Genomic DNA, 72089 nt, shown 5'->3' with positions numbered 1-72089 from the left:
TTATCTTGATTATGGTGATGGTTTCACAAGTGTATGCATATACTAAAACTTACCAAAATGTATTCTTTCAACTGCAGTTTGTTGTATGTAAATGATACAAAGATAAGTTGTGGGGGTGCCTGTGTGGCTCAATCAGTTTTGCGTCTGCCTTCAGCTCAGGTCATGATCTTGGGGTCATGGAATAGAGCCCCACATCAGGCTTCCTGCTCAGTGGGGAGCCTGCTTCTCTCCCTCAATGCCCCTGCCTCTCCCCACTGCTCATTCTCTCTCTTTCAAATAGATTAATAAAAATCTTTTAAAAATAGAAAAAAAATAAAGTTGTTAATATGAAAAAAGTTACCAAAAACAAAAAATTTTTGTCTGAAAAAGATAGAAGAAAGACAGACCTCCATGTTTTATTTTAAAAATAAACAGAGAAAATAAAATATATATACATATATACATATTTAATGAGGTAGAACTCAAATTCTAGATAATAACAACACAGTGGTGGGGAAGAGAAGCCAAAGGGACAGGAAATGATGTGTATCAGTTGGAGTCCAGTCAAGAGGCAGAAACACAGCTGTTGTTGACAGAGAGTATTTAACATGATTCAGGAACTGCTAGCCAGGTTTTAAAGAATTGAAAAGTTAAAAAGAGATGGGGCATCTCAGTGGCTCAGTCAGTTTAGCATCTGCCTTCAGCTCAGGTCGTGATCCTGGGGTGCTGACATCAAGTCCAGCTATTGGGCTTCTGGCTCAGTGGGGAGCCTGCTTCTCTCCCTGCCTGCTGCTCCCCACTGCTTGTTCTCATTCCCTCTCTCTCTAACAAATAAATAAAAAATACAAAAAATTAAAAAGAATTTTTTAAAAGATTTTATTTTTATTTGGCAGAGAGAGAGATCACAAGTAGGTAGAGAGCCAGGCAGAGAGAGAAGGGGAAACAGGCTCCCCGCTGAGCAGAGAGCCTGATGCAGGCCTCGATCCCAGAACCCTGGGATCGTGACCTGAGCCGAAGGCAGAGGTTTTAACCCACTGAGCCACTTGGGTGCCCCAAATTAAAAAGAATTAAAAAAATAAAGAAAAGAACTCCCTGCTCAGTGGAGAGCCTGCTTCTCCCTCTAGCTCTGCCTGTCTCCCTGCTCATGCTCTCCTCTATGAGATAAGTAAGTAAAATCTTTAAAAAGTAAATAAATAAAATAAAGAACAGAAAAATTAAAAAGGGAACCATCACCATCATACCTTCAGTAGCAACAGTTGTTTCTAGCTTGCCATGGTCCCCACAAGCGTGTGTTAGCCCCAACGCGCCCTCCAGAGAGTGATGCCCTCCTTAGAGCCTTCAGCCTATCTCTTCAGGGCTCCTCCTCTAAAAGTAAAAGTTTTAATAATTTCAATCTCCTCTAATATGCTACAGAAATATTGGGGAACTATGAACACCACTTATTTAAGAAATACTTAAGGAATTTTCGAAGTAAGATAATATAGCATTAAAGTTATGTTTCCCCAAAAAAAGTCCTTATCTTTTAAAAAGATTCACACTGATGGATGCTGGGTGGTGCAGTCAAGTGTCTGACTCTTGGTTTTGCCTCAGGTCATGATCTTGGTGGTAAGATCAAGCCCTGTGTCCGGCTCCACCCTCAGGGCAGAGCCTGCTTGAAACTCCCTTCTTCTCCCTTTGCCCCTCCTGGCCACATGCACTCTCTCTCAAATAAATTAATAAATCTTAAAAAAAAAAATTCATGCTGAAATATTTATAGAGAAAACCATATGATGTCTGTAATTTGTTTCAAAATAATATAAGGGGAGGGATTACTAAAGAAAATGGGGCTATGGATGAAACAAGATTAGACATGAATAGATAACACGTGGAAATTCATTACAATATTCTACTTTTTTATGTTAGAAATTTTCTACTGTAAAGGGTGTGTTTAAGAGCATGCACACAATAATATTTGTATAATAAAAACATGCACAAATAAAATAGAAATATCAAGGGCATTAGAATGGTTGCTACTGGTCAAGGGGAGCTTAGAAATCAGCAGTAGAAGCAAAAGGAAATAAAAATGAAAGAATGAATGAATGAATGAGACAGAAGAGTCCGGCACAGACCAACGACCAATCTGCTATAAACTGAGGAGCACAACTGGCTCAGCCTTCAGCACATTAGAGAAAAACAACAATGACAACAACAAAGTCCTAAGTCTTTAGCATTTTAAGTCCTCTGGGTTTGGATTTGACCTATCACTTAAAACTGATTTTTTAATATTCACCTTCAAAATCTAACATTCCATCAAAACAAAACACTCACTGTTGACTCTGAACAACCCATTCTCTGATTCTATGATGTAGCTCCTGGCGGTCCTGCTGCCTAAAATTCTATGTCCAGGTACCATCTCCACATAGCAAATTTTCACCTCTCCATCAAAGCCTAGCCCATATCCCGGCTCTGCATGATGCTTTCCCCAATGCCCACCTTACAGTGGAGAGAAATTTATGTACAAGACCAAACAACCAACAAAATAGCACCTTATCAGAACTTTCCTTAAAGAGTCATCCTTTTCTAATATATATTAAAAGCTTTTGTTTGTCTGGGCTTTTGGTTTTGCTTTTGTATTTACCATCCATTCTAAAGATCTGGATCTTTCCAGTGTAGTATCCTAGGAAATATATTGCTTGTGTTCATCTGTATATCCCACAAGGCTTAGCACTTGTGTCTCAAATCTTAGAGGTGTTTCCTAAAATGATCAATGGTGGGGAGGGGGGAGGGGGCAGAGAAAAGGAAAGAAGAAAAGAAATGCTGGACTGAACGAGTAAACTGAATTTCAATTCATGGTCAACAAAGCATCCAAGCTCACTTAAAACCATAAATACAATTTAATAACACAAGATGTTATCAATTTTATAATTTTTATTTATCAGCTATCTGGAGCTTCTTTTTTTTAAAGCATTTAAGTGCATGCAGCAAACTGTATGAAAGAAACAAAAATATAAGATAAAAGCTGAAAAATTGGTTCAGAAGTCTTTTTGTTAGTATGCTGTGCCCACATGATGCCTGCTCCAACAGCAGTAATGTGGATGGGTGTTTCAAACTTTTGGATTCGAAGGAGGGGTGTGCTTCCCACTTGCTTGCTCTGTTTACCTCAGCTGACACGCCCAGCAAGAAACAAAAACAGCCATGGGGGCAGAAGAAACTCAGAACATGGTGCATGCCTTTGAAGTGACACTCCTCAGTGCAAGTCCTGTGAATGCTTTTCATAGGTCGGTGTTTGGGCAAGCCATCTGAGCTCCGATTTTCTCTGTTGAGTTTCCTAACCTAAAAGAGGGGTAACAGCTATCATGGTCTGTCATTGACTGCCCCTCTTCAGTTTTCCCTTAAGTGACCTGATGCTTTGGGTGGGGGAAAGGGTGGCTGTTGCAGAGTTTTCTTGTTAAGGAAAGTAATGAAGGGGTTCGAACCACCTGGACATACACCATGGAAACTAGCATCTGGGAGGAAGCTCGACCAAAGAGAGGGTTAAAATGGTCCAGACAGTCAGAAAGGTAAGGAGGTTCCATGGAAGCTTCCCAAAGAGACTTGGAAACCATCGGGCTCTGAGCAGAACTGCTTCCAGATCAAGAAGAGCAAGCAGAGTTTGGCCTTGAGGCCCAGTGCCTTCTGGCCTCTGCACACTGAAGCTATAGAGGCTAGGACAACTCATCAGTACTGGGTGGGCGGCATCAAGGGACCTCCTCGCTCTATGGGCAGACCTCGGCAATCTCCTGTAATCCTGCTTCCTGCCAAAGGAACCAGAGCAGGAGTGAGGGCACATAGGTCCATTGTGGTGACGCCAGAAAGCCAGCTTATATACCTGGTGTAATGCAACCCTTCCAGGACTCCCAGAAATACCTAGCAGATCATGGAAAAGTGGGGAGCCGAGGGGCAGGACTGACAAGTGATCACATTCTGGGCAGAAAAACTGTGATAAGTTGGGTATTAAAATTTTCTTTTTCTTTCTTTCTTTCTTTTAAGAGTTTATTTATTTATTTGTCAGAGAGAGCACAAGCAGGGGGAGCAGTGGGTAGAGGGAGAAGCAGGCTTCCCACTGAGCAAGGAGCCCAGTGCAGAATTCGATCCCAGGACCTGGGGATCATGACCTGAATGGAAGCAGACACTTAACCAACTGAGCCACCCAGTCATCCCCGGTATTTCATTTTGTATGTATTCCAGATGGATGAAGTCAAGACATGCTGCTAACAACAGTATGTATGTCACCCCGTATTTTGTCAATTCTAAGATTCCATTTCTTGTAAATTGCACCATGGATTTAAATCAGAGGGATTCTTTTTTTTTTTTTTTGAGAAAAAAATTTGCCTATGACATCAATCATAAACAATGATTATAAAATAAATCTTGAATTTGGATATCATAAACTATAACAAAGAAGAATCAGAACCAAGGAAATATGATATTTATGCCACTTAACAAACTTTCCTGTTACTCAGGAAATAAAAGATTAATGGTGCTTTTAATGCTTTGATGATGGTGAGAGTCTTTACAAACATTATTGTTCATTTTGAAAGAGGTGTATCCAGTTTTACATAAAGTTTTTATAGAGGTAAGTATGGACTGTAAAAGATTTTTATCAATATTCTTTCCCACTAACTTCATTTTGTTAATGTAAGCTGTTTAAACAGTAACTTTCAGTAGAAAACAAGGTGGTAATTTATACCCCCAAAAAAGGGGTTAAGTACATATTTTATGAAATACTTTCTAAAAGCTTTTGGCATGTTTCATCTTTAGCAACATTAGATGCTACTAAAATTTCATCAGTTTGTTCTTTATGAAAATGTAGGTGTGTCCTAAATAAGTATTTAAGTAACATTTTACCAGGCACAAAACACTATAGGCTTACATAAGACTTAAAAATGAGATGTAGCCCACATACCGTAGAATATTAGCATTAGCATTAAAACAGATATTAAATGGTGAGAAGAGAATGTATATGTATAAGAAGAAGTCAACTTTGGTTAGTTGGGGGATATGAGGAAAAAAGAAATCCCTTCACAACATAATGTTGTTGTTTTTTTCCCTAAGATTTTGTTTGTTTATTTATTTTTTTTGAGAGAGTGAGAGAGAGAGAGAGAGAGAGCGAGCAGAGGGAGAGGCAGAGGGAAAGAGATAAGCAGGCTCTCTCCTTGATCCCAGGGTCCCAGGACTCCGGGATCATGACCTGAGCCAAAGGCAGATGTTTAACCGGCTGAGCCACCCAGGTGCCCCAATAGTTATTCTACCTGTAAAAATTGGTGATTATCATGGTTTACTCCAGGAGATACAAAGACAGTAATAGTTTCTTAAAATGTATAATTATAATAGCATATGTAGAAATATTTACCTCCAGCTACAATTTACTTTTAAAGCTATAGGAAAAGCATGTGTGTGTAATAAAAACAAATGTATTTCTTACTATTACCTATAATTTTCATCAAAGGTGAACAATGTTATTATTCTGGAGTCCTCAATAATGTAAGATTTCAGGATTCAAACTGTTGATAAACATGTTGTTCAGAACATCATTTTCCCAGAGAGGACTTTCCTGAGACCTGGACAGTCACCCCCTGCCCCATCTAAACTAGGTTCTCCTACCCTCATTCTTTTACTGTCATAAAGCATAATGATTTAAATTATGCATTAATTCATATGGCTATTTATTTATTTTTTAAAAACAGAACTCTTTATTCTAACTGAGCATAAACATCAACCAATGTTAGGTCTACATAACATACGGCTCTTTACTTAACACCAGTCTTTTCCTACCCAGCTTAGCTATAAACTGTGAGAGAACTACCAGGTCTTTTGCTCACTTTTTTGTCCCTGCATCTAGCACATACCTGGCACCTAGTAGGCATTTAATAAATATGCTTTAGATCTATTCATATTTTCCCCAGTACCCTTACTTTACTCCTCTACCTACCTCTCTTTATTAACCCATACCTTCCCAGCTCCTCCATTAACCCCTGCAAAGTGTTCACTGACTACTGGAATTCAAAGAATATCACTTGGAAGGAGGAGATGAACCGGTGCAACCAGATGGAGAGCTGCCCTCCAAGATGGCGCCGCCACCACATGAAATGAAGAGGAAATGCCCACAATCCCCAGAAATGCTACAGAAAATTGGGCAATGTCAGGGAAAGAAAGGTCACTGATCTCAGTGTCCTCAGAGCCAACAGCTGACTTGGCAGGAGAGCCCTGGGCCTGGGACCTTTGTTCTCCTATTGTATTGGGAAAGATCCCATGGCAGAGGGACACCTGGAGAACTGGAAGTGGAGAAGCAAGGTGGTGGACACTGGATTTGAATTTGGATTCTGTCCTTTACTAGATATGTAACTTTACAAGTAGGCCTAAATCCTCAAAGCATTGCTTTACTCAACTGGCAAATAGAGATATTGTCACCCAGCTTGTATTGTTGAGAATCAAATGAGAGGATGCTTAAGAGTTTGAATGAATGGGTGAGTTACACTGAGCTTGTAGGTCAGGAATCTAAGACACTATTCCTATCCTATTTCCTTTCTTTCTCTTTATCCCTTTCTTCTTTCTTTCATTTTTCCCTTCTGTTCTTTCTTCCTCTCTCCCAGTTTCTGGTAACGTCTCATAATCTGCACCAGTTTCTATGTCCTTCCCCTGGGACTCTGGAATGCAATACTAACGCGATCCCTAAACTACAAGCCTCAGAGAAAACAAAACATAATAGCCATTGTTTTTTTTTAATTATTTCAGCAGTGTGCTAAGTACAGTTTCAAGAAATCCAGTGTTCATGAATCGTGCAACGACACGTTAACTGAACTGGGCTGTTAACAGCCTTTAAATGTTGAAGTAAATATTTGCTGGCTTACGTTGGCACGTTTCTGCCTTTAAATAAACTACCATATAATCATCTGAATATAAAACAAACAGCCTGAAACTGTCTAAACTAGTCCTAACTTGAAAACTGAAACTTGGAAACCTCAAAGCATATTACTTTAGTTAAAAAGTGATGACCCTGAATCGCCTTCTTTACATCTAGAAATTTTTTTAAAGATTTTTTAAAAAAATAATCTCTACACCCAATGTGGGGCTCAAACTTACATCCCTGAGATCAAGAGTCTCATGTTCTACCGATTGAGCCAGCCAGGTGCCCCATCTAGAAAATTTTTAAATAGACAAGAGAGAGAAACTCTTATTGAAGATTCCATCTTCAAGCAGAATTTATGTTGTTTTCTTACAAGGAAAAAAAAGGGTTTATAAGCAACCTTGGGAGTAATATGATGAGTATGGATTAGCTTATTTATACCTTACAAATTTGACATCATGAAATGTACCAGATTTCTGAAAAATGTGATTCTGTGTACTTTTCCTCTCTAGTTTTACATTCTAGACGCCTTCCACCATCTGTGCTAGGAATTTTTCATCAATACAGTCTACCTGCAGAATAGTATAGTGTAATGTTAGCAAAGTCATGCTATTACTTATCATTTTCATCCCGAGTAATGTTCAAAAAAATAAAAACCTTAATCATGTAACAAGTCCAGTTAATGTAATTAACATCAAATCAAATATTCTTTGACATTTTGACACTATTTTGACTTCCTGAATAAGTTCCATCATAAATCTCCTGTAAACCCTTCAGGCTTTAGATACTGTTTAAATATTATGCTTCTAAGGCCTATAGATCCATAACAGAAACCAAGGACTGTCAAAGGTAACCAAAGCATCGGTCTTTCCATAACATTTCCTACTGATTCTCATTTTGAAGAAATCTAGGAAAGAAGCTATATGTCCTACCTGAAGATAAAAGGGAGTGGGGGGAAATTCTTCAACTGAGAGATTTTTATCCTGAGCTGGAGCAAAGGGAAATTTTCCAGGGCTGGTGGCTTTTTCTGTGTGCAATATAACAGCTGGTAGCTAACTTATTAGCAAAACTAACCAGAAGACATCTGATACACATAAATTGTCATGAAAACAATGAGTGCTATTATTTTCTTCAAAATGGCATCTAAAATTATTGAGTTTATTTTCTTGCTGTCTGTCTTCTCCCTCCAGAAGGAAAGCTCCATGAGAACAGAATTGTTGCCTTTCCCATTCACCCAGGATCTTCAGCATCAAGAACAGGACCTGTGCAGAGTGGGTACCTAGTATGTATTTGTTAAATAAACAAACACAAATTTAATACAGCTGGCAGAGAATTGCCTTAGTTACATAATCATGGAAATTTATATATTGTCCAAACTCCCAGACGCTCTTTGTAGCCCAGATCAACATTGGTACTAATTTCGTTGCTAGTTTATGGACATACTTAATCCGTGTTTTTAAATATTAAAAGACATCTGTAAAAAAATTTTTTCGTTATTTGTTTTGCATAGTGAAAACAAGAGGATAGTGGCCTAACTCTAATAATAATATTATCTTTGTGGACAAATTCTCACATTCAAGTTTTTGGCTATTTTAATAAACATTGAAATCCAATTATCACTCAAAAAAACCTAGTGAATTTCCCTACCATGCATGCCCACACCCACAGGACTTGTCCCCTGACCGCAAAGTGGGCAAGGATGGGCAAGGTGAATCCTGATCAGTTCCCCGCATGTGAAGGAGGTGCATGATGTCTCACATAAGTTATGCTTGGTTTCCTGGACAAGAAAAAGAGCTTTGATATGTGCTTGAGAGACATTTCTGGGCAGAGAATTTTCATTTTCAATACCATGGATTTTAGTGAATGATATGATTATATGGTACTATAAAGGTGGGGTCTTTTACTTAATGAATCTACTTAATGGATTTACTTAATGGATCATTCTTAGGATTTTCCTTTAAAAAGAAACCATTTCTGGGAGTTCCTGGGTGGCTGAGTGGTCACTGGGCGTCTGCCTTCGGCTCGGGTCATGATCCCGGGATTCTGGGATCAAGCCCCGTGTGGGGCTCCCTGTTCAGTGGGAGGCCTGCTTCTCCCTTTCCCACTCTCCCTGCTTGTTTTCCCTCTCTCGCTGTCTCTGTCAAATAAATAAATAAACTCTTAAAAAAAAAAAAAAAGAAACCATTTCTTGAGGGAGGCTCTAGTAGCTCTTATGGTACTCTCACCTCTTAAGGCTATTCTTTATGTGATTGGTGATTCCACCCCTCATCTGCTTTTTGATTTTTCTCTATATCTTCCTCCATGAGCCCAAGACATAGCTCTGACTCTAAAATCCAAAAATTATGAACAAAGAAGTCAAAGGGCATTAGAAAGAGAAAGAGAAATGTATTAAAAAAAAAACCCTTAAAATATCAAATTTAAGAATTTCTTTTGCATAGTCTCAACAAAGTAAAGATGACAACATTTTGAAAGTCTCTGCTGAATGAAATGACACCATCACAATTTGCAGTCAAAAGTCCTGGATTTAAGTACAGGTTCTAGCATTCAACTTTCTTTTAGCTCAGTTTTTTTTTTTTTTTTTCATGTCTAAAATGAACTCGCATTAAAATTCTGTAAGGTGTGAGAATGGGACATATATAGTAAGGCAGCCTATTATATGTTATATTATATGCTATATTAAGACAGCCTATATGTTAAAACCTCTCAAAAGCAGGAGGTCAGATGAGGGTACTGTCAGGAAAGACTCTGTGAGGAGGACATGGGGTGAATGTGAGGGCTCAGGCCATCACCCTGATGAGGAGGGACCTCACCATCTGTCTCAAGCCAGGGGCTCCTCTACCCAGAGAAGAAAGACATTTCCTGGGCTACCTTTCTTTTTGTACTGTTTTCTTAGAAGAAAATTGACTGGGGATATTTTTATAGGGAAAAGCAGGGGGAAAACTATCTGCTAAATCTCAACTCCTGAGGACCTCAGTTTGTGATGAAATATTCACTAATCAATGCCCACTGTCAATGCTGGCAAGGCTGAAGCAATAATGATGCATTCTAGGTGCCTGGGTGGCTCAGTCCATTAAGCGTCTGCCTTTGGCTCAGGTCATGATCCCAGGATCCTGGGATGGAGTCCTGCATCCGGCTCCTTGCTCAGTGGGGAGCACTGCTCGTGCTCATTCGCTCTCTGTCTGACAAATAAATAAAAAATACAAGAAATTAAAAAGAATAAAAAAAATAAAGAAAGACACCCATCTAATATTTAGAGTTAATCCTGATACATGTAAACCAAGGTTGAGATTGGCCCATAGTTTAGATGGGACTAAAATAGGCTGTAGAAGGTATTGCGTGTAGAAAATACTTTCCAGAAGTACAACTGTGTTACTTTTTTTTTGTTTTCGCTTTCAGGAACTGGTCTTATCGAAGCAAAATTGCTTGATATCCAGTACCACTGCTTTTCTAAATGATGTGATTATGATGAGTCCTTTTTCACATTTCATCGGCCACAAATGATGGGGTGCTGTGTGCCACAGTTCAATTATTTGGTGTTATCTAATCTAGAATGAAGTTCACATATATTTATGTGAACGAAGGTAAGTGAAATGGGAGGAAACCGGTAGCGACTAAAATTAAGATCTTAACAAATGTAAAACACATTCTTTAAAGACCATACTCAGATTTGACAATAGGCCTCCTCTGACAATAATTACTCTCCCTGCCAGCCATTGTGACACACTTTATATTACATGTGACAAGGACGGATTTTTAGTTCTGCTTTTTAAATGCAAGACCACCCGAGGTAGAACGGTAGCTAGAAAAAAACAACTGGTTAACACCAACTGTCTCCAATTTCAGGAGAAAGGAAATTGATTTCCAGTAAGGGATTAGCCTGTTGCTACTCCTTTTCACTTTCTTGAGTCATCCCTCATGCCAATTGCTCCAATTGTCTTTTACATTCCTTACTTAGAGCAAACTACCTGAGATCATACACCAGTGAGATGTGCTTTAAATTATGAGGGAGTGAACACCTGAAAGGAGATTAGTCATGTGGTGACACTGAAGATGGGTAATAGGTACAATAGGTATATTACATGGACTTTTCCGCTTGTTTGCAAATGTCTGTAATAAAATGTTGTGTTTCTTTAACCATACTCCAGTGAAAAAGAGGAAATCTACTGGACTCAGCCTACCTTTCCTGTCCCAACACATCAGTCTTGGCATCCTCATCTTCTTGCCTAGCATCTCATAAGAAGGCCAAGATTCTGGACATGTGTTCTGGATTCCATCATGCCTCCTGAGAGATCTTGCTTCTAAAGGCATCCTCTCTCATTTCCATAGAACTTTGGCAACTCTACATGAAAATAATTGTGTTTATACTTTAGAAAAATCCCTATGAACTAAAAGTGGGCTTTGATAACCAAGTTGACAGGGGTCTGTGCTTTGTTGACTTCGAATGGACAATTGCACAGCTCAACAACATGTGTTGGAAATACCACATAATACAAAAAGATTTGTACTTTTCAACTAATTTAGTAGCATTGACATTAGAGAATGTTTAGGTTGGAAGGGAAACCTCATTTGAACAGGTGAAGAAGGAAGGGTCCCTGATGATAAGAAATACAACTTTACTTAGATTGGGCGGGTTACCCTGAGCTAGGGTGAAGACCATAGTCTTTTGGGTGCTGCACTTCTATGATAAAAGCCCTGGGGTACTTCAATGTACTCAAATCAAATTCCAAGTATAAGCAGTCGTAGGGGGAAAATGCTTTATGCATCTTATGCATTTTTGTACTGTGTACACATGAGTTAAGAGATAGCGGTTTATTTCTACCAATGAATTAAAATACAAAGCAAGAAAATCTTAAACACCTGTCTGAACAGAGGTCTTTTGGGGGTAAGGAAGTGTCAAAGGAGAGGAGGGCTTAGTGGAGGCAAAATCAAGAGCCAGGAAGAGACCCCAGAAAGATACCCTCAGCTTCACCCAAGCCATGAGGTATAGTAGAAAGTAAACCAGAGTTCAGATCCCTGGCCACTGCCTGTTAGTTACTATTACTAGATCTCAGTTGCCTTATCTATAAAATTATAGCAACAACCAAGGTTGTTCTACGGATTCTAGATCAAAGTGCTTAGCATAAAGCAGGTGCGCCATGAAGAGTAAATTACTGAGACCCCCGGGAGAGTATCTACGGGATGTTGAAACCAAAGACAACAATAGAGTTGGGGCAGGTAACCCAAGGGGCTTGAACCTGTAAACCCCCACCCTCAACCCAACCCACCCCACCGCAGAGACCCTTAGGCACAGGCCCTCTGCTTTCCTCATTAGATCTCTGCGCCAGCTCCACGATCTCAGCGGAGAGGCTGACTCAGGGAAAATTGGAACCGGCGTGACCACAGGGAAATGTATTTTTTTCTCCTTGCGGAGAGGCCTTAAAACCAACAAGTCTGAAATGGCTGCTGCAACCCTCTCAGCAGCGGTGGAGGTGGGGGAGTGAGAAGATTGGAGTGCCGAGACTTTGCCCCCGAGCAGCATCCCCGGCATTGACCTCTAGCACGGAACCCGCACGGAGTGCTGAGTCACTGGGAGCCGGCACCGCGCGCCTGGAGGCGGGCCCGGCGCAGTCACGTGGCGAGGGCTCTATCACAACAACGACGAGGCGTGCAGCGCCCGCGGCCCGCGCCGCTTCCTCCCGCGACTGAGCCGGTCTCGGAGCATGCTCAGCTCTACCCCGCGGTTGCGCCGCGTCGCCAGGCTCCCGGCTCCACGGTCCGCGTTTTCCGGGCAGTCCTGGAGGCGGGGCTTGCAGCTGTACCCCGTGTAGGAGGCGGGGAACCCTTGTCCGGATCGCCGCTGGCGATGGTTGATTCAGGGGGACTGAGTTCGGGTTTTTTTTTCTGCGGAGTATGTGAACAGGCATCCGCCGTTGGGCAGGCCTGGAGAAGAGCTGATTGTGCAATCTACGAGCGCCTTTTCCGCTTAGCGATCATGAAAACCCTAAAAGATCTGCCCGGGGCTGGTCGCTGAAAACTTACTCATAGGAGTGCAGAAGGAGAAGTAAACTTAAAAATGAAAAACGCGGTCAAATAGAGGGGATTGATGGTTGTTGGATGTGACTTCTGTTGATCTGTGGTGGGTTCACCTCCACACGTCCCTCCACCTGTAACAGTAATTGGTAAAGGTACTGCGGCGACCATGCTTTAACTTTGACGTAACTGCCCGATAGTGCCACCGTGCCGCACCCGATTTGAGACTGAACAGAGCGCGGGGGCCCTTCAGAGTGCTGGCTGAATTCGGGTAGGAGAGGCCCCCTTTTGTGTCAACCGGAATCTGGGGCTGAATGACTCAAATTACAGTATTAACTGTCACTACATTCAGTACCTCTTAGAGCTTTGGCTAGACTTGAACTTAGTCTCTTACTGAACCACCCTTGTGCCTGTATTCTTCATTAAAACGAAACTGATATTCTCCCAAGAGCCCAGCTTCAGGTATTGTGAGGAAATCCAGCAGGTGTAGGAGAAACGTGTGCGCGTTGCAAAGTGTAAATGTCTACACCTGCTCTGTTTCAATTAAGTGGAATGCGAGCCACAGTGATAATCTTAAATTTCTCATTAACCACCTTTAAAAACTAAAAAGAAGCAGGTGAATTAGTTTAAGCACTATACTGTATCTTAACATATCCAAAATACAGTTACAACATGTAGTCAATATATGATTATTAATGAAATATTTACATTTTTATTTTGTACTGTCTTTGAATCTAGTATGTGCATTACAGTCACAGTACCTCTCCTAGGCCACTAAATTTTATTGGAAATACTCGATCGATTTCATTGGAAATACTGGAAATACTCGATCCATGTCATAAACTTAACAGACCCAAAAGTAAATTCACATTCCCAACCTGCTTCAAATTTATGTAAAAGTTTTCCAGTAACCAAATGGATTATCAATTTTGAAATTTAAGTCGGTTAAAATAAAACTAAAATTCAGTTTTACAAATTAGCCATGTGTCAAATGCTCAGTAGCCGCATGTGGTTGATGGCTATTGTGTTGAACAGTGCAGACCTATGCAAATGTGAGATGAGATTTTGAGAATAAAAAATCATCTTTTAGGTCCCTCACCTGCATATGAAACATGAGCAACACTGCCCCCCAACTCCCCCCACTCCCTGCCTTCCATAGGAAGTCAAGATTTATACAAGCACTTTTCTTTCTTTTTTTTTTTTAAATATTTATTTATTTGACAGAGAGAGATCACAAGCAGGCAGAGAGGCAGGCAGAGAGAGAGGAGGAAGCAGGCTCCCCGCCGAGCAGAGAGCCCGATGTGGGACTCGATCCCAGGACCCTGAGATCATGACCTGAGCCGAAGGCAGCGGCCCAACCCACTGAGCCACCCAGGCGCCCTACAAGCACTTTTCTATTAAAAAAAAAATCAAAATATAAATCATCTCTATCCCAGAGGAAGTCACTAGTGTGGAGATATCTTTAAAATGATTTTATCCTAATGTAGAAACAGATGCATGTACAAATGCAACCAAATTAAGGAGAGGAATAACAGGGACTCAACAGATAAACAGGAATGTGTCAGGTGGACAATTCCAAGCAGAGAAAAACAGTGGAAGGCCAGGACTGAACAAGCCGGGTGATATTGGTGCAGAGGGTAAAGGAAGAGTGGGTGCAGTAGCTGAGGTTCCTGAGTCAGCCATGAACAAGCTAGAATGAGGCTTCGTTTTTATTCTTGCTGTGTGCTCTGGATGGAAACATGTCCCGAGCTTCAAACACCCCCACAGCCCTGCCCCCCTCCGCACGCCACACATACACACACTCCACTGCGGAAATTACAGCCAGACCTTGGGTATCCATGTCTCCAATCCCTGAGAAGGATACATCCACTATGAAGGGGTATGGAAGAAGAAAGAGAGTCCTACACCTCTGTACTCATTCAGCAGTTAATGAATGCTTACTAATGTTAGCTTTGTAGTTGATGGAAGTGAGCACAATAAATACACACTTTCTGGCCTTAGTACGTGTGTGATCTAGTTGCTGTCTCTTTTTCCCTCCTTGACATCATCACTCTGTCAACACAGATTTATGGGGGTGAGGTACCGCCTTTCTCTTTCCCACCAGGACAGGATCAACCCAGTTGTTTCTAATATTTTCTCCCTAGTAAGCTCATGAAAACATTTTAGTCACATAATGGATGAATATTAGCTTTGGATGGGGGATATGCTGTTGGAGATGATTCCTTTAAATATCCATCTGAAGATGTTGACAAAGTCCCTTTTGTTGCCATGAATGGTGTCTGGGCCATCCAAAGACTTTATGTCATCAAATAATTAATTTAGAGAATACACAAATACTTGCAATACATACACATTGTATATACATAAACCCTGTAGACAAATTGATTCCTCTTAACAGCCAGGTAATTTATTGGCCATCGACTCTAAGCACATCTGCATCGTGCAGGCTCTTACAACATCCATAAAAGACAGAATTCATATAATTTTACACGGGTATGGAGATAACGTGCCCAAGACCTCACAGTCAGTAAATAGTGGAAACTAGAATTGAACAGGTGTTTCATCTGACTCCCAAGCTATGATTGTTATTACCATACCCGGCAGCTCTCACCTGTTTTTTATGAGCGTGAGGTCTTTTCTCACCTCAAAATGAATACATTGGGTTGTTCATCAATTCAAATAACCAAATTTCTTCCCCAGCCCAGAGTTTATCTCTTTGGGTTAGAGAACACAGGTTTTTCCCTATCTCCTTTGCTTAAAGCGTGCGGGACCTCGCTCCCCACACCCCCGCCCCTTTGACTCCGCCCCAACCACGCCAGCGCACGCCTCCTCCTAGGCCTTCTTTGAGGCTCTTTGGGCGCTCGGCCACGCCTCCTCTCCTGCACCGCCTTCTTTCCCCGCCCCCGCCCGTAATCTATAAAATCCGGAGCTACGGATCGCACCCTGGAGCTGCGAGTGAGCAGATAGGAAAACTGGGCATGCTCTGTGGCGGCGCAGGTCTCGGTCACAAGTAGGAAGAAGCCAGTGCACGACACCGGTAAAGAGAAGCGAGAGCCGCTGCCGCACTGTGGCTATAGAGTCCGTCGCCGCCGCCTCGGAGCAGCAGCGGGACGGGAGCCGGAGCGGGCGAAGGGCGAGGCCGCCGAGCCGAGAGCCATCCAGCTTGCCCTCCCGTCCTCTGCCTCCGTGTCCGCGCGGCGCGCCGGACCCCTGAGTCGGTCACCTGGGCTGCCAGGACCCCGCGCGGGGGAGCGGAGCAGACCCTCCCTCCGCCAGCTGTGGTCCAAGGGCGCCCCCACGGGGCGGAGCAGCCGCTGCCTCTGCAGCTTTTAGCGGGCAGCTGAGTGTCGGAGTCGCGCCGCGCGCGCTGAGCCAGCGGCCGCAGTCAGCCCCGAGGAGAAGGAGGGGGCAGCCATGGGGCTGCTGTCCCAGGGCTCGCCGCTGAGCTGGGAGGAGACGAAGCGCCACGCCGACCACGTGCGGCGGCACGGGATCCTCCAGTTCCTGCACATCTACCACGCAGTCAAGGACCGGCACAAGGACGTGCTCAAGTGGGGCGACGAGGTGAGCGCCCGCGGCTTCCGCCCCCGCCGGGCGCCCCTGTCAGGCCACCTCGCGTCTCCTTTGTTCGGCGAGGCGCGCCCTGCGCCCCCACGGCGGTCCGCGTCCTGCGGTGCGCCCCGAGGGTCCCCGGACGCGTCCCTGCCCGGATGCGCTGTCCCTGCTCTTCCTGGACAGTCGTCCGGGGCTCTCCTGAGCGTGGGGCCCTGCCCGAGCCTTCTCACTAGACTTACCTCTCCCATTCATTCATTCTTAGGGTTTTCCCCTTCGTTGAACAAATGGGTTAGGCGCTGGGAGGGCGCGAGCGTGAGCAAGTGTGACATTTGGTGCCTCCAGGAGTTTTCAGTCAGGTGTATCTGCCGGGCCCTGTATAGCGGTGTAGCGTCCGGTGTCAAAATGCGCTTTTGCGATCAGTGAGGAGGGACCAGGTTGTCCTAGAAGGGCGGTTGCTGCTAGGATTCAGGTCTTCAGGATGTTCGCTTCTGCCCCATCTCCTGCAGGTTCCTTTTTAAACCTCCAGCTGCTTCTCATCAGCTCCCTCTCACTCTCTTCACACACCCTCTCTCACCCTCCACGCTTTGCCACCACTTTATAGGCATAGAACAGGAATTACAACTCGGTTTTCCTCAAGAGGACGAAACTTCTTGTACCTCCATGGGAACTCTTGAAGCTTCGCAATTGGGATTTGTTAGTGCCTTTCCGTGGCCTCGATCCTCTACAGATCAGTGTTTCAACATGTGTTCTGCCTAGAGCTGAAATGTCTTTGAATTTTCAATTTGTTGAACTATTGTTTATTGGAATGACGTGGAAAGCATTGCCCACCCCCCCCCCCCTTTAGTTTTCTTCTGCCAAAGCTTTTTGTGCCCTCTTTCCGTTTTTTAAAGTCACATGTAGATACCATTCAGATAATCAGGTGCTTTTTTGAAAAGTGTTTTTTGTTTTTTGGGGTTTTTTTGTTTGTTTGTTTTTTACCATTTGTGTTACATCGCTTGCTCAGGTGCAAACTTCTCTCTTAGTTGATGTTATTACTCTTGACCCAGGCGTCGGGTAGTGCTTCTCTGAGGCAATATCTGTTTCCTTGTAAAATTAATTTGTCGGTTTCGAAAGTTGGACGATAATTCTGATTTTTACAGTTGAATTGCGGTGTTTTAAGTTTCAAAAGTATAATAGCAATTCACATTTATACTAGAAAGGGTTTGTCATACTTTGGACAGAAAAGATGTGTGGTATTGTGTTCGGTAATTCTTCAGTTTCATTCTGAAGTTCCTTATTGCTTCATAGCATCTGATGTTGTGTGTTCATTTGCCTATTGTGTGCATTTAGTCATCTGTGCTCTATCCCCCAGGTCCTGGATTTTTTTTTTCTGTCCCACATCTCTTTGCTTCTTTTCCCCCTAATAAACCAGCGTCTTTTGGAGTAGGGAATTTTGCAGGTCATGATCCATGAGCAGGTTGACAGACAAATTTAGGTTCTCCTTGACTTTTTTTCCTCTCCAGAACTTTAAAAAAAAAAAAAAGTGAAATGGAATCAGATGAAGAGGACTACTTTGTCATAAAGAGGCAGCGTAGCATGTCAAACTTCTGAGTTATTTGAGGGTGCATGTGAGCAGGTCTGTATAGAGCCGCATGTAAATTATTTCTTAGTATGGTTGCCAACTTAAGGAGTTTGTAAACCAGAGTCTCTTATTTATCATGGGAGGCTTCCTTGATGAGATGAGCCTAAGCAAAAGAGGAGGAGAGACATTAACTGCTTCGGTCTTGGCGCCATTCCTCGCACAGAGGAACTCACAGATCACATCTGCTGAAGTAGAAGTCTGCAGGCAAGGTCCGGCGGCAAGCAACCCGTGTTGTGTGCAGAGGTCTTGAGAAGTCACTGAGAAACCTGCTGGGTAGATGGATAAAGTGGAGAAGGGTGTGGTGGGTGGTGTGGCCCTTGGAGATGGAGGATGGCTTTGCCAGGCAGAAAATGGTGTTTGAGATGTGATATGTTGGACTGCTTGGAGTGATACCAAATGACTGCTTTTTGTGGGAACTTTTGGTCTTAGAAGCCAAAAAAAAAAAAAAAAAACCCAAAAAACAAAAAATACCTAAAACCATGGTTAGGAGACCCTGCCACTGTTGGAAATGCTTAGCCCTAGTTCCTAGGACAGTATTTGTATCTGGTAGTGTTTATCAGAAAGAAGCCTGGATTTGTAATGTCACTTGTGTCGTATTCCAGAGCCTGCCAAACTGCCTGTGTGATTGTGAGCCTTAGTTTCCTCTTGTGGAAAAATGACAGGGTTGGACTCACCTAGCTTTTGTAGTTTGAGTAAGAACAGTTTCAATAACATTTTTTTTACATTAAAAATTTTAATTTTTTTAATGTACACATTTTTTAAATGTACAAATTTTAACTAGAATGTTACTTTTTTGAAATTCACCTGTAGATAGTCTTTAGACTCTTAAAGCAAAGACTGCAAATCGCTGAGGTAAAAATGGGTTGTATTCTAAAGGTATATGGGGGCGTTTTAGAAATCAGAAGTATTATCCTGTGACAACCTTATGAATGCGTAGATTCCCAAATCAGCTTACAGATGAATGTTTCACGTTTGGTGAAACAGGTCCTAACCCTAGCCACCATTTGTTGTTTCTGGAGGAGATAGAAGTTCTAACTCTGGGTTGCGGGGAGAACACTTCATTTTGCTCCAGGATGGGGGGGTACTGTAGGGGAGAGGTAAGATGGATGTTCCTGGGTGCTCTTTTTGTCTGCTAAGCATTCTACTCTACATATGCAAAAAAAAAGGCACTTATCTTTTCATAGCATACAAACTTTTCAGGTGCAGATTTTGTTCATAACTGGAATTCGCCCATTAAAAGACAGACTTAGGAAACGTAGGCTGCAAATGTGGCAGTAAGTACAACTTTTGAATTCACTCTAGTGTTACGTGCCCGCCAGGCTCTTTCAGCTACTTAACAGCAGAGGCATTATCAGAATTGAAATCTGGCTGACTTCAGGTCCCTGTCTTAAACACGTAATACTAGGTTTTGGATTATTTACAATGTGTGAGATTTCATCAAATCTCCTTTTACAGAGTTCACACTATAGGTTGTAGAGGTGTCAGAAAACAACATTTAAAAGCAAATGTATAGTTTTTCTAATTTCTTTTTAACCCAGTGTAGTGGCTCTCAAAGTTAAGGTAAATTGTCCTCTAGTTAGCAGAGAAGTGCATGTAAACTTAGGAAAATAAAACATGTCTTTGATATTTGAGTTTATTCTTACCATGCATAAAGCCAGTAAAGCCGGGGTGGGATATGTTAAGGGCTGAAATGTCATCCATTGAGTTTGAAGGACAAATTTGCCTGCGTAGATTAAGAATGCTTTAAGTGACTATTTAGAAAATGCATTGTTAATTAATAAGCTTATGATCCTATAAAAAATAACGTAACTCTGAGCTATAAATCTAGAATAGACAAAAACATTTTCGTTTGAGTGTAAATTAATGTGTAGCTTTGGACAAATTGCTTTATCTCAACCTCAGTTTTTTAAATCTATAAGTAGGGATGATAATGCTTTATAGGGTTAAGATTAAATGAGATAATGTTGATGAAATGGTTTACAAGTGTCTTGCCTTTTGAGTGAAGGCTCATAAATGATAACTTGTTCACTTGGGTGTTTTAAATGTCTGCTATATCTTATTTAAATAACAACGGTCAAGCAGACTCTTAACGATTGAGCATAAACTGAGGGTTGCATGGGGGAGGGATGGATTAAACAGTGATGGGGATTAAGGAGGGCACTTGTGATGAACCCCCGGATATTTGTGTGTAGGTGATGAATCACTAAATTTTACACCTGTAACTAATACTACTGTTAGCTAACTGCAATTTAAATAAAAACATGAAGGAAAAATTTAAAAAATAGCCATGGTCATTGGGGAATGAAGCATTCCGTGTACGTGGACATTTTTTCAGCCAGTTAACTTATATTTGTTTTTTCAGGTATAATTATATTCCATTAGCTTAGTTATTTTTGATGGTATTGATGGTGTTTGGAAAGTGCAGTATTTCTGAATTGCACTTAAATCTAAATTGTGTTTTTTAATGCATTACTGGACACGGACTAGAATTAAATGGTGAGCACAAATATTTCTTTTTTTTTTTTTTTTTTAAGATTTATTTATTTGACAGATAGAGATCACAAGTAGGCAGAGAGGCAGGCAGAGAGAGAGAGGAGGAAGCAGACTCTCTGCTAAGCAGAGAGCCCGATGCGGGGCTTGATCCCAGGACCCTGGGATCATGACCTGAGCTGAAGGCAGAGGCTTTAACCCGCTGAGCCACCCAGGCGCCCCGAGCACAAATATTTTTCTTTTTTTTTTATAAGATTTTATTTATTTATTTGACAGAGAGAGAGAGATCACAAGTAGGCAGAGAGTCAGGCAGAAAGTGAGGGGGAAGCAGGCTCTCTGCTGAGTAGAGAGCCCGATGTGGGGCTCGATCCCAGGACCCTGAGATCATGACCTGAGCCGAAGGCAGCGGCTTAATCCACTGAGCCACCCAGGCGCCCCACACAAATATTTCTTAATAGTCATTAGGAATGTTCAGGTTTCTTACATAGGTCATTGAGTATTTTGTGACCTATAAAGCAAAGTTTTATCTTTCTGTTACTTTGCTATCACTGTGGACATTGTTTTAACAGTATTCATGTGTCTCTAAAGCACAGTGCTGAAATCAAGGAAAAATAAATTTGCGTCTGAACTTTTCATATACTCAAAGCATCTGAATATGTTGTTTAGAAAACTGGAGCATTAATGATGTTGCTGGTATTGAATGGGTGATATTCTGATAAGCTTGTTAAGATTCTGTGTATACATTCATGATTTAACCAAGTTAGGTGGGTTTTTATAAACATTTTACCATCTTTATTGATATAATTGACATACAGTAAACTGCACATACTTAAAATGTACAGTTTGGTAAGTTTTGGTATATGTGTACACCTGTGAGACTGCCACCACGATCAAAATAATATACATCATCTCTAAAAATGTCCTTGTGCCCCTTTGCAATTCCCGCTTCCCTTCCTACTTCTCTTCCCACCTCCACAGGCAACCACTGCTTTGCTTTCTGGCCCCGTAATAGAGTTCACATTTCCTAGAGTTTTAGATCTAGGAAATGATAAAGCATGTACTTTTCTGGTCTGGCTTTTTAAGCTGCTTGTATATTTTGGGATTCATTCATTTCATTGCATGTATCGGTTGCTCATTCCTTTTAATTACTGCATTATATTCCATTACATGGATATACTAGGACTTATCCATTTTTTGGATATCCAGTTTTTAGCTATTATAAAACTTGTATGAATATTAATGTATAAGTGTTTGTATGGACTTATGCTTTTATCTACCTTGATTATTTCCTAGGAGTAATTGAACTTTTCAAGGAAATTACCGAACTTTTTAAAAAGTAGTACCATTTTATATTCCTAGCAGCATTGTATACCAGTTTGTCCACATCCTTGTCTACACTTGGTATAGTCAGTCTTTAATTTTAGCCATTCTAATAAGTGGGTGATGGTATTTCATTGTATTTTTTTTTTAAGATTTTATTTATTTATTTGACAGAGAGAGAGAGATCACAAGTAGGCAGAGAGGCAGGTAGAGAGACAGGAGGAAGTAGGCTCCCTGCTGAGCAGAGAGCCCCATGCAGGGGCTCGATCCCAGGACCCTGAGATCATGACCCAAGCCGAAGGCAGAGGCTTAACCCACTGAGCCACCCAGGTGCCCCTTCATTGTATTTTTAATATGCATTTGCCTTAAGAACAGTGGTGATGAGTATCTTTTCATGTGATTGTTTGCCATCGGTATGGCTTTTTTGTGAAATGTGCTTAAAGCCATTTCCCTAATTTTGAGAGTTCTTTATATATTCTGGATGTAATTCTTACCAGATAATTTACATTGCACATATGTTCTCCCAGTCTATTTTCCTTCTCTTAGTAAGGATGTCTTTTGAGGACAGAAGTTGTTCATTTTAATGAAGTCCAGTTTGTCCATTTGTTCTTTTATGGATCAAACTTTTCGTGTGTTATCTAAGAAATCTTTCCTTAATTCAAGATCACAAACGTTTTCTCCTGTATTTTCTTCTAGAAGTTTAATGACCTTAGGCTTTACATTTAGGTCTGTGATCCATTTTGAGTTAGCTTTGTCTCTGGTGTGAAGTATGGATTTTTTATTTTGGTTGCCCCAGCACCGTTTGTTGAAAAGACTATCCTTTCTTCGCTGCCAAAGGTATGTGGCCTTTTGCAGCTTGTCTAATTCCAGTTGTCTGTGTGTATGTCTTTATTTCTGGAGTCTTTGTAGTGTTCCGTTGATCTGTCTATCTTTATGCCAGTACCATACTCTTTATATAGCCATAGCTTTATAATACGTTGTGAGATCAGGCAGCATTAGCTCTCCCAACTTTCTTCTTTTTCTAGTTGTTTTGACTTTTCTAGGCCCTTTGAATTTCTACATCATTTTTAGAACCAGCTTGGCAATTTCTACCAAAAACAAACCTGGGATTTTGACAGCAATTGCATTGAATCTGTAGATCAATTTGGGAAGAATGGACATCTTAATAATGAGTCTTCTGACCCAAGGAAAGTAAATCTTTAACTTCTCTCATCCTTTTTTTTTTCTTTTTTAGTTTTTTAACATACAAGTCTCACATTTTTTGTTACTTGTATCACGGTTTCGTGTTTTTTTTCTATTGTAAATGGTATTATGTTGCAGTTTCTGACTGTTCATTGCTAATATATTGAAGTAAAATAGATTTTTACATATATATCTTCTGCAGCCTTACTAAACTTCTTGGCAGGAGAGAATTCTGCCACTGAACCACCCATGCTAAACTTCTTGAACATGTGGGATACAGTTCTAATAACTGGTCTAATGTCTTAGCTAATTCTGTCACCCTTGTTATTTAAGATTAAGTTCATTTTTATTTTCTGAATGTTTCTCAGCTTCTTTGCACGCCTGGTAATCTTTGACGGAATTTCAGATATTATGAATTTTACCTTATTGGGTGCTTGTTAATTGTATATTCCTAACTTTGTTCTTTAAGCCTTGTTCTACAATACAGTTATTTGGAAGTAGCTCAGTTCTTTGCGGTCTTGATTTTATAATTAGGCAGATCTCGAGAAGTCTCTGGGGCTAATCCCTCTACTGAGGCAAGACCTTTACAGATATTTTCCCCAATGTCCCTGAATGAGGAGTTAATCTATTCTGGTTTGTGGGAACACACTTGGCCCCAGCTTTGGGTACTTGGTACTTTGGTACTCCTGTATGGGTTGGTTTACTACTGAATCCTTAAGTGGGAATCCTCTGCAGATCTCCGGGGTTCTCTGTGGTGCTTGGTCCTGTGAACTCTAATTGATTTGGTTTCCTCAGACCTTCAGCTGTCTCTTCAATTCAGGGAGTACTCCAGGTTCTGCCTTACCTTGCTGCCCTGATCTAGAGCCTCTCTTCCGGCAGTAAGTTGGGACAATTTGTGGACTCGCTTTGCTTTTCTCCCCCATAGATCAGGAATCTCTGCCTTGTGCTAACTGCTATCCAGTGTTTTGAAAAAGCTGTTTCATATAGTCTCTCTCATTTTGGCTGTTTCAGATGGGAAGGTAAAATCGGTTGCTTTTATTCCCTCTTGAACAGAAGTAGAAGTCTTTCCTATTTTTTCCTCTTCTTTCAGCTGTGTTCTCCTTTCTCTGTAAATTTTGTCCAAAGGCTGGCTGCCCTCGTGGTTATAAGCTACCTCCAGCAATCAACATTTAGCCAAGTTTCTTTTTATTTATTTATTTATTAAGATTTATTTATTTGACAGATCACAAGTAAGCAGGCAGGCAGAGAGAGAGAGGAAGGGAAGCAGGCTCTCTGCTGAGCAGAGAGCCCGATGCGGGGCTGGATCCCAGGACCCTGGGATCATGACCTGAGCTGAAGGCAGAGGCTTTAACCCCCTGAGCCACCCAGGCACCCCTGTTTATTATTTTTATATTTAAGTAATCTCTACATCCATCGTGGGGCTTGAACTCATGACCCCAAGATTGAGTTTCATGCTCTTCTAACTGAGCCAGCCAGGTGCCCCTAGCCAATTTTGTTTAAAGTCAGGATTTTCTTTGCCTTTGTTATGATGGTCATCATTTAATATCACTGTTTTCGTCCTATGACTGGGTATTTGGTGAAAACAATTATTTGAAAAATTTGCATACGTTTTATGAATAGACTTTAATTTGAAGATGCAAGTCTAAGCCCCGGGTCTTCCCCTGAATGATTGTGTGATCTTAGACATAGAACTTAAATTCTTCAGACCACAATTTCCTCATCTGTAAGACTAATAAAAAAACAAACAACCCTACCATTTAGTTTTGAATTGCATGTTTACATATGTATAGTTCCTAATTGTGTTTTTTAACAATTTACTGAGAATACTTTAAATTCCATGCAACTTATAAAAATCAGGAAATGCATACAAGAAATGGTAGAATCTATTTCTTTACCCTGTCACCTTTTGGGTTTTTGCATTGGTCTAAGATAATATAGTTCACTGGCTACTGACAGAGTAATTATAAAGCCATGAATACTAGGTTTCTAGAAATTTTTTAATGTCTTAAGCCTATTTGAGCTTCACAACTTTTCCATTAAAAGCAAGATGGTATTGTGAAAATGTTTTCTTGAAAAAAGATGATATTTAAATTTCACTTACATATGGCAGAACACTAAAGGCTTTATTTCTATGATGGAGAACTTTTAAACTAAGTATTTATTGTATACTTCCTATATATTAAGGACTTCCTGTGCTAGGTCATGGGGTTGAAGAGAGAAGTCAAGAAAAGTGAGAAGCTCTCCACCCGTGAACTCGAGTGGGAGGCAGATGGGTGGCTGTGCAGGAGGGAGGAGAGGAAGAGTTTGCTGTATATCTAGAGGCTCTGGGAGTCTTGTGAATGGAAGGTGGGGAGTGAATCTTCTGATAGGTCTCAAAGTGAGTTGGAGAAGCAAGGAAAAAAGGGAATGCACAAAGGTGAGATTACGGAGGAGCCTGATGTTGAGGGAGTATTGCAGTAACACAGGACTGAAGCAGGGAAAAGGGAATGCCTAGAAATTGATGCTAGAAAAGTACGTTGGATTCAGGCTGTTGAGGGTCCTATGTAATAGGCCATGTCAGGAGATACAGTATTGTTAAGTCCAAGACTGGTACAAGGGAATTTCTTCCAGGTCCCTTTGATCATAGTGTGAAATGGAATGGATTGGGAGGATTAACTAGAGACAAGGACCCACACTATGGAGGACATGTCATTGCTAGGTGAGAGAAGAGAGTGTAGCTTAGGAATCTGGAGATAAAGATTTGCATATACTAAAGAGTTACTTTAGGGGCACCTGGGTGGCTCAGTCAGTTTATGTCTGCCTTCCGCTCAGGTCATGATCTCAAGGTCCTGGGATCATGTCCTACATCGGGCTCCTTGCTCGGCGGGGAACCTGCTTATCCCTCTGCCTGCCTCTCCCCCTGCTTGTGTGCTTACTCTCGTTCTGTTTCTCTGCGACAAATAGTCTTCTAAAATTAAAAAAATAAAATAAAAGAGAGATACTTTAAAGAGGGAGTGAAAGGACCAGGCACATGAGCGGTTAAGTTATGTCTCTCATACCTATTCCTGGCAAAGATGATAGATGAGTAAGACTCCCTGGTAGGATGGTTCCTTGGGGAACTGTTGGTTTGGATATTCTGTTCTGCAACCCTTTAATTTAAGGAGCCCTCTACTCATTCAGTAGAAATACCAGGTAAGACAGAAGAAAGCTGGAGCAACATCTGAGCTGTGTGTATGGTGGGGCAGCCACGGCCTAAAGATTGTGCTTCAAACCCAAGTGGAGAGCCAGCTAGCCCAGGGAGAAGAGACCTTGGTGGCACCTCAGAACCCTGATGAATCCGTGGGATCCTGAGAGGAAGGCGTGTGGGGGTAGTAGCGCTGTCCGGTGCGGGAAGGAGGAGAGCACGCTTTCGAGAGCTGTGGAAGGATGGGAACTGAAGTGAAGCCACTGGATTTGCTGGTGGGGGAGGGACCGGAGGCTTTGGCAGCAGCCTATCTGGAACATATTAAGAATTTGGGAGAAAAGCAAAAGTTGGTTTCTGGCCAAAATAAATGGCACAACGCCCATGGATGTTTTCAGAGCTCATAGGGTCCTTAAAATCTTGGTTATAATTTTAGAAAGAAATAGAATTGAACTATTTTAGTTGAACTGGATAGTATATGAATTTGGGTATCCCGTAAGGAATAACGTCCATGGCTGTTAAGTTGTCTCTGTTGCACGTTAAAAATGATTGTAATGGATAGAATATATTAGAATGGCGACCCTGAGTCTCCACTTAAAGATTGGGTTTCTCAGACATGGTTTAAGACATTGAGGAAACATGATTAAACCTCAGTCTTGTAGCCCAAAGAGCTCATTTTGGATACAGCTTGCTAGGTATTCAGAAACCTTGGTTATCTGGATTGGTATATCCTTGGAGAGTTTATATGGCTACAATTCTGCTGTTGGACACTGAAGTGCTTTCTGTATGCTTAGGATTTCTGTGTCTGTCATGGTCAGACCATTTGGGATTTGGTAGTTAAACTTATTTCCAGAACAAAATTACAAAAGGATCCCAAACCAGATGTTCCTCATTACATAAATGTTCACACACATCCACTGGTCTTGTCTTCCTTCTCCTGAGGTCCTTTTTTTAGTCCTTTGTATTTGGTTAAAGCATTTTTTTTTTCCTGGATGCTGATGTAGCAGAGTTAAAACAAAACTGTTAGGCAAGAGACTCCGTGACCCTTTTCCTGGAAGCTAGTAAGATTCCGGGCTGTGACTCTGCCCTGTTTGGATTACTTGTGGGGGTCATGGGCTGGGGTGCACAGGGCTTCACATATTTTAATGCTCCAGAGAGATAGTCAGGATCTTGAAGTACCTGTAAAAGCTGGCTGGCCCTGTCTGAAGTGTTTTCAAGAGTTAAGGGTTGCACCAGTGACCTGCAACCCTAGGAAGTTAACATTTTTTAATTAAAAAAGCTTTGGGGGCGCTTGGGTGGCTCAGTGGGTTAAGCCTCTGCCTTCGGCTCAGGTCATGGTCTCAGGGTCCTGGGATCGAGCCCCACATCGGGCTCTCTGCTCGGCAGGCAGCCTGCTTCCTCCTCTCTCTTTCTCTCTGCCTGCTTCTCTGCCTACTTGTGATCTCTGTCTGTCAAATAAATAAAATCTTTAAAAAAAAAAAAAAGATTTTATTATTTGGAAGGATATGCTCTGAGCACTTTAAACCACAGACAAACCTGAAGAGGTTATTTAGGAGTATGTCCTTCATTTCCTTCTGGAAACGTTGACCTATTTACACAAGTTGGGTACATGGAAGGTACCTTCTTAGCCAGCATGCTTTCAGCAGCCCTGCCTGTGCTTAAGCATGGTAGTCCTCTCCTCTTGGCCCTCCCAAGGCTGCCACTGCTGTACTGAATTGTATCTAGGGATCCTGATATTGGGGCTTTAGTACTCAGAGGACTAGGAAGTAAACAAAAGGCTTCTAAGGACAGAGTTTATGTACTTTCCTCCTAAAAGCGTCTCAAGCCCTTACCCTGAGAACACTCACTTAATGCACAATCCTGAAAGCTTGGCATCTGGCTTCTCAGTTCAGGGTGAATTATAATAAACAGATCAATCGAGGCAGAAGCGAGAGAGACCAATTCAGAGAGCAGTTGTGAAAACCACATCTAGATGTGGCAGCCCATTGTACTTCTAAGAACCTTGCTCTGCTGTGATTCTAGTTAAATGAAATTGCTGATGAAGTCTGAAGCCTTAAAAAATAAAAGTGTGTTTAGGACCTTCCTATTGATAGCAGAAGAGGATGTAATCAGCTTTAGAGGGTAAATTTGCAAGATATCATATGCTTGAAAGGGGTAAGCTTTGGGCAATAAGACAATGCATTTGAATAAAATTACCTTCCTGGCAGTGCAGAGTGAGTAACATATTTGAAAGTAAAAGAAAAATGGCTGATCATACACTAAGAATTTCTAGAAGAGCTTAATAGAAATACAGAAATATAGATTTCCCCCATCAACCAAAAGTGAAGCATCCCTATGAAACCTTTTGTAACCCAAAATCGTGTAAAGAGAAGAAGCAATTACTATTAATATATGGAAAAAATTGGGGGTGTTTCCAGACTCCCAAAATAACCTTAGACCTTTTTTTCTAAGCTTTTATTTGAGAGAGAGCATAAGCAGAGGGAACAGCATAGGCAGAAGGAGATGCAGACTCCCCACTGAGCAGGGAGTCCGACTTGGGGCTGGATTCCAAGACCCTCGGATTATGACCTGAGCTGAAGGTATCTGCTTACCCAACTCAGCCACCCAGGTGCCCAACCTTAGACTTTTTTGATACTTTGGGATGTATCTTGCTAACGGGTGCACAAAATAACCTAAGATAAAGCCTAGATGCTCACTGACACAGGTCAGAACTATGTCTACTTTAGACTGACCTGCTGGTTGTAGTTCCGAGGGAAGGGATTTGTCTACCCTCTTGATGTTTGGTGTGCCCATTGTCTCTATAAGGGCTTGCTGGGGGCGGGGGGGGGGGGGCATTATTTTCGCCTTTTTCCATAAAGGCAAACAAAAACAAAAACCTCCAAATTTCTTTCAATTAGCAAAAACAGATAACTTTATCCCTCACTTTCTGTAAGTTTTGCATTATGGCATTTTTTGCTTTTATGAAAGACCTATGTTAGTATGTTTTTCACTAACCGAAAGAAATCCAAAGAGGATTTTTGCTTTTGTGGGGGGCTGGAGGGAGGCAGTTACCATGCTAATGTAAGGTCTTTTGTAAAAGCAAGTGGCCCACCACAAACTTTTGGAAAACAGGGAACACTCTTCACTCTAATCAATTCTGATTTTCGAAAGTTTTTACGGGGACACTGTGGTTTCCAATAACGGGGAAACCTGTGCTCTTATAGGGCTTTCATACAAAGTGGCTTGACTCAGATTTTTTGAAAGCTGGGGGATACTTGTATTGCTTTAGAGCTGGAAGGAACTTTCTTTTTGCCCCCACTTATTTCTTCAAATGATGAAGCTAAGGCGCCCAGAGTCTAAGACAAATTCCAAATGTCTGTAATTGTAATATTTCTAAGAAAAGAGGGAAAATTAAGACTGTTCTGAGCAGTAGTAGTGCCCCCTTGGGGATGGGGACAAGGAGGTGCTCGTGCTGGGGGAGCCGGGTGGTCAGCAAAGGTTTTTCTGAAAAGGTAGCACTGAACTTGAGACCCACAGGAGCCAGCTGTGTGAAGGGCTGAAGTAAAATCTTCCCAAGCAGAGAAAAGTGCTGTCAAGGCCCTGACTTGGTGTTGGAAAAACAGAAACGTGGTGGGGAAGAGGGAGGTTTGATGAGGGGTGTGGGGTTTTTTGCTCAGTGGGAGCCGCTTGAAAGTTTCAAAGAGGAGGGGGATGACTGGATCTGCTTGGTGCAGGAACCCAGGACTACTTAACTGCAGAATTAGCAGTGTTCTACACTATGAGCTTTCACTTTTAACTGAGACCAGTGGTCCCTGAAACAAATGCCAGAGGAAATATTCTGGTGAGATCGTCCTTCCCTTCCTATCAGTGACTTATTCTGATAGTCTCTATTTCAAGATCTTTCTGTAATGTTGATTACAGCCGACAGCATTTGGAAAGCACCTCTAAGACACTGTTCTGCCTCAGTAACCGTAGCCTCGCCCGCAAGCTGGAAAACAATAGCCACCAGCATCTGTGGGGTGCTGTGTAGTTGCTACTGCTTTAGGCAGTTGACACACAGCTTGTCCTCTTCCCAGTATCGGATGGACTCCAAAGCCTGCTTCCCCCATATACCAGCTCCCAAGTAAGCAGGAGGAAGAATGCTCAGACAGTCTTCATGGGCTCCAACCCAAGAGGAGATGGAAGGTGGACAGAAAAAGAGGAAGGGATGGTGGTGATAAAGGAAGTAGGCTTTTTTTGTTTGAGTGAACATATAAATGTCTTAGAGCCACAGATGCTCAAGTGTTTTTCGTACCAGATGGCCAGTGATTCCCTTCTAGTGAAACGCCAACATCCTTTCCAAACTATAATATTGAATACGCTTGGTAAATTTCTCGGTCTGCGGGACAAATGCTAACAGGTTTAGTAATGTGGCTGCGGCCTTCCCAGCTAATCTTTTGCTGGCAGTGGAGCCCTGTGAAAGGGCAGAGGCGGGTGAGCCCTTTATATGAACATCAGGCTGACCTCACTTGATAGTTATGCAGCCTGTGCCAGCCTTGGCCAGGGGCAGCAGGTAGCGGGCCAGAAATCGGGTGCTTTGACTTGCCTCTTTAACGTGAACTTGAAATATGGCAGGAAAGGAGTTTGTATTAATAGGAGTCTCCATCTTCCACACCCCAATATAAGGTTAGAACTTTGCTCTTGGTGGAATCTGCCCAAACATCCAGGAGTCTTTCCTGAAGAGGGAGCCCTGATGCTGCCTTTCTGAGATGGAATTATGCAAGAGTGTGCTCAGATTCTTGCGATGGTGGAATATAGCATTAGAATTGGAGGTGTTGAATCTCTGCCCACCATCCCCACGCCCTGCGCTGTCACTGGGGGCATAGGTGAGCCCTTCTGGGCACAGCACTCACTTTGGAGATGGAATTTTTCTTTTAGCATTGGCTCTCACTTAGTCTTTTTAGAAAGTGCTTTTTTTTTTTTTTTTTCTTTTTTAAATCCTTAGTTTGGTGGGCTAGTCTACGACTAGTTCTAAAAACTAAAACTCCAAACTTCTTTTTCCTGGGCAGTCCTTGAATTCAGACCAACCTAACTTTTACCGTAAAGGAGTATGCTTGTTTCTTGCTCTCCCAGCCCTAGGTGTGCATTCGGGCAGAGCTGGGCACCACCATGGAGAGTGGGTGTTCTCCCTCCCGCAGCAGCATGCCCCCCACGAGAGCCCTAAGCTCGCCCACGCCTGCTAGGAGCCGCCTCACAGGTTCTTGGCGCACAGTCCCCAACACTAAGCGCCGCAGAGCAGTCGATCCCGAGCAGCCTCTGTCTGGGGACCTGGATACCTCACTTCTTGTTAGTCACATGGCGACCAGGACTCTGGCTGAGGAATGTGTTCACAGCAAAGAGCTGAGGAATGCACTTGTCCTTGGAACCCAGAAGCTATAGGTCTGAAGTACAGATGTTTTTAGGTAAACAAAAATATTTACAATACTGTGTCTTCAGGAAGGGTTAGGGATTAGGTTAGTTGATTTAACTGCTGAATGCCCTCACCATTGGTGACTTTACTTGATGGAACTGCCTTTTGTGTGGTCAGTTTGTGTGAGAAGACTGGTTGGGTTCTGCTAGATTTCATTAGAAAGAACGTAGGAATGCCTTAACGTGGTCTTTTTTTTTTTCTTTTTAAGATTTTGTCAGAGAAGACAGCAGAAGCAGGGGGAGCTGCAGGCAGAAGGCTGGTGGCTTAACCAACTGAGCCACCTATAGGCGCCCCTTCTTTCCCTCCTTTAAAGTCTTCCATTTTTTCACTTAGGCTTCATATTACTAATCTTGGCATGTGAAAAAATTTTTGTGTGGGCCAAGATAATGATTCAAGGAAGTTACTTCACTGAATCATACAGGAAATTCACTGATGTTATGTATTGTTAAAATTGAGATTAACACATTATAAATAAAAAGCTGTGTACTCCGTAAACTGAAGTCCTAATCTAGGATGCCAACAGAAGACCAGGTCAGGGTGAGGCCACATTTATTTTGTTTTCCAAAAGCATAAACTTCCCTAGAGTACACCCTGTGTAATTCTGTGGTATAAAATGATATCTCGTAGTAGGAAAGTCAAAATACATCCAATAATTTAAGAATTTGATATGACTTTAGACTAAACTAAAGCATTCTTTGGGGCCCGTGTCGCAGTTTAATATAACCTATCAGAAGTTTAAAACCTCACCATATACAAGCCTGTACAAAAGCACGTGTGTCAAGAGTTTCTACCTCATGGTTATTAGCCCCCCAGAAGTGCTTAGAAGTTACTGCATAAAACAGTGGTTTTGATATTTGATATTGATATCACTAGATGTGTCTCACTTGGGAGTCTGCCTTAAACCCCATTCTGAGCCCCATCAAATGTCATTATATCCATATCAGAATTTTTTACTCAAGTCGGTTCAGTATTTGAAGCACAGCTCTTCTTTTGGTCTCCTCATTTAGGTCTTCCCTGTTTAAGCGCAGGTGTTTAAAACTAAGCATCATGGGGGCGCGGGTGGCTGTGGGTTAAAGCCTCTGCCTTCGCCTCAGGTCATGATGCCAGGGTCCTGGCATCGAGCTCCGCATGAGGCTCTCTGCTCAGCAGAGACCCTGCTTCCCCCTCTCTGCCTGCCTCTCTACCTACTTGTGATCTCTGTCAAATAAATAAAATCTTTAAAAAAAATAAACATCATGGCAGCTGGGTGCTCTGAGTTTGGGTCTCTTGCTAGGGACGGAAATAAATACCATCAACTGGACAGTTGAGCATGCGCTCAAACATACTGGTCATTTGTACTTTGCCATGGTAGATAACGGTCTTCTGGACGGAAGGCTTGGCTGCTAGCTTTAAAACTGCTTCTAAAGTAGGGGAGGACTGTTGTGGCATCATCTCTATTGGGCGGACCCAGTTTATCTGCGTCTCTGACCAGCCAGACGTGTGATTATGCTGCAGTCAGAATGTTGGTAGAGGAAAGCTTGGGAATCCTCTGGGAGGTTGTTGAAACATCAGTAGACCCTCCCCTTCATCTGGCCAATCCCTTTCTTCCAGGAAGCCTTCTGATCTCCTAAACTAGATCAGTTCTACATATGCACAGTTCTGCTTGGTCATCACGAGCACTTACCCAGATCGTTTCGTTCTTTTGTGTTACTGGCTGTGGATCTAGGAGCAGTGGAAGCTTGAGAACAGGAGCCGCACCTGCCTGACTCACCGTATTGGCAGCACCTATCCAATACTGGGCCTTGCTGAGTGGGTGAAAGGACAGGGGTTGGGGGCAGACAGCAAGCCTGTGGGTTTGGGTGCTGATCTGTCATGAACTCTAACTGTATCCTTAACCCCCAAAGTGGCTGTGGGCTTGTTTTGGAGTTAGTGTAAAGAGCAAACTGGGTCTCTGAGAAGTGACAGGTTGTTTTAGCAGGAGTCAAGACTACTGCTTGGACCACTGGAAAAACACCAACAGTGGAGTAGAGGAGCTGGCCCTGAACCCCAAATTTTGAATTTCGGTAGGATGGCTAGAGACAAAAGAATTTCTCAAAAGTAGAACCTCCCTAAACACAAGGAACTGCCTCTAACTGCTTCTGAGCCGTATAGAACTAGATTGCTTTCCTAATTAAGCACCATTTTTACCTCCAGGAAGTAGAGATTTAAACACTCCTGTTTTATAAAATGTCTAGCCTTTCGTCAAGTTCTAAGCTCCTTAAAACCCTTACCTTCATGGGGCGCCTGGGTGGCTCAGTGTGTTAAGCCTCTGCCTTCGGCTCAGGTCATGATCTCAGGGTCCTGGGATCGAGCCCCGCATCGGGCTCTCTGCTTTGCAGGGAGCCTGCTTCCTCCTCTCTCTCTGCCTGCCTCTCTGCCTACTTGTGACCTCTCTGCCTACTTGTGACCTCTCTGCCTACTTGTGACCTCTCTCTCTGTCAAATAAATAAATAAAATCTTTAAAAAAAAAAAAACCCTTACCTTCAGGTAGAGTACCCCCCCAAAAATTTTTTTTTACAAAGGAAATTTATTTTAAACTGGTGGTAAATCCCATTTAAAGGTAACATAAATCCTAAGGGAAAAAAATGAGTATTTTGATATTCACAGTTACTCTTGTTATCTTGAACTCTGATGCCACAAGTATTTCACAGTCTGCTATATATCCAGCATTGTCCAGTGTACTTACATCATCTCAATTAAGATTCTTTACTTTATTGGCCTAATTTTGGATGAGCATAAAGCACCTCATGCTTGTGTAAACCTGCACTGAATAACTAGTGGATTGTTGTGTTCAGGTCATTCCTAGCAACACTGTATATACATAGCCTACATAATAGTCTTTTGAGTGGGCCTTTGTCTTTGATTCAACTGTTCTATTAGTGGCTTTTTACCATAGTGGGGTAAAACTTAGCATTTTTAGCAATGAAATCTAAATTTTAATTTTCATTTGTAGAAAAAGTGCACATTTAAAAATATGTGTCTCACATAGTGGCTAGTTATTTTTATTGTCTCCCCCCGCCCCATTTAAAAAGATAACTGATGGGTACCGCCTAGCAACGTTCCTAAGTTGCATTTAGAGAGTTAATGATCTGTGTGCCAAGAATAGAGCCCAGTGGCTATTCTTGCTACTTCCAAATACTATGTTGATTACACAAATGTGAATTAGTCACTCTGCAGGCTGCTTATGATGCCTTCGGGATTGTGTATGTGTGCAGCGTGCATAGATGTTGCTGTAACTCTAAATACACAGCCCACATGCTGTTTCAAACATGTTTGGAAGCTGGTATGTTTAGTCCTTGGAATGTGTTGTGTTCAGAAGGGCCTCTGTGCCCTCTTGTTATTTTCTCCTTGATTTTGCCTTTTCTGTCATCCGTTGAATGCAAAAAGGAAGTTTAAGATGGGGACAAAATCCAGATATAATAAAAATCACCGTGGCTTTAGGTATTCTACATAGGGACAGCATTGCCTTAATGTGTCATTTTATTACCACTCAATAGCTAGCTCACTGAACCAAACTCCATTTTGGCTCTAGTTTGACTGTTAGGAAAGATCGAGTTAATTATTTGATGCTTGTGTGATCTAGAATTAGAAAGAAACATAAATGTATTGAGGTGGGTAGGGGAAGGGTTTAAAAAGGTAACAAAAAAGGCAAGAGCTGAAAGAACCATCCTGAGCACTGAGGCAGAAAAATCAAAGCAACTTAGGGGAGGGAAGATTACTTCCAAGAACCTTAAACTTGAGTTTGAAAAGTGTTTAGGGATTTCTTAAGGCTTGTAACTGAACTTCCATTTTATCCAAAAGTAAGTGCATTTATTTGTTTTTGTTTTTTTTTCTCACTTGGGTAAATATTCTGATGTGTTTCTGTTTCATTTGCTTAATGAGATCATGGATGATTATTTTTTAATTAAGGAGAGTTTGGTTTGTAAGCATTTTAAATGTCATCCATTTGGCTGATAAAACTGGGGCTGAGGTTGAGCTTTTCGTTCTTTTGCCCTTCCCATGCTTTAAACTCGTGGTCTCACAGTGATTTTGAAAACTAAGGATTTCAATTCTTTCAAAACTTGGAAACCAATAAGAGTTATTGCACTTTAGCCTATTTATATAAGTGGGTGCAAAAATTCTTGCTCCTTTTTTAACAGATAAATGATGGGAACCCAGTAAGCTAGGAAGTATCTCTTCATCTGTCTTGGAGGAAATGCTCTCTGGTTAAGAAGAGAACACAGATTACTGATGATGGCCTGCAGATGCGCTGGAGCCAGTGATCAAAGGAGGAAGTTTGGAAGTAGGAAGATTCCTCCTCGGAGTCAGCAAGGCATTGTAGAGCCAGAAGCTCTGTCCTGGGCCGAAGCTGGGCTAAGGCATCTGCTTAAATCTCAGACTGTAACTGCAGAATCTCAGCTTCTATGATGTCAGGCCCACTTCATAAAATTGAGGCATAATGAATTTGTGAGATTTTCAGCCAGCATTATATCCTGTCCCTGCTTTATATAGCTTATAATGATTCTTTCTTAAAGATTTTATTTAAGAGACAGTGACCGAGATAGAGTGCAAGCCAGGAGGAGAGGGAGAAGCAGGCTCCTTGCGAAGCAGATAGGCAGACATGGGGCTGGATCCCAAGACCCTGGGATCATGACCTGAGCTGAAGGCAGATACCTAACCAACTGAGCCATTCAGGCCCCCTGTAACGATTTTTCTAAAAATTTCTTACCACTCACCAAAATTGGCATTCTCTAGAGTCCTAGCAGCAAAGTGTGCTGTGCTTTGAGGGCAGGCAGGCTTGGTTCACATCCCTGCCCTGACCCTGTGGCCTTGGGCAGCTTATTCAGCCTCTCTGAGCATCGTTGCATATCTGTAAAATAGGTGATCCTTCCTCCTTCGAATGATGGATTTGGAGATTAGGATCCACATATGAAAATTCACAGCATGCCCTTTCTTATGCTCATTTAAAAGTAAACTTGTTTCTTACACTTAGGATATTTTTATATATCCATTCCTGAGACTTAATGAAGTTTCTTGTTCTATCAGCTCTTAGCTTCTCCATCCAGATCTAGGACTCCCAAATAGCTGACAATCTGTACTTAAATTTGGAAGCACTTCTGGATTCTGCAGCTCACAGTTTTCAGACATTTTATATTGAGTGATTATACAAGTGCAGATTTCACAATTCTGGTTCATGTAGCTAAAGCAAATAGTCTTAACCTATTTCTTGAACTAAAAAATTCTAATAGAAAAGCAAGAATGGGAACTTAAATTCATCAGTAAGACAGCTAGCTATCTTAGTTCAGGCTACTGTAACATTTACCATAGATTAGGTGGCTCAAACAACAGACACATATTTCTTATGGTTCTGGAGGTTGCAAAGTCCAAGGGGAAAGGTGGCAAGAGATTTATTTCCAGGTGAGGGCCCTCTTCCTAGCTTACAAGCAGCTCTGTCCTCACATGGTAGCAAGAGAGATCATCTTTCTTATTTCTTCTAATAAGAACACTAATCCCATCCCATTGGGGAATAAGGGCTTCAACATGTGAATTTGGGGGAGTTGGGCACATTCAGTCCATAGCAACAACTAATAAAAGGTAGTTTTATTGAAAAGTTTGTTGAAAGTTTAGTTTTTGTTGTTTAAACCTGCCAGGTTATTTTCTTTGGTTTTCTGACATTTTTCCCCTTTATAATTCCATTTCTTAGCTTAGGTGCAAAACTCTCTCTTGCTGAACATGGCTGTGTCTGCGTTAATGGGTGGCTGACTGCAGTGCCCTCCCAGACCAGGCAGGTACACATAAGTAAGAATAGGCCACTGCAGACCAGAGCATGCCCCACCCAGTAGGAATGGGCTTGTGGATTGTTGTTTTCAAGGCTGGAAATCTGGATTTACATGTGAAAGGTCAGGTAGATACTGGATATATTGTTACTTTTTTTTTTCTTATTTTTCTTTTATGATAAGCCAAACAAAATACTTCTGCTGACTCGTCTTCTTCGCGGGGCAGTAGTTTATCACCTTTTCTGTCTCTTGGTATCTTGCCCAAAGGGTACTCTCAAGTGTTTGCCTGAACGGCCCGATTCCATACCTTTTCACGTACATATGGATATTTTATTTCAGCCATAAATCGTGATTCCGAGTTTTCACTGTTTACACCAACTATCATGATTTAAAGCATGTGATTTCAGGGAAGACAAAAGCAGGCTCTACTCCACCCAGAAAAGTCTTACTTTGGTATTAAACTCCTGATTTTTTATCAGAATTCCACCAGGTATTATAAATGCACTAGTGCACCTTGCATTGTAAATCGTATATGGTTTCAGGGTGGGGAAGCTGTCTTAAGTTACTCTTGAAGAACCAAAACTACATTGCTGAAACTCCTAAGATAACTTGTCCATACTGGTGTGTTTATGGTTATGATTTAACTCTCCAACAGTGAGACTTAACAATGGGATTTAATAACCTGCCAGTAAATGAACATTATCTGCCTTGATATTCTATCCAGATACCCACTCTCATAAACTTACAATAAGCCACTTGAGGAAATAAATTTAAAAATGCAACTTCGTTTTGTAACTTCAGTTGACAGAATTTTTTAGCTTTGAAATACTTATGAAGTATGATCTATCAAAATCTTGACTTTTCTTTGAGATATTAAGTAGAGCAGGAGAAAGAAGTAATGGAGGAATAAGTTCTGATTCTCAAACAGGGGCACTATTGACTGATTTTCTCCAGCTTTTCATACTGTGCAAAAGAACACTCATTGTGTGCCATGTAGTGTAAGCAAATGTGACTGTCTCCAATTACTGTGGGTCCTTTCTGACCTTCACATCTCCCTGCCTCCTCCCAAAGGTTACACTGAACACGAGTCTGGAAGAAGGTTAATCGTTCTTTTACTTTCAACAGGTGGAATACATGTTGGTATCTTTTGATCATGAAAATAAGAAAGTCCGGTTGGTCCTGTCCGGAGAGGAAGTTCTTGAAACTCTACAAGAAAAGGGGGAAAGGACAAACCCAAAGTAAGCAGATAAACCAAAGGGTTGCTTTAGTGTTTGTGAACCTGGTGGAACTGCTAAAGTGGAATGTTCCTCCAGTGTCTAGGAGGCAGGATGGCATCGGAGATGAGAGCACAGGTTCCCCTGCTTCATAGCTGGGTGTACTCTTGGGCAAGATGCTTAATGTCTCTGTGCCTCTCTTTCCGCATCTGTAGAGTGAAGATAATAATACCTCCTGTGTAGGGTGTTGACATTTTAAATACATTAATGTGTTTAAGTACTTAGGACTATAAACACAATATGAAGCCTGCTTACTATTACTAAATGTTGAAAGAAAAAGAAAGGGGGGGAGCGGAAACTGTGGACAGAGTGTGACTCAGTGTTACTGAGATCCCAAACCGTGGGATCAGATAGAACTTAGACTGAGTTTGTTTGGCTGGCAGGATTGTCTTTTAATATTTCTTTAAGCAAAGAGGTGAAGGGGCATGTGCTTTTCAGTTCCATTTTCCTGCTCACTCGATTTTGGGAGACTGCCTTTGAGTTTGGAGGCCAGCAGTGAACTGAAAAAGCCCCTATGGCCTCCTCTCCTTTCTCACAAAGTGGGCGTGCTTGTCTTGGACAGCGAGCACCCTGTGTGTGGTTTTCAGTTACTTACAAATATTTTGGCCCCTGTACTTCCAACCCTCACCTATCTGAGGAGCTCTGGAGAATGACCAGCCTTTGGGAACTGTAAAGCAGTTCTTAGCTTCATTTATATGGAGTGGCGTCTCCATTTTTGGAAGTGACTTTTTAAAAACTTCTAAAAATTGAGTGGACAGCAACAAAATATGAGGGAATGGAATTTTTCCTCCTCTGTAGCCATCCTACCCTGTGGAGACCCGAGTATGGCAGTTACATGATTGAAGGCACACCCGGACAGCCGTACGGAGGAACGATGTCCGAGTTCAACACCGTCGAAGACAACATGAGGAAACGCCGGAAGGAAGCGACTTCTTTATTAGGAGAAAACCAGGCTCTCTGCACAATCACTTCATTTCCCAGGTTAGTTCCTGTATGAACATGCCCCAGCGGATCGTTCAGAGCTTTAGGTTCTAAAAGAGCCAATCATGACCCAAGCATTTGACCATCCAGTTCTCCTACTTCACAGACAGTTTATACTTTATATGCAGCATTTGATGGAATCTGTCATGTTAGAGCCGCAGGCAGACCTTGTGTGCCAACATCAGCCGATGGGTGGTGGGCCGGAGCACTGCTCCGTGAGAGCATTCGTCTGGCCTCTGTGGACAGGACCGTAAGGACCACAGTGACCACTAGGGTTGTGGCGGCACCCATCCCGGGCTGGGGTGGAGGGAGCGGCTCGTCTGCCAAGCAGTTCTGACCCTGCGAGGAGGAGTGGAGTCTGATGGCAATCAGGTGCTCTCCCCACTTGACTCTCACAGTGGCTTCCGCTGGCCAGTGCTGGCATCAGTGGCCGTTGCGAGGGTCGCCTGCTGGAGGGCTGGCATCAGTGCGCCCAGTCCACTGTTGATACGTCCTAACTTGAACGGGGGTGGGGGTGTGTGTGTCATTCGGCCATGTTTGTGTCTTGTGTTGAAAAGGAAACTTAGGGGTTGTCATCAAATCTTAGTTAGGCGTAAAAGTTCCTAAAAGTAAAGAAGACGTAAATAGTGAAGCTATGCTCTTAGCCTAGAATGAGGTACATAAATACCACACGGGCATAATAGGAGCTCGGCATCAAGCCCTTACAAATGCCGTTCTACCGAATTGTAAATCTGACTTATCTGTGCTGGCTAGCTGTCAGATTGTGGCAAAGTGTGCTTAACCTCCTCAGGGCTCAAAAGAGCTTTGGGATTGGTATCCACAGACTGAAACACTTAGAACTATTTTTATACCCTCCCTCTTTTTCTCTGATAAATACCTGTAATGAACACAGGCGTTCAGGGTTCTACTGCTGGTCTTGGAAAGACACTTAGGATTTTCTCTTTAAAAATCCTCAGTGTAACATCTCAGTGGTCGAAACCCTATTTAAGCAACTCGGACATTTAGAGATACATCTCTTATTTTCTGTGACTGCTTCGTTCTGTCATGCAGTCCACTCCCCTCTGCCTGCCAGAAGAGCCCCACCTGGTTGAGGGTGGGCAGGTTTGCTGGGAAAGGAGTTGGCTTAGTCCTTTGCCCTAGTGTTTTAAGGAGGAAGTTAAAAAAAAAAAAAAAAAAGATCCTGACTGTGCCTTTCACTCCGATACTTGAGTACCTGCTCCATGCCAGACCCATGCGGCATGGGGATGCAGTCATGAATACAGGCAGAGTCTTTGCCTCTGCAGAGATGGAGTGAGCAGGTCGCCACAGCTCCAGGGAATATAAAGTTGAGGAAGTGCTTTGAGGACAAGATGCCGAGCAGAGAGGGGGACGAGGTTGTCAGGTGGGTTCTGTGAGGTGGGGAAGATGATTGGAGTGATGTCTGTGTCCTGGGAGAAGTTTACTGGGAGTGAGGAGGGGAGGGACAGCTTAGGGAGAGTGAGCAGAGTGGGCAGACGTCCCAGGCTGAACAGAAGGCAGCTGGCCAGTGGGGCGAGGACGCCGAGAAGGGGAGGCTGGGCAGGTAGTGGGCCAGATCCTATTAACTGAGAATTTGGCTTGCTATCCTAAAAGCAGTAGGAGTTATTATAAAGGGAGAGCTGAGACAGAAGAATGTTTTATTCTGAAAATCTGGTTTTTTTGTTTTTGTTGTTTTAAGAGTATGTTCATATATATATATTTTTTTAAGATTTTATTTATTTGACATGTTCATATATTTTTTGATAGCAGGGTATTTTTTGACTTACCAACAAAAGAAGAATGTTATTGGAGTAAGCCTCACCTATCAGTAGTAAATGATAAATTTCTGTTTTGGTGTCAAGAGAGAAAGGAGTACTTGGTTTCTTAAGTATAAACAGTATGATTTTTCTCTTGTAAAGAGGCTAAACTCTATTGTGGAGCTATAATCCAAAACAATGGCCAAATGAATATTTAAGTTAATGATACGTAAGTAGAAATTTTAGTTCCTGAGTCACACTAGGCTCAGTTCAAGTGCTCACTGGGCACATGTATTGGACCCGCTGGTAATGGCCCAGGCAGACATGAAGCCCTCCCCAGGCTGCAGAAGGGTTTGTGGGATGGGGCCAGCCTGCGCTAACAGCAGTGCTGGAGGATCTGAGGACCGCAGTGCTGCCTGCCTCTGTCCTGCCCAACACACATTTTCATTCTCCCTCCGTTCAGCCTAACTCTGCTTGCCTTGGAACCCCCGAGATTGAAGTCTGCCACTCTTACAGAACTTTCCTGAAGTTTGCAGGCTCCTAGTAAATAGTGCCCACAGCTGCAAGAGTTCTCAGGAACCCTCATTATAGCTGGAAGCGGGTTTCCAGATAAGATCAGCAGATTCCATTGTTGTTCACAAGGCGGATATGGGCAGCCAACAGGTGCTTTATTTTATAAAAGGTAGGGGCTGAGCACAAGGCATGGGTAGTCTTGGCTCTTAAGCCCAAAGTTTCCTACCACTGATGTAAAGCCCTGACAAGAAAGAGCCTCCCTTGTTTTCCATTTGCAAACTTTGTCGGTCTTTGTCCTCTCTCACAGCACATTTAACAGTGACCTTAAAATTCTTAACTTGAAGAGCTGGATGTGGAATTTGAGCTTTACGTTTAGGGATAAAGACAGAGCTTCCTTTTTCTGTGTTGGAATTAAAGCTCTTGGTTAGGTCAAGTAAGAGACCTAGGTTGGGTTTCAGACATCAGGGAGATCTTGGGGCACATGGGGACACCTGTAGAGACATTGCCTAATCCTGAGGGACTCATGAGGTGATCTGTAGAGGCAAAAAGTAGGAGAGCCCTTTGATAGTTGAACAAAGCTTATCAACAGGTTGGGGGCCATGGGGGTATGCAGGGTCAAAAAACAATCAGATGAAAACTGGTAAAAAAAACCATTGGACGGCTAGGGGGAACCCCTAGCCTGTGACAATTGAAGTCACCTAGCCAAGGGACTTCTGTGCGGTTGGCTCTTGCTCTTAAATGAAGAGATAGCTAGGATGTGAAGAAGCACTCTAGAGATCCTGAGTGGGCTCCATAGCTCAGGGGTTAGAGCACTGGTCTTGTAGAGATCCTGAGTGGATGGAGGTCTCTGATAAAGTCTCTCACAGGCTACAGTCATCAAAGAAGATGTCAGTGAGGAAGACCGAGTACAAGTGGGTGTTTGTAAAGCACCGTACTTACACAGCATTTGTGGACTAGAGCCCCTAGAGTGGGGAAGCGAGACAGGTGTGGGTGGTTCTCAACAGGTGCAGTGATGGCGGGACATTATTAACTTGTGAAAACAAATCCTATCTACTTAGTTCTTCAATTTGTTGTAGATTAGGCTGTCCTGGGTTCACGCTGCCAGAGTTCAAGCCCAATCCGGTTGAAGGTGGAGCTTCCAAGTCCCTCTTCTTTCCTGATGAAGCCATAAACAAGCACCCCCGCTTTAGGTGAGTATGGCTCTGCCTTTAAAAAGACACGGAACGGATGTCCCTCACTCTTAATCCTGCGGGCTGAGAGTAAGGTGCTCCTTCCTAGAATCCTTGCGGAGCACAGACTGAATTCAGGCTCCTTTTGTAATGAACCAGGGAAGCCAGCAGGATATGCACATTTGGCTGCTTGAGCTGCTTCCTAGAGCACAGCTGACTTGCCCATCTTATAAGTTACCTTAAAGTCATTGGCTTAGACACTGTGGTCCTCAGGGTAGATATTTTTCTGTCCTAGTTCTATAAACACCATTTGGGGAAGTTTTATCTTAATTATTCCTACCTTTTCTCCCCCTAAGTGATCTCATTCTAGTCAATATACTTTCATAATAGGGCAAAATATATACAACTCTTTACCTTCTGTGTTCTGTTAACTCCAAGCTCTACTAGCTTGTAGTTTCATTCCTGGGTTTAAAGTGGCTTCAGGGCGCACACCACTCTGATCTTGCTTTGTACCTTGAGTCTCCTGTATCATCCCCAACCTATGCTCCTGACCTGCAGGTGGGGACCTTGGGTCTTGTCAGTGTGGATTCCATGGACAGGTCTGCACGCCTGTCACATGCAGAGTCTTTTGGGGGAACAGATTGTAGGCAACGTTCCCGACTTCAAATGTTAGAGTGTGCCCAGGGGGAAGATAGATTCAGTTGCAAGAAAAGATAAGGTTATGCTGGATGCCACAAGGTAGATGCATTAGAGACCCTCCTCGGAGAAGGGAGAGGGTGCTTCTGACTGAGGAGATCCCAGCAGGCATGGGAGAGGCTGGTCCCCAAGCTGAGTCTGCATCACCGCTGTCCGCTACAATTGTGTCAAGCCTCAGGTGTTGTAAATTTTCTAACAGTCACATGAGAAAAGTAAAAACAAGATGGACTTAATTTTATTGTATTGTTTAATCCAGTTTATCCAAAATTATTACAACATGGAATCAGTATTTTAAAATTATTGATAAGACATTTTGCTTTATTTTTGTATTTTGTAGTAAGTCTTCAAAATCTGCTGTGTATATTATCCTCACAGCATATTTTAATTAGGACTTGCTCCATTTCAGGTGCACAGCGGTCACAGTGTGCCTGCTGGCTTCTGGTTTAGACGCTGTGGGTCTAGAGAATAGGTATTAATACTGCCAATTGGGAGGGACAGTAACAAGGTATTGGGGCTCCAGAGGTGCCTAGGGAAAGTGAGTTATTAAAGCTTGAAGTCTTCAGAGTGAACACGGGGAGGGTTAGGAATACATGGTGAGCCCAGACCACTGGCAGACCCCAGACACTTGAATTTGAGTTGAGAAGTTACAGGACTCAGGTATCCAGGGTGGAACAGGGAAGAGAATAGCATTCCTGATCAAGAGGCAGAGGAAGTGGTGTTAATGCAAAGACTTCTCACAGAAAATTCCCTTAGAATAGCTTGATTCACAGGGATATTCTGTAGGATTGCCTCAGACACTTCATTTGAAGGAGGATTTCTGTTTACTTGCATACGAGTGAATTCTTTTACCTGTTGGTTCTTAGGTGGCTGATTTATGATGTTTGGTTGTCTGTTTCAGTACCCTAACAAGAAATATCCGACACAGAAGAGGAGAAAAGGTTGTTATCAACGTACCAAGTAAGTCCACAGAGGGGTGGTGGGGTGGGAGGAGCAGCTGGGGAATTGCTGTTTAATCCTTGAATCTCACCCTTGTCCCGTGTTTCATTTGTTTGTTTCATTTAATCCTACAGTATTTAAGGACAAGAATACACCGTCTCCGTTTATAGAAACATTTCCTGAAGATGAAGAGGCAGCCAAAGCTTCTAAGCCTGATCATATTTACATGGATGCCATGGGATTTGGAATGGGCAATTGCTGTCTTCAGGTATTGTTTCAAATACACAGAGAGGCAGAGTGCCCTTATCCATTTCTACTTACTAACTTGTTTGCTTTATAGATACGCATGTTTTACAATTACACTGTAATAACAGTTGAAATGAAAGCTAAGTATGCCTTTCTGAAAACCAGTGATACTTACTGAATTCATTGGTGGCTACCTCCTGTTGGAGAAATCATGGCATCTCCAGTTTGCTACAGAGATAAATGGTTGTTACTTACAGTGTGAACTATTCCATGATCCCTGCCTCTATTCTTTCTAGTGATGGTTGGGCCTGGAGCTTGTAACATCATTCAGATCTGTTTCTGAAAGGGAACTCTGGATGCACTCCAGTGCCCTTGTGATCCAAGGGAAGGATTGTTTGGACCGTAATTGTTCATATCCAGGCAAGGCCATCTAGTGGTAGGAAAAGAACGACTGAGCAGCCTGTGTTTGCCTTCCTCCTGGCAAAGTCACATAGGAGGTGGCACAGCCTTTCTCTGTGTCCTCCGTTAAAGCTTCCTGCAGCTCTAGTCAGATGGCTGGTGCCCCTGGCAAGTACTGTGCCCAAGCTCACTTAGGACCTGCATGGGCGGGCACAGGACCCACCTGGCAGCAGTGGGTTCGCGCTGCGCCTGTCCCTCATGCGGGACTTGGATAGCTCCCCTCACTTCTTTTCATCTTGGTTTTCTCGGTTCACCGGAGGGCTTATATTAAGTTCTCTTCTAGGTCTGACTCGAAGCTAATAATTACTTCACTGTTTTTTTTAATCAATGGAAGTGCTTGTTTTAACCTTTCCTTTGCTTAAAATCATAACAGGAGTAGGACTTGCACAAAGTATAAAGTGAAAATTGACCATTTCAAATAAAAAGGCCACTTGTTATTGTCCAAGGAGAGTGTATCCAGTTCGGATTACTTCAGAAGATTAGAAGTATCCTTAGAGACCTGGAGTGGTGTGAAGCCTGGCCCCTATGTGAGTTCTTGGGCCTCTGGTCTGCCTGCTGTTCACCCAGAGGCCCCAAAACTCAGCATTCCCATCATCTCAGACAGCTGCAGTGTAGACGTGTGCCATCATGAGCATCTCTATGCTCTTGTGCTTCTTGCACATAAAGCTCTGATGTGCTTATTTTTATAACTCTCTAAAATGAAAATCGAATGCCAGAGTCAGATTTCTCCATGCTGAATGTGTTTACATAACCATAATTTTTTTTTCCTAATTTCCCTGACTTACATAGGTGGTATAAAGTGTGTGGTCTTCCAAACAAGCATAGGCCAGTAAGTTTCCTTACAGAGGGTCACATTTCATTAAAAAAGACCTTTCAACTTTTTTTTACCCATGTATCTGCTCTTCTATCTTAATTACAAATGTTTTTAAAGAGAACCATAAAGCTTTAGAACTTACAGAGCATGGCTTTAAAATTGTATCTGTGCAGTTGGGGTACTGATTGCCGTTTCTGGTTCAATATTAAACCAGTGTGCCCTGCGGGGGATAGCACAGTCACTTCTCTCCAAAGGGATAGTCTTTCCCTTGAAACACCATTCAAATAAATGTGTTCTAGCCTTTTTACTTGTAGATAGAATTTTCCATCCAAGTTTACACTTTGTCATGGGTTTAGGATGAAGTTTTCTTGATTGCACATCCAAGACCCTACTTTGAATACTCAACTTAAAAAATTATTAGCGTGAGGGGCGCCTGGGTGGCTCAGTGGAGCACCTGGGTGGCTCAGTGGAGCACTTGGGTGGCTCAGTGGAGCACTTGGGTGGCTCAGTGGGTTAAAGCCTCTGCTTTTGGCTCAGGTCATGATCCCAGGGTCCTGGGATCGAACCCCACATGGGGCTTTCTGCTCAGTGGGGAGCCTGCTTCCCCCTCTCTCTCTGCCTGCCTCTCTGCCTACTTGTGATCTCTCTCTCTCTATATCAAATAAATAAATAAAAATCTTTTAAAAAAATCCGGCTCTCTGCTCCCGGGGATCCTGCTTCCTCCTCTCTCTCTCTGCCTGTCAAATAAATAAATAAAATCTTTTTTAAAAAAGTTATTAGCGTGAATCACATAAAGTGTGTGGGAAATGAGATGAATTCCACACATCACCTCAGAAAACACCCCGCTTTGTGTCTCTCAAGTGGAAAACTAGAAACTGCTTGTTAAAGCAGAAAATGTTTGAGTTTTTTAAGGTTAATGGAAGACTTAACTGTACAAAACAGAAGTCACATAAGCAAACTCAAATGCTTGACTCTTGGGGAGTTTTTTTAAGAATCATTTAAGTTCACGCACGCCGTAATAGGTTTTTCCAGGAACCTCTAAGAAAACCGGGTGGCTTCAAGAATGGGTTCTAGGTAAATTTTAGACATTTAGGTTTCTAACATCTATTTTTCATACTTCCTCTTTTTTCCCCTCTGTTTCCTAGTGACAGTGCTTCTCCTTTTATGAGATACTTTAAAAGGACACCAGAAGCCAAAACTGTTCATACTTTAAGGCATAAAGATTCTTTTACTCCCCCCACCCCAAGCCATTAACCACAGTCATATCCTGTCTGATTTGGAGATAGATACATTAGCTCTCAAGTGCTGAGGCCAGTTACTGAATATATCTAGAATCACTGTTGTAACTTTGGAATTCCAGGTGCAGATTTTCTTAAGCATACTTTTTTCCAGGATTTGCCTGTGAATTGTCTAGTATATACTAGGTCATCTAAGAGAAGCCAATCTGTCCCAGCAGAGAAGTTTGTAAATACTTGGCTTACTGTCTCCCATTTCCTCACTTGCCATTTTATCCTTAGCCTTGCACAAGCTGATTTCTGAGTTCCCACCTCTTTGCAGAAACTTCCCTTGTTTTGGTGAAGAGTGACCTAATTGCCGACACTTCTTAATCATTTATTTTAACCTTTGGTACTCTTACTCCTTGAGGTCTAGGACACAGCTCTTCTCTATGTTGTATTAACTTGTAATGGCTGGTTAATTGCCAGTACACTCCAATTAAAATATAGCATTGAATCATTAACAGAAATTAGAGCAAGTTATCTAAACAGTTTTCTGTAGTTAGTTACCACACTGACATGAATATAATTCTCCAGGTAGACGGCAAGTCTCCTAACACAAGTTCTTTGTTAAAAAAGCAAAATTGAGACCTGGCTAAAACTATGGGAAATAACAGGTTGGGCTTACAATAATAAACATATTCACTTTGCTGCTCCTTCAAGGATCAAGCCCTTACCTTATTTCCTGCACCAACACTAAATTCAAAATACCATTATTAAATAACCACAGAAGACAGGAAAACTGTGACCCCATTTGTAGTTAATATAGATATGCTAACACAAGCAGGATTTGTGTTCCTAGTCCCTTCCACTGCTCCCCACCCCAAGGCAGGCAGGACTTTTTTGGTTTCTTTTGGGTAATTGTTTCTAGAACATTTTGTACTAATGACCAGTAGGATTTTTTTTTTCTGCCTGAGTCTGAAATGCTCTACTTATCCCTCTTGTGCAGGCTTCCTGGGTGATCTTGCCCATCGTCAGAAAATTATCTGAGCCTACTCCCTAAATACTTCTCCAACTCAGATGGGCATCAGTCCTGGACACCCAGCCACTTAAATAAAGGGCTGCTTTATGTGCTTCTTTCCTTCATATGCCCATCGTGTCTTGGTGCCTCTGTTCACTGGCTGTTCCAGGACACCCAAGCCAAAGCCTAAGTCATACCTTCAATCTCTATACCCTACCCTCTGACCCCCAGCAGCTGCTGCTTGGACTCTGGTGTGCCTCCTACAGCCTCCTGGGTTACATCCTTGTCAGCTGCAGTATTTTAACTGCTCTCCCTTCCTCCAGTCTCACTCTGCCCCAGGCTAGTCCTTATACTTGCCACCAGTGAGCTTGGGAATCCATCATGAGCATCTCTATGCTCTTGTGCCAAAATTTCTCTAGCCCTTGAGCTCACTTAAGTGCCTGGGATGCTGGCGAAGGAAACAAGCCAGCAGAAAAGGGGATGCCTTTCAGAACTTGACATTTACCCAGTGTCTTCCTTTCTGTTCCTGCCAGTTTAATCTTATTTAACTTAGGAAATGGTTATTTATATCGGGAACGTGATCAAATACCCTTGTTGGGCAGAGTTCATCCAAGGCAAGATGTAAACAAAACTGCTGTGTTAATAACTGTTGTTAGCCGTGGAGTGACCACTGCACACCATGCCCACTGTCTTCCTCGGCCATCCCCCTTCTCAGACTCAACTCCTCGGGGAAGATGTTGTTTCGTCATTGTTAATAACTTGTAATTCTTAAACAGGTAACGTTCCAAGCCTGCAGCATATCGGAGGCCAGATACCTTTATGATCAGTTGGCCACAATCTGTCCAATTGTTGTAAGTAGAAACGACATCTTATTTAAAGACTTCCTTGTAGAGAGACTGCTTGTGCAACATTTGCTTACTCTGCCATTTAAGTCCAGTTCAGACTTTATTCAGAAATGGACATAAATAGTATGCCTTTAGAGCTAATGGACTAAGACTCCCAGCTGTAGGAGTTTACTATCACTGGCAAGACACCTGTGTGTTAGCGTCAAGTTTGAGTGTAGCCGTTTCCCCTCTCCCATCCTTCACATTCAGTGTGACAGAGGGGGTGATTTAAATGAATCCCATTCAAGGATTTGAGTCCCTTCTGGTGTCTTTTGCTATGAAAATGCAGGCACAAAGGAGTAGAACTCCATAGGGTTCACCTCAACGGATTCCTCTGGACCAGAGATAACCGCATGGGGCTTTTCTCAGCATGTAAGTGACACTTTGAACCTGCAGGTGCTGACTCTTGTTTGTTTTTAGATGGCTTTGAGCGCAGCATCCCCTTTTTACCGAGGCTATGTGTCAGACATTGATTGTCGCTGGGGAGTGATTTCTGCATCTGTGGATGATAGAACACGGGAGGAGAGAGGACTGGAGGTAGGAGTGATTTTCCTTAATAGTCTTCTTAAAAAGTCAAGCAGGTAAAATGGGGTTATTGTAACTATTTAACAATGTTGAAGTCTCCCTTAAATTGTTATCTTGAATGGGCTAGTCACATGTGGGAAGAAATTCACAGGTTTGAACTTGTTTTTGATGTCATACATGTTTGTTTTGGGGTAAGTATATGGGAAACATGATTTGGTTGGATAAGATGATCTCATCACGTGCTGAAATCTGTATTTGTTTCATTCTCTTCTGAAACTTACTGGTGCTTTTTTTCCTACGTTTTCAAACTAAGTGGTGAAAGGCTCTTGTTACCAAAAGGCTTTTTGGCACTACATGAGTGCTTTGTATATAAGCTTTCTGCTGTGGAATCTGTGGTCGAAGATTATTTTGCCCCATGTAAAGGGTTAGGTATGCCTAATAAGGGGAAGTTAATGCCTCTTGTTTGCATGTTGAACTGTGACCGTGCACCTCTCCAACGTGGAGTGTGCATCAAGACCACCTATGGAGATCTTTATAAATAGACAACCAGGCTCATTTTAGATCTAATGAACAAGGATCTCCAGAACCGGGACCTGGACAGGGTTTTAAATGAGCCCTTCCAAGTGCCTCTGACATTCCCAGCCAGGGCTGCACTGCTGCTCAGGTCTTTGTGTGAGTGCTCATGAGCTGCTGAACATGTTGCCTGAGTAGAAGAAAACTTTAAAGGAGAAATGGTTTTAATAACTTTTATGCTAATAGTTTTGCTTTCAAGCTTGGCATATATTTTGCTAGCTTAGTAAGAATGAAGGCAATCTGCTTTTTAAAAAAAAAAGTATACTTAAATCCTATCAGAGAACAGCTACTACAGTTACTTCCAAATTTCATAATTTTCCCTAATAATTTCTCAGGATTAACTTCTTTTCAGGATCTTAAGTTTGGATAGTTGTATATAATTATTACATATAAAACATAAAAGCATTTAAATAGAACTATTTGGGGCATTCATTTGTATTTTTTTCAATTTTAGCCACTGAAGAACAATAACTATAGGATCAGTAAGTCCCGATATGATTCAATAGACAGCTACTTATCTGAGTGCGGGGAGAAATACAATGACATCGACTTGACGATAGACAAAGAAATCTACGAGCAGCTGCTGCAGGAAGGTGAGCAGCCCCTCCTTTTCTCTGGATTGGATTGTATACCTTTAGTTCTTCAGAGCTATTGAGAACTTTTTGCTGATTTCTGGTCTGGTTTCTATTTTTATTGTGAAGTCTCTTAACTTTTCTTACGAGACTGCTTGTTTCTGAAGTTTCAAGTTCCAAATACTTGTGACATCATCCTGACTTTTTGCAAAGGAACTTACTTGGGAGGTCTGTATCTAGGTCCACACCAGTGCCCCACCAGCAGATAAACCTGTGACACTTCCTCAGGGGCTGTAGCGTAAAACCCTGGGGGACCTGTGGATACTGAACAAACCAGCCATTTCCTAAGCTTCTAGATGCCCTGTCTTCAAACTTGCTGAACTGTCCTGTCTTCTTACTGGACTTAGACACAGTGGAGCCTGAGGCTTTGACGGGAGTCTGGTGTGACCTCTCTTGACAGGCATTGATCATCTCCTGGCCCAGCATGTTGCTCATCTCTTCATTAGAGACCCACTGACTCTGTTTGAAGAGAAAATACACTTGGATGATGCCAATGAATCTGACCATTTTGAGGTATCTCCTCTGTTTTAAATGCATTTCACTTCACTAACAGAGGCCATTTTCTGTACCTGCAAGTGGTTAGTAATAGGAGAAATCTCTGATGCCTTTCATTGTCTAGTGCAGTAAAGAATTAAGACATTTAGAGTGGTTTAAAGTACCCTTATTTTATGATTCTGATTAGTTGTATCTCTGATTCTGCATTTTTTCACTATTTTCTCTTGCTCGCAGAAAGGTGAAAAATTCACATATGCTGCAATAAAAAAAATAGGATCAGATATTTCTCTGCTACCAACCTATCACCCAACTTTTGTTAAACATTTGTTTTCCCAGCAAGTCACACACCAAGGAAATCTTAAATTGTACCTTTTTGTATTTTTAATTAAAGAGTATCTGGTATCAACAGTGCATAATCTTCCTTTATTAAACATCAAACCATCTTAATATTTTCCTGGACATGTGGAAAGTTGGTTTTCTGCTTTTTTATTATAGAATATTCAGTCTACAAATTGGCAGACAATGAGATTTAAGCCCCCTCCTCCAAACTCAGATATTGGATGGAGAGTAGAATTCCGACCCATGGAGGTAAGATGTGTGTCAGCAAGAAGTGATTCAGTGATGCCCGTCCTCTGCCCCTTATCCTTCTAACACTCTTCTCAGAGGCTCTTCAAATTCAAATCATATGTGTGCATGGTAAAAGCAGCTCCAAAAGCTAAGGATTGATTTCTGAGACTAGACTGTGGAGAGAGGACTTCCCAGGCCTTCTTGAAGTAGGAGCTGGCTTGGGAATGACATGATCTGAGGAGGGTCCTGTCGGGGAAGAGCTTGTTTGTGTGGTTGGTCTGTAACTTCTCTGGGCTCTTGCTTGTCCAGGTTCAGTTAACAGACTTTGAGAACTCTGCATATGTGGTGTTTGTGGTGCTGCTTACCAGAGTGATCCTTTCATACAAACTGGATTTTCTCATTCCACTATCAAAGGTAAGAATGTGTTTCAGTATAGCAATGGGTTTGGGTATCTGTAGATTATCTGTTGCTCATTTATGTGTAATACTTATTTTAGATCTGACCTGATGGAGAATTTTCACCATTTAGAATAAAATGCTTCTCCTCCACCCTATTCTTTTTCCTCTTAAACCAAAGCTTGTGCTATAGATTTTAGTACTGCATTAGTAGAGATTCCTGGAAAACAAAGTGCTAACAGTAGTTTCTTAGCCTGTTTGAAAGAGATTTAGGGCTGCTTTTGAATAACTACTTTATAGAGGCTTTCAATTCAGGTTGATGGCTGGAGGGAATCCACAGATTGATTTCATCCTCCCCCAAATGCCGTTTTGGTGACCGTATTAAAAGAAAAGAGGAGTGGAGCAAATGTAATTGCAGGGGATGTAGGGAAGGGTCACCTCAGTGGAGCCAAACTGGAGATGTTTCTGGAGAAGGTAGATTAGACTTTCAGAAAAACAACTAATAGTTCATCCACTCCAATCCAGTAACAACCAGAAAAGAAACTCTCTGGAAGCAGTTTCCCAGAGGAGCCCTGGAACAATTGCAGACTGTGAGGCAGCAACTAACTAACTGGAGACCTTTGGTTCCGGGCCTAGTGGGTCTCTGGGCACGGCAAGTGGCTGGGAAAGGTTGCTGGGCTGAGTGAGGGGTCTGCTGAGGATTTAGTGTCAAAGAAGGGAGAGGTAGAGCAGCCTGACAGAGCAAGCACAGAGAAATGCCTTGTTCAGCATCCACCCTTCCTCACTCCCTACCATCTCTCTGAGAGGGATCGCCAGCCTGTACCTGTCCCACCCGCACACCCTGAGGGAAGTCTGGCTGTCAGCTTGTCTCTGCCTGTTCTTTTTTTTTTTTTTTTAAAGATTTTATTTATTTATTTGACAGAGAGAGATCACAAGTAGGCAGAGACGTAATCAGAGAGAGTGAGAGGGAAGCAGGCTCCCCGCTGAGCAGAGAGCCCGATGCGGGACTCGATCCCAGGACCCCGAGATCATGACCCGAGCCGAAGGCAGCGGCTTAAACCACTGAGCCACCCAGGCGCCCCGTCTCTGCCTGTTCTTAACACCCTGACCAAAAGTAACCCATAGGGAGAAAAAAAAAAAAAGTAACCCGTAGGATTCTGTGGACCATTTACCCATATGGGTGTACGTGCTAGTGGGATCAGGCCCTATAAGGGAGCGTCCCGGGAAGTTCCCCATCTAAGCCTTTGTTAACAGATTTGAATAGATGTCTGAAAGCCAGCAGAAAGTGGGTAAACTTTTAATAGCCTTTTTTTTTTTTTTTTTTAAATATTTTTTATTTATTTGACAGAGAGAAATCACAACTAGGCAGAGAGGCAGGCAGAGAGAGAGGAGGAAGCAGGCTCTCAGCGGAGCAGAGAGCCCGATGTGGGGCTCGATCCCAGGACCCTGGGATCATGACCTGAGCCGAAGGCAGAGGCTTTAACCCACTGAGCCACCCAGGCGCCCCAACTTTTAATAGCCTTAAGGGAAGGGCCCAGCTGGGCTTACAGAATGCATTCCCCTCGGTGAAATATAGTTAATTCAAGCAACTGGAAAGAACTAAAGAATTTCTAGTTAGTGCCCTTGGAAAATATTCTATGGGAAGGTCACAAAATAAACAAGCGCAATGAACAGGAGAGCATTTGGAGAAGACTTCTTAGGAAAAGCTACTTTTTTTTTTTTTTTTTAAGATTTTATTTGACAGAGATCACAAGTAGGCAGAGAGGCAGGTAGAGAGGGGGTGGGGAAGCAGGCTCCCTGCTGAGCAGAGAACCCAATGCAGGGCTTGATCCCAGGACACTGGGATCATGACCTAGGCAGAGGCTTTAACCTACTGAGCCACCCAGGAGCCCCAAAGCTATACTTTTAAAACTATTTTTACCAGTAGAGCTGATGTTATTATTAAAGATCCAAGTTAATAATTTAGAGACCAAATTGAGATTTATCTCAGCAGGATGAGAAAGAAATGGGAAATCATGGAAAAACTAGCAGAGAATTCCTCTGGAAAATTCGATGTTTATAATCACTTAAAAGAGAATGGTCTTTATAAAAAATGAGATCTGGTAATCTGAGAAATAGAATTTTCCCAGAGTGAGAGTCCATTAAGGATGAGACAGAAATACTGAAAGAACCCAAATCTAGGAATTTCTGAATCCTAAAGAGAAAAATCAACCATCTGAATTGGAGAAAAAATTCAGATAGCTCCAAGAGGGAAAAAAATTAATTGATACCCCTCCTCATCTCCAACATTAAATACTATGAGCTGGAGAAAAGTCTACAGAATCTGGAAGGGTAAAGAGAACAGAATTTCTTCCCAAACTTGAAATTCCAGGTGATCCTATCAAAATTTAATAGATTATGTCAGAACTCTTACTTACCAGGGGGATACTTGAAGGAGATTTATGGTACAGTATAGAAATAAGAGATTTTACTTCTAACCCGCTAGGTAAAAGGAGTGGGAGAAAAACAAAGAGAACCTTTCCAAGTGCCACAAAAGGTTGGGGTGGGGTAAAGGAGTGGTATGATGATATAGCCCAGAGAATGTAAAATGGTGAAAATAAGATGAAAACAAATTTGAACAGACTAAACTATCCTGTTAAAAAGCTAAAACAGATGATCCAGAAGAGCAACATAATGGTGTAGAAGTTTGCTTCCCTAAAACAAGGACAACTATGGAAAAACAACTGGATAATGACCTTTTGAAGAGATAGCAGAAATGACCAACTGTAACAGAAGTGTGAGAATAAAATATTAAACAGAGAAAGCAGTTTTCTGTATTCTTCCAGGATAGCAGACCTGTGATTTTTGTTTTGTACCTTAAAATGTAGCAGACCTTTCTCAGAAGCAGAAGCAAATTAAAGGCACTCTAGTGTGGTGGCTCTGATGGGGCTGCATGGTGAGCAGTAAATTCATAAATCACCTGCATTCCTTACAGGCTTTTTAACCTGAACAAGGTACTTAGCATCCCAGTGCCTCGGTTTGCATGTGTAGAATTGGGGATAATTGGGCTGTTGTAAGAACATGTGGGATTCATGGAGGTAAGTCACTTAAGAGTGCCTTGCCTGTACGCAGTACCTGACGGGCCATATAACCGAAGGAGGAGAAAGGTTGTTGGGGAATTAAAAGGCACAGTTTATTAGCTGGGTTATATGGTTCTTATCACAAGTCTCCTACCACAGCACATGTTTTTCCAAGTGCCTGAAGAAGATTTAACAAAAATTAAGGAAAATCTTCACCCCACAAGAATAAACACCATACAAGATGCATTCCCACTAAAATTCAACAAAAAGATATTCAAGAGGAATTTAACTGAAGTTGGAAGTTTAAAATTGCTTTCCTCATAGGTTTGTTTTTTTTTTTTTTTTATTAAAGATTTTATTTATTTATTTGACAGACAGAGATCACAGGTAGGCAGAGAGGCAGACAGAGAGAGAGGAAGGGAAGCAGGCTCCCTGCTGAGCAGAGAGCCCCATGCGGGGCTCGATCCCAGAACCCTGGGATCATGACCTGAGCTGAAGGCAGAGGCTTTAACCCACTGAGCCACCCAGGCGCCCCTCCTCATAGGTTTTAAGTGAACTCAAAACTAGTATGCTGGTAAAGCTAGTCTCTAAAGGGAAAACCATAGCTTTAAGTACTTCAGAGATTTAAAGTAAACCTTAGCTAGCAGTCAAACTGAGAATCTAAAATGCAGTAGTAAAGTATATTTCTAAAGAGAAACTTATTAAAGCAAAAGTTAAAACAATGATCTTTATGAACTTTTGTCAAGAGTAAGAAAAAAATACTAGAAATGAAAACCTGTCCATAACCATGATGGAATTTTAGGCTGTTATTTGGATATGTTCTTAGAAGTGTCTAGATTATTCAGGGAGGTCATGTGTCTTTCAAAAAACAAAAACAAAACAAAACAAAAAAACCCCAAAACCCATAACAGTAGAATTTAAGTATGGGAGAGAAGCTCAGTAATTAAACACTTGGCACCATCCATCCTAGTTCAACATGACCCTTTATCTTATAGAGGTTAAGATTCTCCTAAGATTTCATTATGGGAAATAAAAAGTGTTAAAAGGTCTACTTTAAGGGTCTTAAAAAGTCATTGAGAAATTACAATCAAGAGGAGTGTTTTATACATGGAGACAAATGAAAATAAACACACAATGCTCCAAATTGGGAGACAGAGTAAAAAAAATAGTTTAAAGAGGGAAATTTGCAGTAATACAAACCTATCACAAGAAACAAAAATTCCAATGAGCCTTATGCCTAAAGGGACTAGAGAAAGGAGAACAAACCCCAAAGTTAGTAGGAGGAAGGTAATTCAGCTCAGAATAGAAATAAGTGAAACAGACACTAAAAAAATTAGGAAAGATCAATGAAATTGAAATATCTTTAGATTCCTCAAGTAAAAATGGACACAAGTAAAATCAGAATGATAGGGAAGTGTAACAGTTGACACCACAGAAATACAAAAGATTATGAGACTACTAAAGTTATATGCCAACAAATTGGACAAACAAGAAATGGATAAATTCCTAGAAATAGAATCTTCCAAAACTGAATCCAGAAGAAATAGAAAATCTGAACAGACCAAATACTAGTAATGAAGAGGAATTGATAATTCAAAAACTCAAAAGTCCAGGACCATATGGATTTACAGGTGAATTCTACCAAACATCTAAAGAACAGTTAATATCTATTTCCCTTATACCTTTGCAAAAAAAAAAAAAAGGAAAAGGAGCTTCCAAATATATTCTCTGAGGCCAGCATTACCCTATTACCAAAACCAGATGAAGATTGTATAGTTGAATATCTTTCATGAACATAGATGCAAAATCCTTAACAAGATATTAGCAAACCATATTCAGCAACACATTAAAAAGATCATTCCCCATGATCAAGTGAGATTTATTCTGAGAATGTCAGGATGGTTCAGTATTTGTAAGTCTCAGTCAGTGTGGTACACCAGATTAACAGAGTGAAGGAGAAAATTCATTTGAGCGGATGCACCAAAAAAAACATTGGCAAAATTCAACATCCGTTCATGATTACTCCCACCACAGTGGGTTTAGAGGGAACATTCTTCAACTTAATAAAGGCCATATATGAAAAACCCACAGCTAACATCATACTCAATGGTGAAAAACAGAGCTTTTCCTCTAAGATCAAGAACAATACAAGGATATCCACTCTTACCAGGTTTGTTCAACATGGTCCTGAAAGTTGTCTTAGTCGCAGCAATCTGACAAGAAAAGAAATAAAAAGCATCCAAATTAGTAAGGAATAAGTAAGACTCATTATTTGCAGATGACATATGATACAGAAAATTCTAAAAACTGCACCAAAAAAAAAAAAAAAACTATTTGAGGTAATAAGTGAATTCAGTAAAGCTGCAGGATGTAAAATTGACAGAACTCTGTTGCATTTACATATATATAGTAAAGCAGAAAGAAAACAATTTTATATACAATTAAGCCACAAAGAATAAAATACCTAGGAATAAACTTTACCAAGCAGTGAAAACCTCTACTCTGAAAACTATAAAACATGGATGGAAGAAATTGAAAATGACACTAAAAAATGGAAAGATATACCATGCTTATGGATTGGAAGAATATTGTTAAAATGCCCCCACTACTTAAAGCGACCTGCAGATTCAGCACAATGCCTATCAAAATACCAAGAGTATTTTTCATATAACTAGAACAATCCTAAAATTTGTTGGGAACAACAACAACCACCTCCCCCAAGTAGCCAAAGCAATCTTGAGAAAGAACAAAGCTAGAGGTTTCACAATCCCAGATTTCAAGGTCTACTACAAAGCTATTGTAATTAAAACAGTAAAGTACTGGGGCGCCTGGGTGGCTCAGTGGTTTAAGCCGCTGCCTTCGGCTCAGGTCATGATCTCAGGGTCCTGGGATCGAGCCCCGCATCGGGCTCTCTGCTCCGCAGGGAGCCTGCTTCCCTCTCACTCTCTCTGCCTGCCTCTCTGTCTACTTGTGATCTCTCTCTGTCAAATAAATAAATAAAATCTTTAAAAAAAAAAAAAAACAGTAAAGTACTGACCCAGAAATAGACACATAGATCAATGGAACAGAATAGCCCAAAAGTAAGCCTACTCTTATGTGGTCAGCCTGGGACAAAGGAGGCAAGAATATACAATGGGGAAAAGTCTCTTCAATAAATGGTACTGGGAAAACTGGACAGCTACATGCAAAAAAAATGAGACTGGTAATTTAGTAATTCTACTACTGGGTAATTACCCAGAGAAAATGAAAACATTAATTCAAAAAGATATACACCCCTCTTATATTTATCGCAGCATTTTTTACAATAGCCAAGACATAGGAAGCAATCCAAGTGTCCCATTAATACATGAATGAGAAAAAAGATGTGGTTCTATATATATTGGAATAGTACTCAGCCATAAAGAAGAATGAGATCTTGCTATTTGTGACAGTATGGATGGACCTAAAGAGTATTATTCTAAGTCAGAGAAAGACAAATTCCTCGTGATTCCTTCTATGTAGAATCTAAAAAAAGCAAAATAAAAGCAGAATCAGACCAAACTGATGGTTGCGGGGAAACGGGGATGGGGGAGTGAGCAAAACGGGGAAGGGCAACAGATTGTATAGGCTTCCGGATATCAATGACTAAGTCCTAGGGAGGAAAGAGAAAGCATGAAGGGAATATAGTCCGTGGTACTGCAGTAGTGTTGTATGGTGACGGATGGGGGCTATACTTGTCGCAAGCACAGCATAATGGATACAGTTGTTGAATTACTGTTTTGTACGTGGGAAACTAACATAACATTGTGTGTCAACAAAGCTTTGATATAAAGTAAAGATACAGATAGCTGGGACCCACGATCGCAGGCTCTGATTTAACTGGTCTGGTGTGTGGCCTGGGCATGCCACATGATCCAGCAGTCTTACTGCTGAGTATGTATTTTTTCCTTTTTTTTTTCCTTTTTTTCTTTTTTAAGTAGGCTCCCTGGCCACCATAGAGCCCAATGTGGGGCTTGAACTCCTCACAACCCTGAGATCAAGAGCTGAGCCGAGATCCAGAGTCGGATGCTTAACCAACTGAGCCACCCAGGTGCTCCTGGGTATATATTTTTTAAAAAAATATTTTGGGCTCGTGTTTAGTTGATGTGCTAGAACTACCTGATGGACCCTCTGTTCTTGGAGAGCTAAGCTTATTCCGGATCTGACAACCTGTCGACTCTTCTCCTCTGCTCACCACAGTGAGGCAGCAAATCCCCAGTGGCAGGGAGGGCACAGCCCTGAAGCAGACGTTCTCTCTGGGTTCTCTGCCTCTGGTTACCCTGGCATCTTGGATGAGTCACTGTGCTGTGTGGGGAGAACCGATCCCTTGCCCTCCACGGATTTCTTAGTAGGCTCAGTCACAAAGGTGCTTTGGAGTGCAGGCAGCCTGTATGAATAAAAGTTTTTGTTGTGTTTTTTAATAGTAAACTTAGAATTCCCCTGTTATTAAAAAGCACATGCTGACCTGTGGTTGGAGGACACGGGCCCCACATAAGTGAAAAGTCTGTTCTTCCAGCAGAAAACGTTGAAGGGGAAAGTAGAATTCTTATGGGGTGAGTCTTAATCGCAGAAGCAAGGGAGGTAGCCCAACTTCTATGTTGGATCGAGAATGTTCTGACGTAGCTATGATTATTTTTCTCCCTTAGGTTGATGAAAACATGAAAGTTGCACAGAAACGAGATGCTGTCTTGCAGGGAATGTTTTATTTCAGGAAAGATATTTGCAAAGGTATTACATTCTCTTAGATTCCTAGGGGTCACTTACTTGAGGCTCCAGCAGGCTGCTGAAGCGCCTGTGTCCTGTCCTCCGACAGGTGGCAACACTGTGGTGGACGGCTACGGCAAGGCCAAGAACAGCACGGAGCAGGCGCTCGAGGAGTATGCCCTGATGAGCATAGACACCATCATCAATGGGAAGGTAGGGACCTTGCTCTGCTCACCTCACTGCCTGTGCCCGTGGCCGGAGCACTAATGATGGGTCCTGCTTTTCACAGGAAGGTGTGTTTCCCGGGCTGATCCCGATTCTGAACTCTTACCTTGAAAACATGGAAGTGGATGTGGACACCAGATGCAGCATTCTGAACTATCTAAAGCTAATTAAGAAGAGAGCATCTGGTATGGCATCTTTTGCTTTTCTTTCTTGTTTTAAGTCTTAACGTAGGCAGAACCTTACAGCCTTACAATCTTAGTTTCTTGAGTAGTAGTCTGCTCGAGTACACTGTGTTTTATCAGTGCATTCTTTCTCACATTTGATGTCTCTACAGTACGATACACCTTATAATCATTGACTGATTAGGGGTCCTTTTTCTCTTACTGGTTCATAAAGCAGTGATGAATCTTTAAATAGCATCTTAGGGGCGCCTGGGTGGCTCACTGGGTTGAAACCTCTGCCTTCAGCTTGGGCCATGATCTCAGGGTCCTGGGATCGAGCCCTGCATCGGGCTCTCTGCTCAGCAGGGGGCCTGCTTCCTCCTCTCTCTCTGCCTGCCTCTCTGCATACTTGTGATCTCTCTATCAAATAAATAAATTTTTTTAAATCTTTAAAAAAATAAATAGCATCTTAGACAATGAACTAGATTGCCTGTTAGTCATTTAGGACCAGTTGTGGTACATCATCACGGGCTCGCTCTTTAGGGCTAAGTTACTCTAGGTTCCAGGAGCAATGGCTAGAACTTCTGGTTCTTCAGCCTGCTTCCATCCAGTAAGCACCCCAGAACCCCTGTGTTTTGGTTCGTTTTGAGATCACATGATGGCGCCTAGCAAGGGCCTGGCACAAGGGAGTGGTCAGCTATAAGAGTAATGGCATCAATGTTTCCCTTGAGGTTTTCATGAACCTTCTGGAGTCACAAAAGAATACCTCCAAACGGTGTGTCTGCCGGTTCCTCCTTTCCTTCACTCTACTTACTATTGCTTGTTTTCTCCACCTTTTTGATGGAAGATGGGAACTTCAGACCCTATAGTTCTGGACTCAGATGCAATCTTTGACCAAATGGGAAGACCCATGCTCTAGTACACACGTTAGCTCCCGATGTTGAATTTCTTCCCCGTTTTGTTGAAGGATAATTGACCCACATCACAGTATAAGTGTAAGGCCTACAGCGTGGTGGGTTTTTGTGATTTACATATATTGTGAAGCGATGACCACAGTCAGCCCAGTTAAGATCCTCTTGTTATATAGAAGAGAAAGAAAAACTTCTCCTTGTGGGACCTACTCTCTGGCCAACTTCCATGTAACACTTCAGTGTTAGCTGTAGTCCTTGTGTACGTGACATCTTTAGTAGCTCCCTGTGTCTGAAGTGCCGGCCGCATCCCTGTGTGGGTAACATCGAACCTTGGCTGTGAAGTTCTAGTTGCCTGCCTGCAACCTAGACTTCTTCCCCGGGAGGAATTCTTCCAACACCCTGGCAAACATTTTCCCCAGCCTCTGCCATGTGGGTACACCAGAGGGCCCTACTGATTATTCTTCAGGATTGTGTTTGTGCTGGTCACTAAATGTCACCTTACTTTAAAACAACCTTCTGTTAACTTATATTGTCTTAATTCTCCCCCCACCCCAGGAGAACTAATGACAGTTGCCAGGTGGATGAGAGAGTTTATCGCCAACCATCCCGACTACAAGCAAGACAGTGTCATAACTGACGAAATGAACTACAGCCTTATTTTAAAGTGTAACCAGATTGCAAATGAATTATGTGAATGCCCAGAGTTACTTGGACCAGCATTTAGGAAAGTTAAATATAGTGGAAGTAAAACTGACTCTTCCACCTAGACCTTCTGCAGAGGGAGAAAACCATTACTGTTTTACTGAAGAACTAACGGCAGTACTCCTCAGCCCCTTTGTGTGGGATGAAGACCAAATTCTAGAATGGCACTGTCTGGGGCCAGTCGGCCAGAGATGGATTTAGAGGCTTTCCTTCAGTAGGTATAGAGTTTATACAGTGTACATGTACATAGTAAAGTATTTTTATGATTAACAAGGTATTTTAATAACATTGTAAAGTTATTGTGAACTAGCTTGTACATTTTTCAGTTCTTACTCTGGAAGACCTATGGTCCGAGCACTTTTGTAGATGTAACGTACTCACTGTACTCTACCTGCATTCCAGAGCTCAAGATGTTTACTGTAAATTCTGGGTGTGTTTTTTTTTTTTTTTAAGACTTTACCTGGGACCTGATTCACTGAAATGTATCCCTTTACTTTAAAAAAGTTGGTCATGTTCATTTTCTTTGAGTCCTCCCCAGTGTTGTGTACTCTAAAATCACTTATTGAATCCCTTGAAATGCTTCAAGAGTAACCTTGGGTTTCTGGCATCCTGTCTCCGTTTCTTTTGTAATTGGAATAGCTAACGGCTTGGTCACCCTGCCTCAAGCTTTCCCCTCTAAATAAAATGCATTGAACTGAAAGCTGTTATTAAAGGTATTTCTTTGTTTAAATTTGCTGATTTAGGCATTATGTTTAAAGAGAAGTCTGTAGGAAGAAAGACTGTTCCTTTGAGTTCACCTGTAGTGATTAGCGGGGTGATTGTTTCTCTTCCTGTACAAACCAAGAGTAATGTCAGAAATAGCACCAGCCCTTCTGCTGTGGCCCCTGTTCGTTCTGATCGCTGCTATATATATACTTTTCAAATCAAATGCAGTTGCTTAAGTCTTTGTTTTGTTATTTTCTCTAGTTTCCCGTAAATATACTGACTTTCTCCTAAAGACCATTCTAGATTTTACCTGGGGAATATTCCACATAGTGCTTACCTTCTCTGTGAAAACCATGAATGAATCATGATGTGCACTAAGTTCTGTGAATCAGGACCCTACATGTTTAATTGTAAATTAAGTTTACATAATTGTTAGTGCTTTCTGTTAAAGGTTTTTTTTTTCCCCAATTAGTTAGGTCCTAACTGCTTCTGAAATAACTATGTATAGTAGATTATGCAAACTTTTACAGGCATAAATATTTAAACTGTAATGCTAATTTTAACAAACTGCAATAAAGCTGCTTCAGCTAAGCCTGTTTGTGTATAAATACTAGGCTTTGTGTGATGTTTCATACATGTATTTTGGAAGATTAAAGAATGCCTGTTTTTCATTTGCAGTTTGCTTGTGTAAATCAAGTTGTAAAAAGGCAGATGAACTAAAATGTTTGTGGTATGAGGAAATAAAAGAATGGAATTAGCATTCTGACAGCTCTTGGATGTGTGAGTTCCACAGCTAAATGGAGGGTGATGGGGATTGTTGTAGTTAGCCCAGATCCTCCTTGATATTTTTTTTGAGAGCACAAGGAGGGGGAAGTGGGAAAGGGAGAAGCAGGCTCCCCGCCGAGCAGGAAGCCCGACACAGGACTTGATCCCAGGACCCTGGGATCATGAGCCAAGCAGATGCCTAACCCACTGAGCCACCCGGGCACCCCAATAACATTATTTCTTCATTGCAATCCTCAGATATTTTTAGAAAGAAACCTGGTCTCCAAACAGGTGCCTCATCTTCCTTAGGAGCTGTCCACCCCACTGGGCGGGGAGAAACCTGCTTGGATGGATGAAAGGAACCCTGGAAGGGAATGTTTCTTTGACTCTAGACTGCTGCAGTGCTGAGTCGGTGGGTGCAGGGGCGGTGCTGTGTACACTCAGCTCGAGATGCAGGACTGAGTCAGCCAGCCTAGCCAAGAGCTCTTGCCAACCCATGTCTTTGGATCAGCATCCCTTTCCTCCCTGCCCAGCCCCTTGTAACATAAGGTAAGGGTCAGTCCACTTTTCTCAGCTCAGACTTCTTTATCTGAATGATCTTAGGGCAGGACTTGTCAAACTAATCTGTATCCAGATCTGCTAGGATCTTAGTGAAGAACATATTCTGGTTCAGGGGGCCTGGGTTTGGGTCTGCATTCTCCACTTTTAGGAAGCTCCCAGGAGATGCCGAGGCTGATGCTCTGCAGGCCACTTTGAGTAACGAGGACTTAGATCATGCTCTGTACCTGTTAGAGGCAAGGCAATTTATGTCTCAATGACACTTCAGTTCTAATGTATTGTAGCCAGATCCTCCTCTGCCTGAAAACCAGACTACTGCCTTTCCTGAGCTTTACCACTTGAGCACAACAGAGAATTCAGGGTTTTAGGAACAGAACTGTAAGCACTGAGAAGAGCAAAAAGGGCCTTCTCCCTGGTGGAAACAGTTGCAGCTGAACCCAAACTCTCAGACACTCACTTAAAATACAACCGACTGTCACTTAACCCAAAGGTTAATTTTACTACACGTCAGATCTGGATGAGTAAGAGGTCAGTTTCTGGTCCCAGAATGCCTCTGCCCCTGCTGTCTGGCTCACCCCTGAGGCTGTGTGAGCCTTTCTGTTCAAAATGGAGAAAGCCTTGCCTTGACCACTTCTTTCTAAACCACCACCTACGCAAACGTGAGCCACGAAATGTGTAGAAATCCAGGATGTGGTGTGGGCTTAGATAAGGGGCCCTTTCAAAGCTATAAATAGCCTACTTAATTGCAAGGTTTTTTATAGGTGCTTCTGGGGTAAGCTTTTCATTTATTTTAAGACTTCCATGAGTATAAGCTGCTCTCTTCCATTATGATTTTGTACAAATGTTTAACACTCTTTGTAAACATTTCTGAACCTACAGTCCAAGAGATATTTGGAGAAGCGTGAATTAAAAGGGGAGCTGATGAGGTCTGAGTTGGAAAGGCAGAGACCTGGGTAGGCGACCTTGGCTGGGAGAAATACACCCTTTGGACTATTCATGTTTTTGTTGTAAGTGGAAGCTGAAACTAGCTGGATAATGCCTAAAGCTCCCTCCACTCTTAACGTTCTATGATACGAAACATTATAAAACCGAGTGTGGAAGATGGATTACGAAAGGGCAATGATGTATCCAGCTCCGTTCTGATTGCAAACTATATGACAAAGCTGTAGTTATCCAAACGGTATGGTATTGGCATAAAAACAGATTAATGGAACAGACTAGCCCAGGAATACCCTCACATATGGTTAATTTATGACCAAAGAGCCAAGAATACACAACGGGGAAAGGACAGTCTCTTCAGTAAATGATATTGGGAATAATGGACAGCCACATACAAAAGTGGGAAACTAGACTACTATTTTGTGCTAGATACAACAAGTAACTCGAATTAAAGACGAGACAGTTTCTGGTCAAAGCCAGCATGGTGATGGAAGACCCTGCACTCACCTCCTCCAGGAGCACACCAAATCAACACCTCTTTATAGAGCAATTCCTCCCTGAAGGCTCACTGAGCAGCGGCACCACAAAAGCTAGGGAGGCCCTATGGAGAACAACAAGAGTGACAGAGACACAGTAACAAAGGAACCCCCACCCCTGATGCTGTGAACTGTGGTGGGGACGGACAGTACTGAGAGACAGGGTCGTCTTCCCTAGGGAAGAAAAGTCATAGTCTGAAAAGGGAACTAGAATATAAACGAATCAGCCATAGAATCCTGCCAAATGGCAGGGGAGCTGCTGGAATTCTCTCTCTGGGTGAGTGAGGCTGGTGAGTAGCGCAGTTTACCCCTCCACCTTGAGAGTGTGGACAGGAGCAGGGTTCCAGGTGCCCGAGCTGGCCTACTGCCTCAGTGAGCCCTGGGACCCTAGCCCCCAGCAGCCCTGGATGTTCTGGGGCACAGAAAAAAAAGCTGCAGTTTATAAAAGGAACTGCAAATAGGAAGGCTGCAGACCTAGAAACTGCCAAATGCTGGGCGGTGGGGGTGGCGGGGAGGGGGCTGCTGGAACTCTCTCTGAGTTGGAGGGGCTGGTGAGCACCATGGTTTATATTCCCCTTCTGCCTCCGTAGCATGGATGGGAGCAGACCAGGCGACCTCGCCAGTCCACCACCTCAGAGCCCCAACCCCTAGCCCATACTAGATCCAGCCCTTCCACCAAAGTGGCCCCCAGGGTGGCACACACTAGGACACTACCAGAGAACACAGCGCTAGCCATCTCACCAAGGTGACGCGGGTACAAAGCATCCTAAAACATTCCAGGTCTGCACCACCTCAGCTCCCCATAACTTGCCAGTGCACCTAACCTGCACTCACTTTGCCTCCAGCCACCCTACCAGGGCACCCCCTGTGTGGAGTGCTCTGGGATCTCTCCAGCCTATGCCCTGCCTGGGCTCCAGCCACCCACCAAGATGCCTCCTGAGAGGAACTCCTGGAGATAACCCAGCTTGCACCCACTTCAGCATCCTGTTGGGGACACTCTGTACAGAGAGCCCTGAAACTGCCCAGCCTGTGCCCACACCAGTCCTGGCCACACCACCAACATAGAATGTCCTGGGACCCCCTACTCATATGCCAGCCACCATTCCCACCATCCACACCTCCAGCCAGCCAATCACCAAGCACACACAACTACATAGGAGACAACCATGCACAAGACCATTCCTTCAAGTTTAGAAGTAGCTATTCTACCTAATTCAAAGAAACACAAGAAGTCAAGCAAAATGAGACAGGAATATGCTCCAAATAAAGAACAAGACAAAAGTCTCAGAAAAAGAAGTAAATTAAACGTAACCAATCTAGTTGATAAGTTCAAAGTAATCATAAAGATGCTTGCTAGACTGAAGGGAAGAGTGGATGAGTTCAGAATGTCAATAAGAGATAGAAAGTATTTTTAAAAAGAATCAGAACTTGGGGGCACCTGAGTGGCTCAGTGGGTTAAAGCCTCTGCCTTCGACTCAGGTCATGATCCCAGGATCCTGGGATCGAGCCCCACATCGGGCTCTCTACTCAGCGGGGAGCCTGCTTTCCCACCCTTCTCTCTCTCTGCCTGCCTCTCTGCCTACTTGTGATCTCTGTCAATAAATAAATAAAATCTTTAAAAAAAAATCAGAACTGAAGAAAGAATACCATAACTGAAATAAAAATATACTACAAGGAGCCAGTACAAAGCATACAGAAGAATGGATCAACAAACTGGAAGACGAGAGTAGTAGAAAGCACCCATAATGAACACCAAAAAGAAAAAAATTTTTAAATGAAGACAGGTTAAGGATCTCTTGAACATCAAACACAAACATTCGCATTACAGGGGCCCAAGAAAGAGGAGAGAGGAAGAAAAGGGACAGAAACTTTATTTAAAGAAATAATAGCTCGGGAATTCCTTAATCTGGGGAAGAAAATAGTCATCCAGGCTGAGGAGGCATAGAGAGTTCCAAACAAGATGAACCCAACAGGTCCACTCTACAGTATGTAATAATTAAAATGTCAGTGATTAAGGATAAAGAGAAAATTTAAAAAGCAACGAGAGAAAAGCAACTGGTTATATATATAAGGGAGTGCCATAGAGCTACCAACTGAATTTTTAGCAGAAACTTTGGAGTACAGAAAGGAGTAGTACAATATATTTAAAGTGCTAAAGGAGGGCACCTGGGTGGCTCAGCGGGTTAAGCCGCTGCCTTCGGCTTAGGTCATGATCTCAGGGTCCTGGGATCGAGTCCCGCATCGGGCTCTCTGCTCAGCAGGGAGCCTGCTTTCCTCTCACTCTCTCTGCCTGCCTCTCTGCCTACTTGTGAGCTCGCTCTGTCAAATAAATAAATAAATCTTTAAAAAAAAAATAAAGTGCTAAAGGAAAAGAATCTAGAACCAAGAATACTCCACCTGACAAGGTTACTCTTCAGAATTGAAGGAGATGGTAAAGAGTTTCCCAGGCCCCCCAAAAAATAAAAAGTAAAAGTTTTAAAAGTTTCATCACTATGAAACAAGCCTTACAAGAAATATTAAAGGGACTTCTTTAAGTGAAAAAGAAAAAGATTAGATTAGAAGAAAATTAGGAAAGAAAAAATTCATGAGTAAAAGCAAATATACACCTAAGACTAATCACTTATAAACATAGAATGAAGGTTAAAAGACAAAGTACTGAAATCGGTTATATCTAAAAATTAAGGGAATTTTAAAAAGATGTTAAAATAAGACAACATACATAAAACATGGAAGAGGGGGAGTAAAATTTTAGTGATTTTAAAATGTTTTTGAACTTAAGTGACAACATAGACTGCTATATTCTTAGGATGTTCTATATGAATTTCATGCTAACCACAAATCAAAAACCTAAACAGACAAAAAAATTTTTTAAAGAATAAAAGCATAACACTAAAGGAACTCCTGAATCACAAGAGTGAAAGAAGTAGGAAGGAACAGAGAAGAACTCCAAAAATAACCAGAAACAATGAACAAAATGGCAATAAATATGTACCTATCAGTAATTACTTTAAATACCCTAAATGCTCCAATCAAAAGACATGGTATGAATAAATATATAAAAAAATTAAATCTCACTTATATGCTGCCTCAAGAGATTCACTTCAGACCTAAAGACAAATGCAACTGAAAGTGAAGGGATGGAAAAGATATTCCACGTAAATGGAAGAGAAAAAACAAAACAAAACAGTAGCAATACTTAGACAAAATAGATTTTAAAACTAATAATTGTAACAAGATACAATAAAGAGCATTATATAGTGATAAAGAGATTGATCAGAGAAGAGGATAAAACAATTATAAATATCTATGCACCCAACATGGGAGCATCTAAAAACAGAAACCAAATATTAACAGACACAAAGGGAGAAATTGACAGTAGTACTATAATAGTAGGAGACTTTAACATCCCACTTACATCAGTGAAGAGATCGTCCATCTAGAAAATAAAGGAAACAAAGTTTTAAAAAAAATCACAGTAGGCCAGAAGGACTTAACATATATACAGAATATTCCACCCAAAAATAACAGCTTATACATTCTTTTCAAGTGTACATGGAATATTCTCCAGAAGAGATCCCATCGTAGGTCACAAAACAAGTATATTTAAGGAGATTAAAATCATATCAAGCATCTTTTCATGGCACAATGATATGAAACTAGAAACAAAAGAAAAAAGCTGGAGAAAAAATACAAACATGTAGAGCCTAAATAACATGTACTAAAAAAGTTAACCAAGAAATCAAAGAGGAAATATAAAAGATCATGAAGACAAAGGAAAGTGAGCACCCAACAGTCCAAACATCTTTAGAATCCAGTGAAAGCAGTTCTAAGAGGAAATTTATAGAGATAGGTACACCTTGAGAAACAAGAAAAACCTCAAGCAATCTAAACTTACACACAAAGGAACAAGAACAAAGCCCAATGTTAGTAGAAGGAAGGAAATAATAAGAGAGTGAAAATAAATGACATAGAGACTTTCAAAAGAAATAGAAAAGATTGCTGAGACAAAGGTCTACTTCTTTGAAAAGATAAACAAAATTGATAAATCTTTAGCTGACTCACTGAGAAAAAAACAGGGAGGATTCATATAAATAAAAACAGAAATTAAAGAGAAATAACAATTGATACCATAGAAATATAAAGGATTATAAGAGAATGCTCAAAATATTATATGCCACCAAATTGGACAACCAAAAAGAAATGGATACATTCCTAGAAATTTTTAATCTTCTAAAGCTGAATCAGGAAGAAATAGAAAATCTAAACAAACCAATTACTAATAACAAAATTGAACTGGTAATCAAAAAACTCCCAACAAACAAAAGTCCAGGACCAGACGGTTTTACAGGTGAATTCTACCAAACATTTGAAAAAGAGTTAACACCTATTCTTCTCAAGCTGTTTAAAAAAAGAAGAGGAAGGAAAACTTCTAAATACATTCTATAGGCCAGCATTGCCCTGATATAAACACCAAAGACACTATAAGAAAAAAGAAAACTACAGGCCAATATGCGTGGTGAATATAGTGGCAAAAACCCTCAACAAAAATATTAGCAGATTGCACTCAGCAATACTTTAAAAAGATCATTCAGCACAATCAAGTGGGGTTTATTCCAAGAATGCAAGAATGGTTCAGTATTTTCAAATCAATTAAAGTGATACACTACATTGACAAAACAAAGAATAAAAATCATGAGATTTTATCTCAGATGCTAAAGAAGCATTTGGCAAAATTCAACATCTGTTCATGATGAAAACTCTTAACAAAACAGGTTGAGAGGCAACATACCTCAACATAATAAAGGGCATATATGAAAACCCACAGCTAACATCAACTCAATGATGGAAAAACTGAGAGCTTTTCCTCTAAGATCAGGAACAACCACTTTTATTCAACATAGTACTGGAAGTCCTAGCCACAGCAATCAGACAAGAAAAAGAAACAGAAACCATCAAAACTGGTAAGGAAGAAATAATACTGTCACTATTTGCAGATGACAGATACCATACATAGCAAACCCTAAAGACTCCACCCAAAAACTACTCAAAGTGATAAATGAATTCAGTAAAATTGCAGGGTACAAAATTAATGCCCAGAAATAGACTGTTTCTATACACTAATAATGAAGTAGCAGAAAGAGAAATCCAGAAAACAGTTCAATTTACAGTTGCACCAAAAACAATAAAATACCTAGGAATAAACTTAACCAAGGAGGTGAAAAACCTGTACTTGGTAGGAATGTAAATTGGTGTAGTAACTGTGAAAAACAGCATGGGTTTCCTCAAAAAATTAAAAATAGAAATGTCCTAAGATGCAATAATTCCACTTCCAAGTATTTACTCAGAGAAAATGAAAACATTAATTTGAAAAGAAATACTCAGCTCTATGGTTATTGCAGCATTATTTACAATAGCCAAGATATGGAAGTAACCCAAGTGTCCATTGATACAGAAACACACACACACACAGAAATATTGCTCAGCCATCAAAAAGAATGAGATCTTGCCATTTGCAACAATATGTTTGGATCTAGAGGGTATTACTCTAAGTGAAATAAATCAGGAAAAAAAGACAAATACCATATAATTTCATTTATATGTGGAGCCTAACAAAAAAATCAAACCAACAAACAAGCAGAAACAGAATCATAAATACAAAGAAGGAACTAAAGGTTGCCAGAGAAGAAGGGATAGGGACACGGGTAAAATGGGTGAAGGGAAGCAAGAGGTACAGTCTTCCAGTTATAGAATGAATAATTCATGGGATATAAGGTATAGAGAATATCGTCAGTTATATTGTAGTAGCATCATGTGGTGACAGATGGTAGCTATGTTTGAGGTCAGCATAGCATAACATAGAGAGTGATCAAATCACTCTGTTGTACATTTGAAACTAACATAACATTTGTATGTTAACTCTACTTCAATTTAAAAAATGACTTACAGCCTTGAACGTTAAACTTGAAACCACAAAACTCTTAGAAAAAAAGGTGGTAAGATTCTTGACATTAATTGGCAATGTTTCTTTGGACTCGACACCAAAAACTAAGGCAGAAAAAGCAAAAATAAACAACAAGGACTACATCAAGCTGAAAACCTTTTGCACAGGAGAGTAACCATCAACAACATGAAAAGGCAACCTACTGAATGAGAGAAAATATTTGCAAATCTTCTATCAGATAAAATGTTAATATCCAAACTCTACGAAGAACTCATACAAGTCAATAGAATAAAAGAAATCTGGTTTAAAAATGGGCAGAGAGTGTGCATAGACA

The 72089-nt window shown here is 41.7% G+C and overlaps 1 protein-coding gene across 1 annotated transcript; it reads left to right on the top strand.

Annotated features, from left to right (window-relative positions):
- The first annotated feature begins 15804 nt into the window (after positions 1 to 15804).
- GCLC (glutamate-cysteine ligase catalytic subunit) lies at positions 15805 to 63781 on the top strand. The gene is made up of 16 exons (XM_046004725.1): positions 15805 to 16417; positions 38509 to 38621; positions 39456 to 39638; positions 42982 to 43095; positions 44669 to 44727; positions 44841 to 44974; positions 49237 to 49311; positions 49765 to 49881; positions 50897 to 51035; positions 51475 to 51587; positions 52065 to 52157; positions 52446 to 52550; positions 60255 to 60336; positions 60422 to 60525; positions 60602 to 60722; positions 62165 to 63781. The coding sequence occupies exons 1-16, from the start codon at positions 16268 to 16270 to the stop codon at positions 62374 to 62376; spliced, it is 1914 nt and encodes a 637-aa protein (XP_045860681.1). The 5' UTR covers positions 15805 to 16267; the 3' UTR covers positions 62377 to 63781.
- Positions 63782 to 72089: the final 8308 nt, after the last annotated feature.

The sequence above is a fragment of the Meles meles genome, chromosome 5, assembly GCF_922984935.1.
Source record: "Meles meles chromosome 5, mMelMel3.1 paternal haplotype, whole genome shotgun sequence".
Classification (NCBI taxonomy): domain Eukaryota; kingdom Metazoa; phylum Chordata; class Mammalia; order Carnivora; family Mustelidae; genus Meles; species Meles meles.
Note: the sequence above shows the minus strand (reverse complement) of the source record. Positions and strands in the feature narration are given on the sequence as shown.

What these genes read in the sequence shown, in the direction of transcription:
- GCLC (XM_046004725.1), top strand. Translation starts at nt 16,268, where the DNA reads ATGGGGCTGCTGTCCCAGGGCTCGCCGCTGAGCTGGGAGGAGACGAAG. An exon ending in AACAAGCACCCCCGCTTTAG is followed by an intron (nt 43,096 to 44,668) that starts GTGAGTATGGCT and finishes TGTCTGTTTCAG; the next exon opens with TACCCTAACAAGAAATATCC. An exon ending in TGGGCAATTGCTGTCTTCAG is followed by an intron (nt 44,975 to 49,236) that starts GTATTGTTTCAA and finishes ATTCTTAAACAG; the next exon opens with GTAACGTTCCAAGCCTGCAG.